This window comes from Arachis ipaensis, chromosome B2 (assembly GCF_059453495.1).
Source record: "Arachis ipaensis isolate K30076 ecotype BB chromosome B2, ASM5945349v1, whole genome shotgun sequence".
In the NCBI taxonomy this organism is placed as follows: domain Eukaryota; kingdom Viridiplantae; phylum Streptophyta; class Magnoliopsida; order Fabales; family Fabaceae; genus Arachis; species Arachis ipaensis.
The window spans coordinates 16,673,196-16,745,284 of record NC_142437.1 but is presented as its reverse complement, the minus strand read 5'-3'; the positions used below and the strand labels follow the sequence as shown (position 1 = coordinate 16,745,284).

Genomic DNA, 72,089 nt, shown 5'->3' with positions numbered 1-72,089 from the left:
ATAAGGGGTTGCGCACTAGAACGGTTAGGATTTGATGTTTTATTAAATGCGTGTATGTTATAATTTATGCCTGCCTGCTGTTGTTTTCTCTGTGAATCTATTTGATGGATGTCTCTGAATTAAGGAGAAGTTCTGCCGAATTATCGTTAAATTGTTCAGAACATGTTTGGTTTGTCAAAAAATAATAATTTTATTTTGCAGAAGAGTCTAATTATAGAGTACACTTTGCCAAATTTTTTTAAAAATTTTAATAATAAATTAATGTTGTTGATTGAATACTAGGGTGTGTATTGCAATATGATTCTAAGTCATTGTCTATGGATGTAAGATAGAGATAACAGTGGACAGGGGGAAGGGATTTTAAAATCTAAATTCTTTGAAGAAGGCTGACGCGTTTGTTGCTCATGTTTTCAGCATGGAACCGTTTAGGTCTGAAGGGATATCTAGGTGTTCGTGTCATATGTGTCGGCTGACTAAGTTGTTAGGACCTTTGGATATAACGCTTCACCTCTACTGTAATGGGTTCAAGTAAGTGTATTAGATGTAGACGGAACACGGAAAAGTAGACGAGTAGGAAATCAACCGGTCTGCCTTGAATTTGAATAAGTCCAATGGTCAATCAACGAGGGTTCGGGTGGTGAGAGAACTAAATATGGAAGAAATGTATTGGGAGGGTAACCAAGAGAGATACAACAAGATGGTGTTTGATGTAATAGGTGTTACAGAGTTGGAAGAGGCTGAACAAGATCTAATCTGGAGGCAAGAGATTTTATCATCTGTTAGAATCTGTCGCGAATTGAAGCCTTTGTTCAACGTGTGCATTCATTTGAAGTTGTCTACATGCGTTAGAATGATGAGTATTAATTCGGAGTCAAATCATACCCAAGAGTCTTTTGATAAGTGGGCCACCCTTTGTAACGAACTAGTACCTGTCAAGACCACTGGCATCCCCCGGAGCCACTACGAAGCAAAGAAATTAGTTTTGAAATTAGGTCTAAATTCAGTAAAAATTGATTGTTATTGAATGGTTGTATGTTGTATTATAAGAGGGATATAGGCCTAACTAAATGTAGATTTTGTGGATCACCGAGGTTTCAAGCCGAGAGAGAACAGATTGGTAAACAGTAGTTAAAGAGAATTCCAATGAAACAGATGCACTACTTGCCCTTAACTCCTAGGCTGAAACGATTGTATACATCGATGAGTTCGGCTCCTCACATGACCTGGCATAGTAACAACAAGAGAGATGGTGGAATCATGACGCACCCGTCAACGGAGAAGCTTGAAAGCATTTTGATCGGGTCCATTCAATTTTGGTAATGCGTACTCTTGTTGGCCTGTAGTGGTGACACCTTATAACTTGAGTCCAGAAATGTGCATAAAAGACCCATACATATTCCTAACTTGCATCATACCCGGTCCTAGCAATTCAAAGGCAAAAATAGATATCTTTTTGCAGCCCTTGGGGGATGAATTAACGGAGTTGTAGATCCATGGTGTAGAAACATATGATATCTCGACGAATACAAACGTTCAACTGCATGCTGTGTTGGTATGGATCATTAATGACTTTTCTGCATATGGGATGTTATCAGGTTAGTCTGCTCAGGGCAGAATGGCATGTCCCATTTGTATGGAGGATATAAAGACATTTTGGTTAACGAATGGCGGTAAGAATTCATGGTTTGATTGTCATCGAACATTCCTCGACATGGATCATTCTTTTTGGCACAACAAGAACTCTTTCAAAAAGAATAAAACTGAACAAGAAGAGGCACCCATGAGGTTGGGCAGTAGGCAAGTTTGGTATCCTGTCAGTAGAATCCTAAGGATCGTCGATAACGGGGCAGGTTTGAGACCTCCAGGATATGGAAGGGAGCATAGTTGGACTAAACAGAGTATCTTTTGAGAGTTGCCTTATTGGAAAGACAACTTAATTCGACATTGTCTTGATGTGATGCACATTAAAAAATGTGTTTGATAATATCATGCACATAGTAATGGACAATGAGCAAATAAAGGATATCGATAAGGCTATGTTAGACTTGGTGGACATTTGTAGGCGGCCATATATGAACTTAAAGAAACTTGAGAACGGGCGGTGGGCTAAACCAAAGGTGGTGTTCGCTCTAACGAAGGACAGTGGATTAGAGGATTGAGGTTTCCTGATGGTTACGTCTCTAACTTGAGTAGGTGTGTAAACGTCTCACAGGGTAGACTTGCTGGGTTGAAGAATTATGATTGTCATATCTTCATGGAGTCTTTGCTTCCTATTGCATTCAAAGAATTTCCAATCAACATCTAGAAACTCCTCAAAGAAATAAGTAAGTTCTTTAGGGAGTTATGTACTATGAAACTTCGCATTAATGATCCCATAGTCATGGACAAGAATATTTCTATCATACTTTATAAGTTAGAGAGGATATTCCCTCCATCTTTTTTTGACATTATGGAATACTTAGCAATCCACCTAGCATACGAAACAATACTATGTGGGTCGGTCCAATTTAAGTGGATGTACCCATTAGAGAGGGTGATTGGTTCATTCAAGAGCATCATGAAGAATAAAGCTCAGATTGAAGGTAGCATCTGCGAAGCATTCCTAGCTAAAAAATATCCGCATTTTATTTATTCTATTTTCAGTCTCATGTTGAGTCACGTAGAATAAGGGTTGGAAGGAATGATGAGAGGGGGGAATCCTCATCAAGTAGAACAACATATCCAATCTTTTCTCTGGAAGAAGCTGCAATGGATGCAGGTAGCGGCTACTGGTTAGAGTAGAAGGAAATCAATGTCCATATGCTTAACTGTGACCAGATTTCATCCTACCTCATGTGAGTTTTTTAAGTCTTCGTAAATATTGCAATCAGTAAGATACTAACTTCTTAATCTAATCAAAATTTCTTCATCCTATTCTATCATATAGGTTATTACAAGAGACAAATCCTGATACCTCATTGAACAATTTTTCACATTGATTCAGAGAATACGTCAGTGTGCATCTAACTGACACAATAGATTGACAACTAGTTGTATTTAGTTGGGGCCCAATGAATAAGAGAACAAGCTACCCGATATACAATGTTAATGGATATCGGTTCCATTCTTTACAGTGGTCGATTGGAAATAAAACAGATAACACCGGAGTTTGGGTTCGTGGGGATTCAAGCGATCGTCATTCTGATTGGTTTGGTGTGTTGCGTAACATAATTCAATTAAAGTATTTCTGTCGCACTACATACAAAGTGTGCGTGTTTAAATATGAATGGTATGATTCAAGTTCGTGACAAGGAACACGAAAGCACAAGGACTACGATATCACTGAAGTTAATGTAACTAGAAAATATAGGCACTATGATCCTTTTATTCTACCTCAAAATGCACAACAGATATACTATTTGCCTTATCCGGGTTCATGCAAGTCTAGTTGGGTTGTTGTGGTAAAGACTAAGCTAAGAGGCCACATCCAGTCTGATAGGACAGAGGGTCATGAACCTTACTAGATTAATGACCTAACTCCTTCGAAAATGGTGGTTGATACCAGTAATCTGATCACCTTTAGGTTAGCTGTTATAGATGATGACATCATTGACGACCTTGGAATAGATGACGACGCACTACTAACAGAAGACAATGATCTTCAAGAAGAAGACGGGGTCGATAATGACGAAGAAGAGGGAGACGAGTTCGATGATTAGGAAACTACCTCGGAAGAGGAGGATGGTGAACCAGAGGAAGAAGATGATGAATCTGAATAGGGTTGATGTAAATATAGTTCTATCTTACGTATTTCTTTACCAAACTTTGAGAAGAATGTAATATAATTAGCATTGTTTCAGATATTTCGATTACCATCATTCAGTATTTTTAATTTGTATATATAATACTTCACATCAGGTTTAAAAGCATTGTTTCAATTATTGCTTATCGAGGTACACTATAGATGGACAGAAAAAATTATTAAAAAAATATTTATTATCAGAATTACCGTTAGAGTATACCGACGGTAACAGTCCAGCTAATTTTCCAAAAAAAAATTAGAACAGATATTTCCGTCGGCTTTACTATCAGATTAATCCTCCAATAAGGTGGTACGAAGTTGTATGCTTTGGCGCCAATATTACCGTCAAAAATTTTTCGACGGTAAGTTGCAACAGATTTTGTTTTCTTGATATCTATATTCCGCTACTAAATCTGATACAAATTACTGTCGGACGCATAAATCAGATGGTAATTTGTTACAACAAAGTTTTTTCCATCGGATAAATTCTAACGTAAAATCCGACGGTAAACAGTGTACTATCATATTTTATTCATTTTTTTCGATAGTACTCAACATTTTTCTTATAGTTTAAACTACAAAGGCAAAAATAATGGTAAAATTTACTCATATTAAATAATTATATAAACAAAAAAACAAATATTATAGTCACAATTGTCGTCACTCAATAAAGATAAAACAAGACACACAGAGAATTCTAATTCTCTCACTTTGCATAGCTATGACTAAAGAGAGAATTCTATGTCTTTAATATCCCGCTCCTAATCATCTTATAGTATACTAATCTTTTCAGCTCAATCAAGTAGTGTATTCTTTCGCATCGAGTCGTTCTTGAAGATGGTACAGGGAGAGGGGTGAGAAACAAAAGTTTCTCAATAGTTTATCTATATGGTGTCATTGTATTTATTTCCAACCACTCCGAGTTTTAAAATAAAAACAATGTTGATGCAATGTTCAATTATTATTTTTAGAAGTCTTTGTTAGTCCGAGTGGTTTGACTTTTAGATACTTTTCATTTCCTTATGTTATGATACATGTGACTCATAACTGAATTCCTATAACATTAAAACACACAGAATGCAAACACATGAATCTTGACTTGATTTCTCTTGACATTCTCCTAACTTCTTTTTACGTTAAAAGAAAATGATCCTTTATTGATATAAACTCTTATGCGATGCATGAAATTGACCTTGACTTCTCTTAAGCATTCTTTTAACATTACTTTGATTTTGGAGGGTATTGAGCTCAAACTGTGTATAAAATTGATGGGAGTTCCCTTCCTTTACTGAAGATTCTTATCCCAAAAATTTGTTGATCACCTTCTCTTACCGAAGGATCACTTCGATTATCTTGTTTTTAGGGTCTCCTTCCCTCACCGAAGGATCATTTTCTCGGTTTTTTTAATGCACATAAGATGGTTATTATAATGCTTAATGTGTATACAATAAAAAGACATTATATTATGACATGCAATGCTAGGATCTATATTCAAAAACATTTAAGATACGACACATAAAAAAGTACTATAAGACCCTACCTCTAGTGAAATTTATAGAAATATTATATATATTCCAATGTAAATAAGCACGATTCGTTAATGAAGAAAGACTTGTTCTATGACTAGACTTTTGTGTGTGTTTTGATGTAGGTAAGAATCTTTGGTTAATGGATAGATTTCATTCTTCTAAGTACATGCATGAGATTAAGATTTGGAATGATTCTTTTTTTTTTTTTGTGACTAAAAATAACACAAAGAAAAAGGACCTAAGAGAAAGAATAGGATTCCTCTCTAATAATAATGTCTAAACTATTAGGGGGCAGCAACCACTCCAGGTACACCTGCTTGTTAAAAGCAGCAGTTTTATCCATTAAATCAGCCGCTCTGTTTGTTGTGTGCTGAATGAGTACTACCGTAATTGTCCAATTACGCTGGAGCTTTGATAAACCCCAATTTTGTGGTTTATCTTGTGCTTATTTTGGGGGATTTTATTACTTTTTCCCACATTTATTCAATGAAATAGCATGGTTTTGTAATTCTCCCTTAAATTGTGCTTAAGTGTAAAAATATGTTTTTTAGGCCCTTAAACTGGTGATTTTAATTCACTTTAATTCCATTCGATGCCTTGATGTGTTTGTTGGGTGATTTCGGGTTCATAAGGCAAGTATTGGATAAAAGAAATGAAGAGAAAAGCATGCAAAGTGGAGAATTCATGAAGAAATGAGCTTTTGGAGAATTGAGGGCCACGTGCACTCGTCATGCACGTGTACGTGTGCATTGAAGATTTACATGCCACGCGCACGCGTCACCCACGCGTACGCATGATTAGAGGTTTTGGCCAGCGACGCGCACGCGTCACCCACGCGTATGCGTGACGTCGGCACATGACCCGCTTAAAGTGAAATCGCTGGGGGCGATTTCTGGGCTGCACAGGCCCAAATCCAACTCGTTTCTAAAGGTATTTCATGCATAATTCAAGCTGGAGCAAAGGGGGAGCACTTATTTAGTCATGATGAGCCTTTAGTTAGTATTCTAGAGAGAGAAGCTCCCTCTTCTCTCTAGAATTAGGTTAGGATTAGGTTAATTTCTCTTGGGTCTAGATTTGATTACTTGATTTCATCTTGTTTCTATTACAATTTCTTGTTTCTACATCTTGATTCTCTTAGTTTGTAGTGTTAATTTTCCCTTTTATACTCTCTTTTATGATTGATGAACCATTGTTGGATCTTGATTTCTTCTAATGCAATTTTATGTTTCCATGTCTTCTTTTATGTTTATCTTCATTGCTATTGTTAATCTCTTACTCATGATGGTTATGGATCTTGTTAATTCTTGCATTTTGTGATGTTTACTTTTATTGCACACTAGGTGTTTGATAGAATGTTTTCTCTAGTTTTTGAGTAGTTCTCTTTACTCTTGGCCTAGGCTAAGGGAATTGAGTGACCTTGAGTCACTGGGTCTCATTGAATTGGTGATTTGAGAACCCTTAGTGGTCAATTTAATAACCATTGACTCTAGCCTACTACTAAGTCAATTAGTAGCTAGGTTAAGACTTATGGATTGATGTTGATCAAGTCATTTGACGTACTTCAAGTCTAGGAGTAGATATTACGTACTTAAGGCTTTTGTAAGTAGACTACTTAATGAGCTTGGTTCCTCACAATTGTCAATATATGGTTTGTTGACAAGGATGGTGATCTCAATTACCCATGTCTTAGCCAAGAGTTCTTTACCTTGCCTTTATTAATTCTTGATTTACTCTTCTTGTCATTTAAATTCTTGCCCATTTAATTTCTTCCCCATTTTATAAACCAAACCCCTTGTTCCTTCATAGCCAATAATCATTCACTTCATTGCAATTCCTTGTGAGACGACCCAGAGTCTAAATACTTTGGTTAATTTTCATTGGGATTTGTACTTGTGACAACTCAAATTTTTTATGTGAGAATTGTTTGTTGGTTTGGAGCTATGCTTACAACGAAGTTCTTATTTCTATAAGAGAAATTCTATACCATCAACTAAAATCCTCATCATCAAAATGGCACCGTTGTCGGGGAATTGCAATGGTGCTATGTTATTGGCTATTGTATATATTGTGAATAGCTTGATTTTTGGTTTGTTTGTTGGTTTTTGCTAGTTGTAGGATTTTGCTCTCTTTGTCCTTATTAATTTTTTGTTTTTATTTTCTCTTGTCACCATGAATTCTCATCACTTTGGCTTTGAGTGTGGTTCAAACTATGTTGTAGGAGATAAAAATTACAATGAAAACATGCATCAAGGATTTAGAGATCAAAGGTGGGAGGAGCCCCAAGCTTATAGACAACCCTCTTGGCAACAACCTCCTTCCGGATCAAGTTTGACAAAAGTGCTTGGAGATATGACTACTCTCCTCACGGAGATGCACAAGGACCAAATGGCATTTTATTCCATCCAAGCCATTCAAGCGCCACCCCAACATGACTACTCTCTGAATTCTTATGGGTATAATCCAAATCCTAATGCATACCAATCTAATGTGTGTGATGACCCTTATTGTGATTGTCAACCACAACCACCACATACATATGACCCCTTCCCTTAACATAGCCTTCAACAACCATACTCACAAGACTCATACAACCATTCACCTCCATATAATCATAACCCATATCCACCATACCAACCATATGAACCATATCTAGAGCCACCATTCCAACACCAATACTCCCATGAATCACAATTTTCTCATACACCACCTCAAGACTTTCATCAATATAAACCACCTTCTAACTATAGTACCTTTCCCTCAAACAATGATGAACCTTCTCTTTCATCACCACCCCCCAATGAAGCCCTCATGCTAGAACTAAGAGATCTTGAATCTCATATCCTAAGGCAACAAGAGGGGATGAAAAAGGAGTTTAAAGAGCTAGAAGTCAAGATGGCTATCATGGTAGAAGCCATTAGCAACATATACTCATCCTGCCTAAGCTTAAGCGAACAAGGCAATCCCATTGTTGAATGTGGAGAAGCAACCAAAGAGTTTAGTGAGGGAGTAAATTTGGAGCTCCAAGGGGAAGAAGAGGAGTTAAAACAAGAAATGCAACAAGAGGAAAAGGTAGAGATCATTGAACAAGAGGAAGTAGTGGTTGGGTATTTAGGATATGTTGAGTACATAAAGGAATCTCAAGTGGAGGAACCTTCTCCCATGAAGTGCAAAATTGGTGTTGAGGAGGAGAGTACACAACCTCTAAAGCCTATTGTGAGTGAAGAATTGGAAGAAGTGTTCCAAGCAACAAGCCCTCCTATCTATGATGATTCTGCACCAACATATGATCCTTTTGAACTTGATGAGTCCTTCCCCACTATGCTTGGAATCGATGATGAGGTAGACTTTACTAAAACTCCTATCTATGACTTGAGTGATGGGGAAGAGCTTGAAGACATTGGTGGAGAAGAGCTTGAACTTGAGGAAGCTTGGCAAGAGGCAAAGCTTGAAGAACCTTGCCAAGTGGTGGACACCTCTAGAAGAGGATGGATGGGAGTGGAGCGTACTTTGTCAAGACCGTTGGAAACTCCTCCACCTAGGTTGTCATCTAATCCTTCATTTGAGTGGGTAAAACTTCTAACTCTTAGCTTTCTCATCCCACTTGAATTTGGTTTGCTTGAAACGGATGGCCAACTTAGGACGCTTTGCAGAATTAAGCGTAAGAGAAGGATGTTTAGTGGTTTGCGTTGTAAGTCTAGGCTCATTATGGTTGGAAGCTCAAAATTGAGGAGCATGGATTGGTGTAGTGTTCAAGTAGATGGGTCTAGGAGGGTAGTTTGGTGCCTTCATGAGAATTCGACTTTTCTACCACCCGGAGGGAATTACCATGATCAATTTGAAGACGGGTGTGAAAACAAAGTATGGGATCCCGGATTACAAGGTGTGGATCAACTTTGGGAGCCTATGGTTTATGAAGGACTCCATCAAAGCTTGGAGTTATTAACTTTGAATGATGAAGCACAATGGATTCAAGCACAAGCCACCTTGATGAAGAGCTCCCTATAGGTCCAACTTAAGGACAATAAACAAAAGTGCTAGGTGAGAGACACCCCACCATGGTAAAATCTTTCCCTTTTTCTCTTTTGTAAATATTGGTAAATTAGTTTAATTTCATGCTTTGTTTAGTTTGCTAAGTTTATTTGGGAGTCTAGTAGGTTAAATAAGGTTTTTATAGTGTTTTGGTAGCTGTTTGGAGGTTTGGAATGCTTGGTTTGGTGCAAAAACATGAAAAATTTTGAAAAATAGAGCATCAAACCATGCGCACGCGTGCATCACGCGTACGCGTGACACAAGCATTTTCAACCATCCACGCGGACGCGTCACCCACGCGTATGCGTGGATGCAAAAATTTTAACTCCAAGTCATTTTCCCGAGAGTTGCGCCTGCACTGTGCGCGTTTTGTGCCTTTCGCGCAAGCTACTCATGCGTACGCGCACGTCACGCGTACGCGTCGCTCTCGAAATAACCCATCGACGTGCACGCATGAAGCACGCGTACGCGTCGCTTCCATTTCACCATTCCCACGCGTACGCGTCATGCACGCGTACGCATGGACGCCCCTTACTTCACTACACTTTTTTCTTCTCTTCTTTCCATTTCTTCCCTTCTTCTCTCCTCTTCTCTTCTCCTACCCCTCATCCAACACTACCAAACCCTATTTATAACCATTCCTTTTAATTAGTTAGTTGTTTAGTTAGTTTACTCTCTGTTTAATTTTTGTTTTTCATTATAAGTGTTGGATTGTTAATTTTGCTTACTATCTCTTGCTGTTGATCATTGATAAGATGTTAGTTTAACATCATTGTTGTTAATATTCTTTGTTAGATTCTTTATTGGGGTTACAAATTGTCACTTAGGTTGAGTTTTTAATGCTTAACATTTGTGAATACCAAGTACATATTACATTGCCTTCGAGCTTCTAAATCTTTTGAATTGCATGTTTTGGCCACCATGTATTCATCATCCATTGTTAGGCAATTGTACATTATCAATGCAATTTTTTTAGGATGCATGCTCTGATTGAGCATCACCTATTTCATGCGTTGAGATTTTGAAATTGTGAAATTGGATCAAAAGCTTACCAAGTGATATATTTTTGAGCTTTCTAAGCTTTGTGGACCATGCTTGCTATGTGATTGATTTTCACTTCTATATTCTTTTTTCTTAAGTTCCATAGCATCCATGTGCTCCACCTCTATGTCACTTAGGTATTGCAAATAAACTTCAATATGTGTCATTGTTTGATGTGTAAGTTTCACATTCCATCTTGTTCATTAAAGTTGCCTTGCGCATCAATCAATGTCCATCCATTACCCAATTCACAATTACTTGATTTCGCTTGAATGCTTTTATGCTTCTTCACATGTTTGGTTGCCTTAACCTATAAGTTCTCTTCAAAGTATTTCAAGCACACTAGAATGAGTGAAGTGCATACTTTCTTTGTGTAATTGTGACATATCTCTCTATGATAGTGTGTGCGTTCTAAAGGGCACCTAGTTTAGAATTCACACACCTATTTTTTTCACTAATGTCACACCAATTCACTCACTCCATTCTAGTGATTCACCTCATTCCAACAATGCACACTTCCTTGCTTTTATATTTTCTCATTTTACGGTGTTATTTCCTATTTTTCATGACTAATGCACCATAAGCAAAAAGATGAAAGCGGAAGGAAGAACACGCAACACCGGTTGACCTACCAGCTGAAGGTAGTAACCCGGAGAGTCGCCGTACCCCCTTGCTCATCTTCAGATACACCAAGGACGGTGCAAACTTTAAGTGTGGGGAGGTCGTCCGACCAATCGGCATTTTTGGGTGACAATTTCTAATCCCAACACTTTTGCATTTCATTCTTAGGTCCTTTAGGATTTTAGTGGCATTCTCTTGTTTTGCATATATATATATATATATATATATATATATATATATATATATATAAGCTTAGTCAAAATAATGAAATTTTTCAAGAAATTTATCTATAGGGCACCCCAATTGATTGAAAAAAAAATTTTTTTTTTAGAACTTGCTTGAATTACATATATTGTGGAACATGATTTTTGAGATAAGAACACAAGCATGTGAGAATTGAGCCTAATTGTGTGGTTACATCATACAACCACTTATTTTCATTCTTGTGTGCACTATTCTCTTTCTATGATTGTAATCTTTGATTTGTTTGATTCTTTATGTCCATTATTTTGTGTATACATACACTTATATGATTGAGGCCATTGTTTCAAATAGCTCACTTACCCAAATAGCCTTACCTTTTATCTTCCATTGTTAACCAACTTTGAGTCGATGCTAAACCCATTTGTTCTCAATTTTAGCACATTACAAGCCCTAAGTGAAAAATAATAAGCGTCCCTTGTTTGGATCTTTGATTAGTTTAGACTAGTGGGAGTGTTTATCATTTGATTTTGGAGAAGTTGGGAACATTGGGTAGAGATAAAAGTGTATTTTGTGGTTTTGTTAAAAATCATGGGAATGGGTACATATTCATGTATCAATTATGTTTATACCATATGCATTGATGCTTTTGTGTATATTTTAGTTTAAAAAAAATTGAGAAAAACAAAAAAGAAAAAAAAAAAAATATATATATATATATATATATATATATATATATATATATATATATAATAGAAAAAAAGAAAAGTAATAAAAAGGGGACAAAATTTCCCAAAGTAAAGTTCAATAAAAATCAATGCATATATGTGGTGATCAAGGAGAGAATGCATGAGTGTGTGAAAAGTGAAGAATGGGTAGTTAGGTTAGCTTTGAAATTGTATAGGTTGTTATATAGGTTGGGTGAGAAGTTTATGTTAATCAAAGATTCAAATCTCAAGCTCACTTGACCATATGCATCCTTACCTTGACCCTAGCCCCATTACAACCTATGGGAAGTCCTCATGATATTTGTATGCATGCATGAAATAATTGTTGATTGTTAGATGAAAAACAAATCTTGGAAAGCATGATTAGGGGAGAATTGAGTGAATCAACCCCATACACTTGAGTGACTAGAGCGGATACACATCCGGTGAGGGTTCGATCGTTCAATTACATGCTTCCACCTATAATCATCTTTTCTTGCAAGTTTGTAAAATCTTTTCAATAATTCAATTCAATTGTGGATTTGCTTTGATTGCTAGTGATTTAGACTGTGTACTTGTATATGCTTTCTTGGGAATTGATTTATTTTGACCAAGTATTTGCGCATTCGATTAGATAGATTGCATATAGGTAATTGCATTTAGGTAGTTTACATTGAATAAATGTTGATACCCTTTGTTTCTTTCTTGAGTTTAGCATGAGGACATGCTTGGTTTAAGTGTGGGGAGGTTTGATAAACCGCAATTTTGTGGTTTATCTTATGGTTATTTTGGGGGATTTTATCATCTTTTCCCATATTTATTCATTGAAATAGCATGGTTTGTAATTCTCCCTTAAATTGTGCTTAAGTGTAAAAACATACTTTTTAGGCCCTTAAACTGGTGATTTTAATTCACTTTAATTCCATTCGATGCCTTGATGTGTTTGTTGGGTGATTTCGGGTTCATAAGGCAAGTATTGGATGGAAGAAATGAAGAAAAAAGCATGCAAAGTGGAGAATTCATGAAGAAATGAGCTTTTGGAGAATTGAGGGCCACGCGCACGCGTCACCCACGCGTACGCGTGATTAGAGGTTTTGGCCAGCGACGCACACGCGTCACCCACGCGTATGCGTGATGCTCGGCACGTGACCCACTTAAAGTGAAATCGCTGGGGGCGATTTCTGAGCTGCCCATGCCCAAATCCAACTCATTTCTGAGGGTATTTCATGCAGAATTCAAGCTTGAGTAAAGGGGGAGCACTTAGTTAGTCATTATGAGCCTTTAGTTAGTATTCTAGAGAGAGAAGCTCCCTCTTCTCTCTAGAATTAGGTTAGGATTAGGTTAATTTCTCTTGGGTCTAGATTTGATTACTTGATTTCATCTTGTTTCCATTACAATTTCTTGTTTCTACATCTTGATTCTCTTAGTTTGTAGTGTTAATTTTCCCTTTTATGCTCTCTTTTATGATTGATGAACCATTGTTGGATCTTGATTTCTTCTAATGCAATTTTATGTTTTCATGTCTTCTTTTATGTTTATCTTTATTGCTATTGTTAATCTCTTGCTCATGATGGTTATGGATCTTGTTAATTCTTGTATTTTATGATGTTTACTTTTATTGTACACTAGGTGTTTAATAGAATGTTTCCTCTAGTTTTTGAGTAGTTCTCTTTACTCTTGGCATAGGTTAAGGAAATTGAGTGACCTTGAGTCATTGGGTCTCATTGAATTGGTGATTTGAGAACCTTTAGTGGTCAATTTGATAACCATTGACTCTAGCCTACTACTAAGTCAATTAGTAGCTAGGTTAGGACTTATGGATTGATGTTGATCAAGCTATTTGATGTACTTCAAGTCTAGGAGTAGATATTACGTACTTAAGGCTTTTGTAAGTAGACTTAATGAGCTTGGTTCCTCACAATTGTCAATATATGGTTTGTTGACAAGGATGGTGATCTCAATTACCCATGTCTTAGCCAAGAGTTCTTTACCTTGCCTCTATTAATTCTTGATTTACTCTTCTTGTCATTTAAATTCTTGCCCATTCAATTTCTTGCCCATTTTATAAACCAAACCCCTTGTTCCTTCATAGCCAATAATCATTCACTTCATTGCAATTCCTTGTGAGATGACCCAGAGTCTAAATACTTCGGTTAATTTTTATTGGGGTTTGTACTTGTGACAACTCAAATTTTTTATATGAGAATTATTTGTTGGTTTGGAGCTATGCTTACAACGAAGTTCTTATTTCTATAAGAGAAATTCTATACCATCAACTAAAATCCTCATCATCAAGCATCTCTTTGATTTTGTCATGCAAATCAAAGTCAGTCCTAATCATCCTGGTTGTGTCTCGCGAAACAAGAAGAAACGCATCAAGATTATCAGTTTCACATATGACCTCTTTGCACTCGCAATCCCAAGCCATAACAAGCCCTCTCCAAATAGCATGAAGCTCATAGTAGAGAACACTAGAAAGAGGTATACTAGCAAAATAAATTTTTATCCAAATTCCTATGATGTTTCTAATAATACACCCAAAACCAGCTAATTGCTCATTTTCAAAAATGCTTGCATCGCAGTTTACTTTACAGATATTCATCGGAGGTGGTTCCCAGTTATATTGCAAAGAGAAAGGAGTAATATGTTTTTTCGTGGTAATAACATTGGAGAAATCTCGAGCAGCATGTTTAGCCAAGTGAACAATTTTCTCTCTACTCCATAGATCATCTTGATGGAAGATGTTATTGTTCCTATCCCTCCAAATCCACCAAAAGGCTGCTACAAAGAGGAACTCATTTTTGTTGAGGTTAGAACGAATCCAAGATATAAAACAAAACCAGAATCCACAGCGGTCATTCCCAAGTTTAAGCAAATCCAAATCTGACGAGCTTTTTGGCAAGTCCTAAAGCAATGATTAATATTCTCTAGAGCAAGATAACATCTCTGACAAAAATCAGAAGTAGCAAGACCTTTTTGAAACCGGTAGCTAGCTGTGGGAACTCCGTTGTTGAGGCAAAGGCAGAGCAGACACTTTATCTTCTCCACTATTCTCAACCGCCAAAGCCAAAGCCAATTTTCATTATCATTCCAGCCAAATTTCTTCTTCAATAGCCACTTATACCCGCTTTTAGTCGAGTAGGTAAGAGTAGTTGTTTGGAGTGATTATGATTTTGTTTGAAACTGATAGATCATAGACTATTAATAAAAATAATAGGAAAAACAAATAAATGATAAATTATGATGACTAAAACATCTTACTCGATTAACTCAATATAAATATTGAGGTTGCGGAAGATATGAAATCTTTAATCTGAATCATTACTTTGCAAGCCCTATAAGATTTTCTACATTCGAATTTTGGAAATAGTCATTATATATAAATTTATAAAGAATTGAGTCAATTTTAAAAAGAACTATGAACGAAGTCAATCGAATAACTGTAGCTTGAGACATTCACAAAATATGATTGGTACGTCAGACTGGTTGGTTACAGTGCGATTTTCTACTATAAACTTGTAATAGATTTATCTACCTAATTGAATTTGAATTTATTTTTGAACTAAACTCAAAGAATAAAGCTAGTTTTTTTTTTATCTTTTCATGTAGCCAAAGATAATTCAAATTCAATAAGTATGGAATTAATTAGTTATGACTATATTTTGAAAGGTTATTTATTGTCTATTAGGATTTTACTAAAACTAGTGTTTTTATATTTTTTCAAATTTTAAATTAGATATGTTAATTTTTCAAGTGCATTATCTACTAATATTTATTATAAAATTTAAATTTAAATTATTATAAAATTAATTAATTAATTATTCAATAATAAACATAATTAAAAAAATTGACATGTTACAGGTGGCTTTTAACAAATTTGTATTAATATTTGGTGCAAAAGTAGTAGTATTAATATTTGGTGCAATTTTCGAAATCAAATTGTAGTTTTCTAAGAAATTATTTAAGTACTTATGAAAAAGTTAAAAAAATGACTTCTCTCATAATAAAAAGTTGGTAAATGCTACTCTAACCTCTCTAAAATAACATATAAGTTATCATCTTTGATGTGTTATATTTTAATGGGTGTTTATTTATTTTAAATTTTTAGTAGAATTTGTTGGATGACTAATTTATCTAATAAAATAAAAAATAAGAAATTGATTTCGGGTCATTAAAATTTGTTGGAAATTCAACAAAATATTTAAAAAATAATGTTATATATTACTCTTTTATTTTTCACACAAAATCTCTTATTTCTAACAAAAAATTAAATAAAAATTCAGACCTTCATAAAAAATAATTGCAAACTAGCTACATTAATTTTTAAAAAACAAGATATAAAGTGTTTCAATCTTTTTCATTTTTTTCATATAATTTGAAATCAAATTGTATAGAATAAATTTCCAAATTTAAAGATCTATTTGACATGTTTTCAAATTGAAAATTTTTATGGTAACACTAATTTGTATTTTTATTTTTAATTTGTGACATCAATATTTTAGTTTAGAATTTAGATAATATTAGAAAATTTTTAAATTAATATTTTAATAAATATAACAAATGTATTAAAATAAATATCGAATTAGAATGTGACACATCAGAAAAAGTAATTTACATGTTACTTTAAAGAGGGTAGGATAGCATTCACCTAAAAAGTTTTTATCACATTTCTTTTAAAATAAGTACTTTTAGAGCTAAAAAATCAAATATAAAATAATTTATTTATAAGCTATTTTTAATATAAGTATTTATTATTTAAGCTATTTTTTTTTAAAAAAAATAATTAAGTTGTTTATCCAAACTAGACAGTATTATAAGTAGATTTATATTCTCAAAATGTTAAATGCTTTACATAATTTAATATTTTATTTTACTTTCTAATGTAAAATTTTTATTTCAAACTTTGTTTTATGAATTCTCTTAGAACACTAATTGGCAAAAAATTTACTAATTTAGAGATTAGAGAACTACTATAGGCACTCAAATAGTGCATATTCCTTGCAAATATCAATTCCCTAATATATAGTTTGGTTGCTTCTCAACTTTATTATAAAAAACCACAAACCTAAAAAGAATAATATTATTAGGACCGTTTATTTGTCCAACTCCACCCCCCTTCCTCTCTATAATTAAAACATCTAAAGAAAAGGTTATCCACAATATTTTAATTTATTTATTGGGGCGTTATAATTAGCTAGGGTTCAGTGTGGGGCCTCATTATACATTTTGGTGAGGCCTACATGTTGGTACCTATACCGGACAAAAGAAAGTGATTGAATTGAAAAGGTATATGAATATGAGTGTATACAACACATTTATTTATAAAAACAAAATACACACGGTATTGCTAGACAAAGGGTGACATTTCAAGGCTTAAAAAATAATAAAAAAAAAATCTAATTGTACATACAAATTAAATGGGTAACAAAACATATTATTCTGAATTTGCTTCTTATGTTATGTATGTTATATCTTATATGTTACTAAACTAGTGTCACTATCTTTTGTTCCATTCATTTTTGGAATCTGCTATTCTCTTTATGTCTTTTTTTTTGGGTTGCTTTTAGCTTAGATTACCTGTACTTACAGGACAATTATTATGCTCATAACAAGTATCCACCTTCAAATGTTGAAAGTTTGTCTATTTGATTATAATAATATATTGTATGATTAATTCATTGTATAATCAATCTTATTATTGTTAATAGCAACCATAATGAGTGTTAGTTCAAACATACACACCAATCCCCACTACTTTGTCAGACAGCCCCTTGAAGAGGCAGATTGTCCCCATGCATGTTTTTTAAATATATATTTTGTTAAAATCAAAGTATTAAAATATAAGTTTTATTTTGTTTTTTTTTAATTAATAATTAAATAATTTTTATTTGACACCTTAAAAATACAACTAGCTATAAAAAAAATAATATATAAAATCATCCATCATATACTTCTAATTAACAATTTAAATATTTGGAAAAAGAAGTTCATGACAAAAAATCATTACAATTATTTTTTACTTTATTAATCATGACTACAATTATTTTCATTGTGATATATTGATATGGTACTATTTAAAGTCATCCTAATAATGATAATATATTACACTATTTGAGAGGATAACTATGATTTATATTGAGCTCAAATGATGGCATGCTTATGAAGTTAGTAGCCCTAATATTTTACTAATATCAATAGCATTACAAGCACCATTGTAATTTGAGCCATTTAATTTAGATTAAATTTGCTAGGCGTTATAGTCTTTGTTCTCGGTTCCCAATGGTTAACGATCCAATGTGCTATATTATTAGTAATTAAAATGAAAATTTTATTACCCTAACAAGAAAAGTTCAAGCATAATAAACCCTTGTCTCCCATGCATGTCATGAAAATTTACCAAGAACTATTGTTATTTTGGTTTTTAATACTATACGCTATATGGGAATAATAATATATATAGGCTTGGGGGGCTTTGAACTGGATGTCATTTAAACTTAATTTGTTGTTTTATCTTTAGTTATTTAGGGCCTAGCCAAGACTAAGAGTATGCCTATATATACATGCACTCATGCTCATAAAATAAATTAAATGATTAATTAAGAACATAATAAATTATTATTTTATATGATAAACTTTAAAATAATTACATGTGCATATATTATATGAATATATATAGTGGATAAAGTAATAATATTATACAAATTTTAACTCTTTATTTGTTTCATACCTTCAGGCTATATGCAAGTCAAATCCTAACTATATACATATATTATGAAATGTGGGATGGAAATAAAAAAAAAAGATAAATTTAATTTTAATGCACTCATAATATAAATTAAAATATTTTATATATATTTATGCAATTAAAAATAAAAATAATTTTTTTATTAATATAAAATTATATGATTAAATATAAATTATTTTATACTAACAGTGCAAAAAAATGCGATACATACATTTAATAGTTTGTTTTTCTTATGGTAGAGATATATATAATTACTCTAGCTAGCTCCCAAAAAGTTTCAATAAAAGTTACATTAAGACTGTAACAACTAGTAAAACAATTATTGCCCCAAGTTCTATATTCTCACAATAAGTATCCATCCATATAAGTAGTTCAAATAAATGCACTTGTGACTATAACATTAAGAAGGTACTCATACTATATATTATTTTTATAATGACTTAGGGAATGAAAAAAAAAAAAAAAAAGAAAGAAAAAAGAGAAACGACAAGAGCAGATAGATCCAATCATCAAACAAAATGGGTTTGGTTAATGCTAGCTCATTTGTCGTATAAGCATGTTGAATGGAATCTCTAATTTTCTTTCTAATTATAAACTTTTATTTTGCCACACAAATTAAAATTCATAACGGAGTGATGATGGTTTTTTCTTATTTATATATTAAGGGAAATAAGAAAAATAATGTACAACTGTAGGCCAATAAGGGAACCTAATGAAATTAATTATTCCTTATAATAATGAATCCCTTCCTCTTCCTAAATTGTATATAAAGATGGTGAGAAATGATTAAGATTTGCACAAAGCTTAAGAGTTATAGCTATAACCAACCAAAAAACAATCTTCATCATCATCACAAAAATAGAAAAAATTTAAACCCCAAAATCAAGTTTTTTTTTTTTTTTTTAAAAAGGTGAATTAAGATGACAGGTTCTGGTTCTCCTTGTGGTGCTTGCAAGTTCTTGAGGAGAAAATGTGTGAGAGGTTGTGTTTTTGCACCTTACTTCTGCCATGAACAAGGTGCTACCCATTTTGCAGCCATTCACAAAGTGTTTGGTGCAAGCAATGTCTCAAAGCTCCTTGCCCATCTTCCGGTCGGCGACCGCTGCGAAGCGGCCGTCACGATTTCGTATGAAGCTCAGGCAAGGCTTCAAGATCCTATCTATGGCTGTGTCTCCCATATCTTTGCCCTTCAGCAACAGGTTTCTTTTCATTTCATCTTTTCTCTTACCTTCTCTTTCAACTTGACTGAATTTAATTACCTGTTAGGATATATTCAATTTCTTGAAAAATAAAATTAGCATAAATTTTTTTTATGGGTACTAAATATTTTAGTCTCTGATTAATCTCTTCTTGATATCTTTTATCCATTTGAAAAGAGTTAAAAAATTTAGAATTTGGTTGGAGAAATTATATCAAGAAGAGATTAATTAGGCCTGAATATATATATATATGAATGATATTTTGATCTTGTAACTAAATATGTGCTTAGTTTATAATTGAAAACCCTAGCATAGTTTAATAAACTATGAAAGGAAATGAAAAATTTAATTTCTACTTGAATAAGAGAAACAAGAAACACCTTTGAAATACTAAAAGTAGAGGTTTTTTTTTTTTTTTTAAGTTAAAGTAGTGTGGCAAATTGTGGTTTCTGTAACCTAATTTCAAATATTCATAATAATCAACTGAATCAAGTATTATTTGACCATGTTTAATTTCTCTTATTATATATGCATGAGGCTAAAAATTAATAAGTGCAAGTTTAATTTTTGGTGTTTGAATATAAATTTATAGGTGGTGAATTTACAAGCACAGCTAGCATATCTTAAGGAACAAGCAGCACAACAAAGTTGTGTGAATGGTGGAAACCCTAATCATGAGAGATACTTTGATAAACCTAATATTGCTGATAACAACAACAATAATTTCATTACTCCTCAAGATCTTCAAAGTTGGTTGTTCAATATGGAAAATTCTTCATCTTCAAACTTGGGTGGCCTTGAATCTCTTCATCCAAATTTGTGCAACAACAATGATTCTTCTTATTATGGTAGTGATGGAAACAACAACAATAACAACAACAATGTTAATAATTCCATGATGATGATGATGGATCTAAAGCCAATTAATAATGATGGGAGTTACTATGAAAATTCAAACTCATTCTCTAGCTTTGAAGAGAGTTCTTCAAACTCCATGTCTTATGACATGGAAACAAATGGTGGGACAAAATGGTCTTTTCATGAAGTTGATGATCTTCATTCAGTGGCCTTTGGTTACAGAAGATAAATGAATATATTGGTGAAGATCTTCAAGACTTTATCATCATATCAATTTTGATGAATATTGCTTATTATTATTTTGAAGCATGCACTACTACTCTGTTGCCATAAATAATCTAGGAACTAATTAAGGTTAGAAATGTTGATATTTATTTGAAAAAAAAAAGGAAAAATTATTGAAATATATATATATGGAGCAACACCCTTGGTAGTGTTTCTGCTTTAATTAAGTGTAGTCCTTGGTTAATTAAGTTGTAGAATGATAGTGTAATTCTGATCATCATGATGATGATATACATAACTAGAAACTCTGGTTCTTAGTTATTGTATTAGATTTTAATTTGAATTGGTTTGTTTTATGGACCTTTAGCAGGTAACAATATTAATTATATAGATCCTAATTTGACCTAATATTAATGGACTCCCTAGTTATATATACTCTATTAATTACTAATGATATATTTTTAGCTTCCTTTCTAGAGAAAACAGGTTTGTGTGGAGGAATATTACTTGATGGGAATCCCAAAGCTAACTGAATTTTGAAAGAAAAAAAAATACCATATTACTACTTATAGATATATGAAATTACTACTTATGAAATTGTATAGTACTATCTAGGTTGATCAATGATAAAACATTATGCTTCTTTTTTTTTTTTTCTTTTTTTTTTTTTCATTCAGCCACTTCAATTAATTTGGTTCCAATTTATGATATATCCATGAGTACTAATTGAAATGATCAAGTTTTAAAATATTGAGCACTCTACATAAGAAAAACAAAAAACTTATGATGTGTAATTACTTGATTATGTGATAAGAGAACACCAAGAAATATTAGTGAGTAGCTATTTTCTAACTATTGATGTCATTTTTAATACATACATTAGATAGCAAAGTTATTGTGTTTTTAAATGCATTGTAAAAACTAAAGCTACTAGAATTTGAAGCTAATCAACTTTCTATAATCCCTTTAATATTTTAAGTATACATAAATGGTATATAAGTGAGATTGTTCTATATGGTGAGTTCCGGTACAAGAAGGCATAGATTTAATGTTAATTCAAAGCTATAATATTCGTTTTTCATTTGTATGGTTTATTGGGATTTTGCTTATCATTTTATTTGAAGAATTTAATAAATTGCTATAACTAAATTTTATTTTTCAAATAAAAAATTTATTTTAGGATTCTCAATTAATTAGTCCTATAACCCTAGAAAATTGTTTTAATTGAATCCTGTCTCATCTTAATAGAAATTAAAGAACAGAAAAGTAAAAATCACAGTTGAAAAGTATATATCTGAAATTTATTTTTATAGTACATTATTAAGTACACTGCAATATATATATATATATATGATTTATCACACAGTTATTTATATCTCATTATATTTGTTGTAAGTTTTGATAATGAAAAAAAAATAATTTGAGAATTATTATTACTACATATAGACTACTTAGTTGAAAAAAAAAAGTTATATATAACCTAGCGAACTAGTGGCATGTGTGGTCCAATAGAATGTTGTCCATGACCAAATCAAAAAGGTTTCATATAGAATGTTCCAGTAATATTATTTTTATTAGTCTAGCTACCATGCAATTCCATAATTCATTAGCATCCTTTTTATTTTAGGTAGTCATATATACTATATAGTAGTGGACTATACTAGCTAGTGCATATTGATAGGAATAGAAAAATGTTAAATTTGTATATATATATATCATCATGACTACACTTTATACATTATTATTTCTCACCATAATTATCAAATATATTGGGATTCCTCTTCTTTATTTTTGGTTTGTTTCAGCTTCTTGTCCTTAACATATGGTGGTCCTTGCTGTCTCATTTAGTTTGTTGTTTTATTATAATTGAAAAGTTGTTCTCTTCATCATCCCACTTCTTTTACTTGTTTTTGCATTGAATTGCCAAATAAAAGGGTTTTAGGGTTTGAGAAATAATAATATACATCTCCTTATTTTAGAAAAATTGGGTTCAAAATTTAATATAGAGTGAAAATTACACTTGATGGTTCTATTTCATGTTTCTTTAATTTAGGATTTTAGGTGTGATTAGAATGTAATATTTTTTATTTTTTATGCTATTTCTTAATTCGACAGATTAATAACTAATGTATGGGAGATTCATTTAAAGATTTATAGCTAACCAATTGATTGTTATATACATAAAATGAGATTCAAATTTTTCGATACTTGTTTAAGTAGATGAGTATACTAATCACTCGACCAACAACTCAGAACGTAATATTATATGCTTTTTTGACGTTTCTATAAACTATTTACTTCATTTCTAACCTTTGTATCTATTCCATCATTAATATGAATTATATTATATATACCAACTTAAATATTATTGATGGAAAGGAGACAATCTTTTATAAGGAGAATATAGAAGGAAAAAGTTACATGGATGACTTCATCATATGCTTTAATTTTTAATTTTTATCTAGTACCCATATATATATAATTCTAAGCAACCATTTTCCAGATCTATTACTTAAAGATACCATAATAGCTTTTATACATACATGCTTAGAATTTGTCAATTTAAACAACATTTTAAAGCTATTTTTCCTTAGAAAGATTTTAGACCTATTAAATTAAACAAACTCCATTGAATGTCTTGAATAATAAGCTAGAAATCATTAGGAGGTGGTTAGTTATTAGTTAAATAATTAGCATCTTATTATATGTGAATCCCTGACATATAGAAGTGCTCTTTTAATTTCCAAGTGCAGAGATAGATTAGACTTAATTAATTATTCTTATTTAGGCATAGCTGAAGATATTCTGAACACTAATTGCATGCTGTCACTGACAATTCTGATTGCAAATATGGTGATATATGCTTAACTACTTGGTGTCATAGCTTAGGAAAATCTGCAATTTGGTTTATTCTATGTTTCCATAATATGCTATCTTTTAATTAATTGTGTTTCAGGTGGATGTCACATGTGCTGTTTCTTTAAATTAAATTCCCCCATTTTTATATGATTTTTGTTGTCTTCAGATATGCATGTTCAGTCACTCTTATTTGCTTCCCTCTCTTTAAGGGGGAAAAATTAATTGTAAGTGCTCTAGGGGTTAAAAAAAAAAAAATTAGTATTTAATGCTAGATCAATTAAATAGTTATATACATTATCGAAAAATTTAGTTAATATATACCTTGTCAAAAATATTATAAAATATAAATTTTGTGATTTTAAATAGGTACTATTATATTATACAATAATTAGTTTTAATAAATAGGTACTATTATATTATACAATAATGAGTTTTGCTAATAAATATTCTAAAAATGCTGGTTAAGGTTATTTATAATAGAAAGTTTTATAAGGTTTTTTATTTTTATTTCTTCAAAAAATGTATCACAAAAGCATTAAAAACTTCAATTTTTTTTATACAAAAAAGAAACTTTACATTGAACATCTTAACAAATGTCCAAAGAATAGTTGTTAGCGCAACTTATAATTAAGCAGTTTAGAACTCTTTCGGTGGAATTCCATTTCAATGAATATGATTATGATTTATGAATGTGTGTTTTGTGTAAAAATTCAAATTCTCACTTGAAGACCACATACTCCAATAACAATATAAAATACTTATGTTCTATGTATTACTAATACAACTTTTTATTTATTACAATGAAATTTATTTGTTGCAAGGGACTAACATAAAATACTTGTGTTCCTTAAAGAATTTGGTGTTTAATTATTTCTTCTATGACACAGTAATCCATTAATATACGTGGTTTATATTTTACAAGATATTATGGGAAGCGCTCTCTCTTTTTTTCATGAAATGTCTTTAAGCTATGGAAACTATAAATTTATAGGCCTAGGTGAATACCTCAAGTGCATAATAATAATAGTAATAATATCTAATTGGTATGAGTATATAAAAGAGTAAAATATACTTTCGTTCTTCGTTTGTGACTTTTTCAAAAATTTCTATATTTAATTTTATTTAATTTTATCTCTATATTTTTAATTTGTGTTAAAATTACCCCTAAGTATTAACTCCATTAAAAATATTAGAGACAATTGAAAACGTCCAAGGTTAACTTTAACAAAAATTAAAAACATTGAGGACAAAATTTATTGAAAAATTGTGAGTGATGCATGCATCAAAAACTGAGAAGGCTTACAAGGAATAAAACTTCCTTTCTTTAGACTCATCAGTTTATCACATGAATCCTCAAAAGACTTCAGAACTTATAACAAAAATTAGAACAGATTTTGCTAATTGAACTAAAGAACTCAACTTTATCCACATTCAGTGTTAAAAAACAACAGAAAAAAATTTGCATGAAATTTGCATGATTCACTGGTCAAATTGTTAGAGCTACATTTAATAAAATGAACATATGAAAACACAATGTATAGACAATTAGACATACATCATGACAGAACAACATAGTTCAACAGGTAGCCGAGCTTTCCAGTTTGCGGATGGTCCATGTTCGATTCCGGTTCACGGGTATTGGTCCAAGCCAACCGGTCCAGTCCGATTTTCATAACTATGGTCTAAATCAGAGGAAACAGAAAAATCTTCACAAAGTGGATATGCACATTATTCATTGGGATCAAATCCAGTATCAAAAATCAAAATCTATATACCAACCAATGCTAAAAAAACATTATATTACAAGTGGCAACATTAGTGACACTAATAGAACCAGTGGTAGCCTCATCTCAAATTAACATAGAATTAAAACTACCTCCAGTTCATGATAGATGTCGCTCTGAAAAACGTTTGTACATTAATGGAGTAATTTATCTGAATACAAAATTTTCGAAGTGATATTTTGAACTCGAGGAGGTGATATCTAAGAAAAAGAAGAACAAATGATGCTACAAAAGAAACCATTCTTCGGCCAGATTTTGAATCAAATACTTGAATGAAGGTACAGGAAGAACCAAGAAAAGATTGAAGGACAGCACAAGCCTTCAATTTGCATTCTCGGTTCGCCCCATTAAAAGAGTAAAGGTGAGCATAACAAATGCAAAAAACAACAGAAAAATTCATGAAACATGCCTAAAACATGACAAAATAGTTTTTTATATCGTTACAACTCATGCAATCTCAGCATTATATTGAGAAGCAACAGGGGTAATCAACTTGATCTTCAATTCAAGCTCCCCAGACTCAAGTCCAGCCCGTAATTCACCTTCAAAAGATCATTCTTGATCTTCCTATCCATGAAAGCAGCCCAGTTATAGGAGTTGAAAGCTTAATAGATATTAAGTGTTTCTCTATTCAAGCTTCTAACAGAATATAAAAAGGAAATATCTAAAGGTTGGACATGTTAAATGCCAAGAAAAGAATTTTGTTTCTCAGGGTTCAAAGTAATCATGAATATCATAATACATAAATATGAAAACATTTAGAAATCGGATAAATACCAGGAAAAACTGACCTCATTCAGGTAACCCAAAGGTTTCTAGCTGAAATTCAGCTCTTCATTCCAAAGAGTGTTCGAGCAGTTATTAATGACCCCGGTTTTTGCTGTTTGATACAGTTTAACAAATCATTGCCAGATTAAACATACGACACAGAGCTAATATAAAAAGATAGAACACTAAAGAGAAAGTAAATCCTTATTACCTGATTCCCCAGCTTGACCACAAAAAAAAAAAAAAAAATCATTGCTCATGAACTCCCAGATCACTAATTTTTTTCCTTGAACAACTATGACCTTCAATAGCCTCAAGCCCTCAACTGTTTGTGAGCTCCAAAAAACACGTTAAATTTAACGCAGTACAAGGGCACATAAAATTGGTAATATTCACTTATTCGGTAACTCTCAAACAACAGAAACTTAATATTGAAATAGTTTACTACTATAAATTGTTTTATGGGAAACTACTGCGGATATAGAAAACAACAGATGAATATATAAGTACAGAAATTACCAGTGTAATTCCAGATAATTCGATTGGAATGCTCTAGCGATAAACTGAGCCTTGTAGGAACTGAAGATGTAAGGTGCATCAATGATTGATCATGTCAATTAATATGTACAACCATCTATTCCCAGCACAGATGAGAGCATCAACATCCATTCTTGCAAAGCATTTGGTGCATCCTTCTTAACCATTACTTCTAGCCTTCCAATATCTTGCTTTGAAACTCCATAATTCAGCAAACATTGTCCAAGAGCGCTGAATGTAAAATCATCTGGTTGAATTCCGGATTTTGCCATTTCCTTGAAAGTCTTGGTAGCTTCCTGTGGCCTCCTAGCAAGAGAATACAAGCCAATTATGTTATTATAACTTAATAAATCAGTGAGGAGTCCTAGGTTTCTCATTTGTTTCGCAATCTGAATGGCTTCGTCCAATCTCCCAATTTTCTTATACATGCATAACATCATTGCATATGAGAACTCATTTGCAACACCTTTCTGCTTTAAGCTCTCAAATATCTCAATCGCTTGTTCAACCATTAGTCGTTCAGTATAAAGATCAAGCATACAATTAGAGGAAAATATAGAAGGACCCTGCTCTGATGACTGAAGCAACTTGTATGTTTCTTGTGCTTCTTTCAAGTACCCTACTTTGGTATACAACTTCATCAAAGAGTTGTCTATAGTTGGATTTCTTGGAAAACCTGCCCGTTGCATTTCATCAAGAAAACTAACAGCTTCTTTAACACTTCCAGCATCAGCAAAAGCATTGATTAACACCCCATAGATAATTACATCAGGCTGGACATTATATCCAATCATCTCCTTGTATAATCCTTTTGCCTGTTCCAATTGGCCTAACTTTCCAAAGCTTGTTATCACCGCGGCATATGGAATGCAATCAGTCACTAGTCCTGCCTCTTGCATTCTTTTCAAATAAGCTTTTGCAATGTGTGGCCTGTCAGCAGTGGCCAAGATATGTATGAGAGAACTGTAGCTACACTTGTCTGCAACAAAACCATATGTTTCCATACTGTCAAACAACTGACATGCTTTATCATAGCATTTTCCAACCCCATAAGCTTTAATCATCACATTAAACACAAGGACGCCAAGCTTCTTCCTTTCTTTGCAACAGTTAAAGACTCTCTCTGCTTCTAAAGTATACCCTTGCTGGCCATATGCATCAATAATGGCGGAATAACAGTCTGACGTAATACTCCCAGCTAGATGAAACCTCCTAAACCACAACCATGATTTCTTAAGCATACACAACTCTACATACATCCTAGTCACAGCAGATTGGGCAAATTCATCAATCTCAAGACCCTTCTCATCCATCTCCTGCATGTGCTCTTCGGCTTCATGGACCATTTTCCTTGTGGAGTATGCATGCAAGAGGGTACGATAACTAACAAGGTCCGGTTCAAGACAGGTCTCTTTCATCATTGCAAAATACCTCACTGCCAAATTGATATTATTATGCTTAATATAAACAGAAATAAGTATGTTATATGTCCTTGCATCAGGTAGGCACCGAAGCTCCACCATCCTCTGCAACAGCAAACTAACTTTCTCAAGGCATCCATGATTTCCATATAAATGAATCATTGTATTAAGTGTCACTGTGGTCAGAGATACACCTTGTTTGATCATCTTAGCAAAGATTTCAAACGCTGCCCAAAGTTGGCCAGCTTTACCATACATGTCAATCAAAGTATTATATGTCCTTGAGCTTAAACAAACATTGGTATATAACACATTGTGACCTACTTTTGAAGTATTATTACTCCTCCTTAGTCTCAGAGGTTCACCTGTTGAGTACCATTTACTAAAAAAATCGTGAGCTTTCTGGTACTCTCCATTCCTCTTGTGCAACTGAACAACAATCCCCATTGTGATCTCATCAGGTTCCATTCCTTGACTTCGCATCTTCTTAAGCCAAACAAGTGCTTTGTCTTTTCTCTGTCCACCTTTACCATAAACATCAATCAAAGTTCCATATGTGGAATTCACAGGTTCAACCCCTCTTGCATTCATCTCATCCCACAAACTCTCCACAAGGCACCACTTTTGCGCCTCGCCTAGGACCCTGAAGATAATGTTATAATGAATCACATTCAACTCATAACAACCCTTTTTCTCAAGCCACTCAAAAATCTGAAGAGCCCTCTCCCAAGAAACCTGTTCCTTCAAAATAATACTAATTTCCTTGCAGGTCAAGGCCTCTTGCCATGGCATGAGAGCCTCATCCAAGTCCTGAACAGTACTCAGAGCCTGAAGAATAGAAGGAATGCGTCCACCATAACATACCCATTTCGTCAAACACCTGATGTGCACGTTGTTATGCTGCAAAACAACAGACCTATTAACCCTTTTCTTTAGAATCCCCAAATCCTGTTCCAAATTCAGGCTCTTTGGTGGAGTGTGTTGGTGTTCTATGACATGTTTTGTGGAATTGGGGCTATGGAGAATGCGGACAAAGTTGTTGTTTTCAGGCAGAATTGAGGTGGAAGTTGACGTTGAAGTTGGGGCAAGTGCATTTACATCGTTCAAACACAAAGGGTGAAACTTCAAAAGCATTTCCCAAGAACAAAACTATTGAGAATTGTGAAACAAACCTGCAACGAATAATCCTAAATCCTTAAATAAAGCCCCATTGAAAGTATCACAAACTTTGGCCATCAGATTTTGCAAATATATCTACAATTCAAGGTAAATCAAGTATCATAATAGAGTACCATCAGATTTTGCAAAATATCTACAAATGCAAAGACATTTTAGAAGCAACACATTCAGTAGAAGGCACCTTATGTTATTACAGGTTTACCAACTCGGGCTTAAAACTATGGTCATCAAGTAACAAAACATAAAGTATAGCATCCACAAGAAAGTTCTCATAACCAAGAATAATTCAACTCCCAAAGAGATGCCCCCATGATAGCATATTGAAAGGCTAGAGTTTATAACCACCCATGTTCTACCCAAAAAGCCAATGACTTGAGAGCAACACCCAAAAACAGAGATATTTGCCATGAAGATAGGAAGATAAGTAGTCCTCATTCAAACGCAAAAATATTATACATTATGGAGGCTCATGGCGTGAGCCGAAAATCCGCCATAGTTACTCCACCCATAGTTGTAAGAACCGAACCGGTAATCAAACCGGTCAGATTACTGGTTCACTGGTTTATTGGTTCAACCGATAAATCACTGGTTGAACTGGTAAAACCGGTTTCACGTAACTAAAAAATATAATAGCAAAGGTATAAAACAACAGTTATTACAAAATACAAATTCACATCAATTGTTCAATGTTGGGAGCATAACCTATTTCCAACAGTTCAATTCAAAGGGTTCCTGTTAGGCAAGACAAGAGCGACCATATATGCATTCACTAAAATCTGTTTTGGACATAAAACCAGTTTTGCCGACATGTTTTCAAGCCTAAATCTGTCAAATGATTTAAATTATGAACAAGATTGGTACCTAACTAAGACAAACAACCATGAGAAATTGATGAATGGATAACAAGCACTTAACTCACAAGTAAAATGGTTGCATTCAACTTGAAAACAACCATTTAATTCAACACGCATTTAAAAGCAACACCATAGTAGTTCAACAGCAAATAATTCGACAAAAAGACTCAGAGTCACTACACTAAACAGATGCACAATGGCATAATAGTTGAACAGCAAATAACTCCGACAAAAATTGCTAGAAAATCCAGCAATCCTTCTTCTAAAGCAAACAGGCATAATGGCATAATAAAAAATCCAGCAATCCAGCAATCCGAGAGAGGAGGCAGTGGACGGAGAGGACGCGCCGACGGAGCAAGGAGCCGTGGAGGATGGTGTATTGGCTGAAGACATTCTAAAACAATATAGAATAGCAATGGTATAAAACAGCAGGTATTACAAAAACAATGTTACATAATCCATATTTCCATATTTCCATATTTTCATATCCAGCAATATAAATTCACAGCAATGTTACATCAATAAAAATAAACATAACCACTACAAATCTGAAAAAAAAAATCTAACAATCTGCCATCAACTAGTTCAACAATATAACAAGTTATAACTCAACAATATATACATAATCAACAATCTGCCATTAACCTATCAGTTATTCACTCCCTTAATCAAATTAAAATCCAACTAAATAACTAAAAAAAACAGAGAACAGATTTCATAGTTTGGAGATCAACCTGGATGAGGCAGGTTCTAGCGACGGAGAGGCAGCAACGCAGCAGCGACGGAGAAGCAGCACCGCAGCAGCGACGGAGAGGCAGCACCGCAGCAGTGACGCAGGAGACGCGACGACGACAACGAGAGACGCGGAGCCACGAACTCGACGTACTCGGACACACTGTGAAGCCAGCGAGACGAAGCAGAGGAAGAGAGTCTTCGAGACTGAGAGAGACTGCGAGGAAGAGTGTTGGTGTGACGAGGGGAGGAAGAAGACGACAGGCTGACGGTGAGGTGAGGTGAGGTGATCAACTATGTATGGTGTGATGAGCAGATGAGGAACACTTGAAGGACGGCTGTTTTGGCTTTTGGGGATTTAGGGTTAGGGGGAAGGGGGCAAGGGGGTATTCGAGAGAGTAAGAGACATTAGTTTTGAAAACGACAAAAAATAAAAAAAAAGGTTTTCCAAACCGGCCGTTTACACAAAAATCGCCGGTTCTTCGGTTTTTATCAAAATCGGACGGTTCAAACCGATTTTATCCGGTTCTATTCCTTATCCGGTCAGAATGACTAACCGGACCGGCTAGGTGACCCGTTCACTGGTTTTTCGGTCGAACTGGCCAGTTCGGTCCGGTTCTTACAACTATGCCCGATTGCCTAAAAAATACATGTATGTGCACAAAAAAAAAAAGAAGAAAAATTGCATATGTAATAAATTATAAGTATAGAGTCTAATCCAAGGTTTTGAAAACCAAACCAGTCATCAAACCGCTCTAGCTACTTGTTCACTGGTTTACTAGTTCAACCGGTTCAACTGTGATTCAACCGAAATAACCGTTCTATAATAAAATAATAAATAAAACATAATCATAGTCTAATATAAATATTAAAATGTTATCCAAATTAAAAATACTACGTCAACGAAAATGCTATAACCTCATCCAAGTATAAACCCAAAAGTCAAATAACAAAAGAAATATCCAATGCCAATATTAAAGTTTGTTACCAATTATCAAAATCCACAAAAAATCTATTCTTCTTAATTTAAAACAAGAAAGTAGAAAAAATTATGCTTCAAGTTTTGTGAATGGCTTTAATTCAATAGGCAAGGGACAACGGTGAAACAATAGAAGATAATCATGATACTAGCCTATGGTTAAATACTTATTGGATATGAATCAAGAATTCATTCCTGAACATTAATGTAGTGCAGACCAGCAATCAGAATAAAAAATATGAAGCCTGAATAACCTTGAGAGAGCTCTGTTAAATTATAGAACCACAAAGCACCACCCTGCACAATATATGACAAGCTTAAATCATTTAATAACAGAGTGACTCTGTGTCTATGGTGCATGTATCCTCCGAACCCAAATATAAGATGCATTTTGTCTTCGGTGTAAATTTTTAATTTTTAAACTATAAACCCATAACTCAAATTACATCATTATATTTTGCTGTTATCAGTCAAATCTCTCTCATCATGTTAGATATATTTTCATGATATTATTCAGTCATTCATGGAACTAGAACCATTGGAAGATTAATTTTGCAGGATATGAAGTTTACATATAAATTAGAACTAAATAGCAAACGCACAAAAATTAACAAGCTTTGCATTTAACAAATTCAAAATTAGCGAATGCACACAAAATCAGCAGTCAGCAGCATAACTAAATTACTAATTAGCAAGCTTCCCATTTAATAAATTCAAGTCTCCCATCTAACAAATTGGCAAATTCAAGTCCCATCATAAATTCATAACCAAGCAATTAGTCAATTACATTACATACATAGCATCATAAGAGACCAGAGCTCACAAACACACACAAAATTAACTAATTATTTTTATCTAAATCATTCTAAACACATTAAAAAATAAATTAACCAAATCCCATTTTTTTATAAACAACAGATTAAAAAAAAAAGAAAGCAAGAAAAATTGGGACTAACCTTCGGTGGTCTTCGAACGAACAGTGTATGAAGGAGAAGGAGCAAGAATGTGACGTGCAGAAGCTGGCGGCAGTCTTATGTTTACAATGCGGAGAACAAGCAGAATATGAGGGAAAGGGATTTTGGAGCAGAGGAGGGTGGAGCGCAGCGGAATGGAGCAGAGGACGGTGGAGCGCAGCGAAATGGAGCAGAGGAGGGGTGGAGCGCGGTGGAACAGCGGCGGCGCGACGGAGGAACCACGCGAGACGAGTTGTAGTGGGGACGTCGGCTTCGAGCAGATGCAACTGCGGCAGTGATGAGGCGGTGGCTGGACGGAGCAGATGAGAGGATTTTGCTTTGCTGAGGGAGGACACCTCGAGAAGGAGGAGACGCTGACTGCTGAGCTTAGGGGAAAAATTAGGGCTACGTTTTGTTCTTTTATTTTATTTTATTTTTTATTTTATGAATAAAAGGGCGTCGTTTTCGGCTCTCAATCGAAATGGATCGGATTTCGGTTCGGATGGACTAATCAATTCAATGGTCCAATAGTGGTTTTTGATGTTTTGACTTTTAAATTTCTACTTGAATAAAATTATAATATTTTTGTTAATATAGTATTTTTAATTTAAATATATTTTAATATTTATGTTAAATTATAGGAAAGTTTTCAAATGATCCAGACTATTTTTTTAGAACTCTGATGATCCATGTACGGTTAGGTTACAGGTGTTATTTTTGTCGTGTAGCATGTTGTGAAATATCCTGAATGTCCATGCAATAAAGTGAAAATTGACCATAAGGGCAGTGATCCATGATTAGCTTAAAGCATAAATGAAGCCAAGTTGCAGCTCAGTCAGCTGGATGAAGACTTGTATCCATTGGGCCAGTAAGAACAAAATTTACTGAATTTGGACTTGTATTAAGTTTCGGAAGGATTTTTTTATTATGGGCCTTTTTGTTACGGTTAGCATTGTTGGAATAATGATGGTGTTAGTGATGCAGTTAGGGAAAGAAACTGAAGCTCGTTATAAAAATGGTCCATGGAGGGAGGTTAGTGGAAGGAAAAGAGTTGTTCGTAAAAAATTGAAAACACAAGCGTTTTGTAAACCCCTGGTGCCCTAACGTGACAGGGAGCATCCACCCGTCCAGGCTTGGATGCTGTCATCAACTGTCATCGTGGTTGTTCTCGGTGTGTGTTTTTCGTGTTAAAATGTTTCCTTCAAGATCTGTCACCTCTATAACGATGGTGGCCGGGATCGCAGTCAACAGGCATCGTATCAGAGAGTTTGTTCATCGCTGTAGCAGGAACGCACCTTTTGCCACCGAAGCTCGTCAGTGACGTTAATAACGCGTGAAGGTCGTCGCAGTCTGTCGCTGGTGGTCGTTGAGGTCTCATTGCTTCAAGCGTCAGTTCAGGTAGTCATCTACCTTTGCCGTGTGTAGGTCACTAGTCAGGTGAGCTTCATTCGGCCAAGTTTCTTTTTTTTTTTTTCTTTGCTGCATGTTGATGTTATTTTTGAAAATTTAATTTATTGTTGAAATAATGATTTCTCGTAGTAGAATTCGATAATACTGTTGTGGTTGAAAATTATGATAATTTAATGTTGTTGTTGAAAATTATAATGATTTGTCATTGTCGGTTTGACTTCAATTTGTAGCTAAACATATGACTGAGGAAATGCTTTGTTGTTGGAAAAACCTCACTGCATTGCGTTTGTTGCTTAATGTGATCACTAAATGCTGAGATTGTTGCTGTAAATAATCAATTAGCCAAATCCTTGAATGCTGTAAATGCTTTGTTTGTTATTTCATTAGAATTTAGTAAAGCTCGGAATTTCTCATATGATGGCATTGACTTGTGTTTTGAGATAATCCTGTAAATCTGATTTAGGCATTTTCACCTAAGTAAAATAACCCCATTCTAAGTTTGCCGATTCCCCTAAAGTCATTTTCGAAACCTGAATACCTTTGTTCTAGAAATATATAAATCGTCCCAGGGTCTTGTGGTTTATGTAATATGTTAACCACTGCACTGTAGGACGATTTGTGAATGAATGGCCTTTGAACAGTAACACGTAAATCGTTTGACGGTGGCCAACTTGAGTTGTTTGTTAATGAATCGTTCCAGGGTAGTTTGTTTTACGGTATGTCAAGACTAAACCACAACCGCCTGGCACAATTTACTTTTATCCCCTATCCCTCCACAGGGTCACGATTTATGCTCAATTTGGCACACCCCATCGGTATCCAGCCACCATTTACTCTCAAGTTAATAAAGCTTAAGACCCATAACGATTGATCAAGAATACGAGTCTATAAATACAGGAGAATGGTGTAGGAGTACGTTGATTTTTCAATTTAAAAGGACTGATTTTAAACCGTTAATTTCGTTGAAACTGAACAAACAAAAATAATCATATGAATACAATAATATGGCTACGTTTATTGTTATCAAAATTAATTCAAAATTTAATTTTTATTATATGTATTTAAATTTTAACTTAAAAAATAAAAATATATCTTTCTATAATTTGAATTATTAATTTCATTAGGAAGAACAAATTAAATGAAAAAAAAGTACTAAATTTTAATACATAAATTTAAATTATTTTTTTAAACAATTCAAAGGATATAACTGAAAGAACTGAAGATTGATGGTTTAGAAGTTATAACGAATACTCGTTGTAAGTATAGTTACTAAACCAAGCAATCAACCTTTCTTACAAACGTTTTGGTTGTCACAAGTAACAAACCCCTTAAAAATTGTTAACCGAGTATTCAAACCTCGGGTCGTCTTCTCAAGGAACTGCAATGGAGTATGTTCTTATTATTGGCTATAAAGGTTGTAATCGGGGTTTAGAAGGTGAGAAGCTAGTGATTTAAATGACAAGTAAGTAAATGGCAATTAAAATAAATAAAACTGCAAAGCAAACTTTTGGCAAGGTAAGAGAAATTGGAAGTCCAACTTAATTATCTCTCTCAACAATAATGAAAGTTGAATCTAAATTCCACTTAGTTAACCTTTACTAAAGCAAAGGAAAGTCAAGGGACTAATTAGTTTGACCTTCGAATCCTATTTAATTCCTAAGAAAAAGTTGGGATTATTGAAGTTCAGTTTAATTAGCAAGATGGCGATTATCAGTTATGTTGAGTTTGATAATGTTGAGTTACTGATTTCTTAACCAAGACCAAAAGGGGAAAAAGTAAAATTGTTGGAATAAAAATGTCCTTAGATGGAAAGCAATGGTAACACAAATTAAAGAGAAAGCAATCAATAACTGAAATACCTCAAATAATCATTAATTCAAATCATAACATGGAAAGGGTTCATAAGCCAAATTGGCAACCTTTATAGATACGAATAAAAGCATTAAAGTAAAAGTAGCATAGAAACATAAATTAAAGTAAATACTAAACCTGGATCGAGAGTTACTTTTAAAAACTAAGAGAAGTCCTAAATCCTAATCCTAAGAGAGAGAGGAGAGAACCTCTCTCAAACTAAATCTAAATCATGGAAAGTGAAAATTGGCGAGCTCTCCCTTGAATGGATGCATTCCTATACTTTATAGCCTCTAATCTGTGTGTTCTGTACTTGGATCTGGGCCAAAAGGGCTTCAGAAATCGCTGGAGGCGTATTCTGTGAATTCTGGTACGTGGCCTCTGTCACGCGTCCGCGTGGGTCACGCGGTCGCGTCATTCGGAGCATTTCCTTGCCACGCGGTCGCGTCAGTCACGCGTCCGCGTTATATACATTCTACTTAAGGCGCGCGGTCGCGTCAATCATGCGGCCGCGTCGCTGCTTCTTTGCTTCTGGCACGCGATCGCATCGTCCATGCGATCGCGTGGGTGCCAGTTTCTTCAAAACTCCGTTTCGCACTTTCCTTCCATTCTTGTACGTTTTCTTTTTCATCCTTTAAATCATTCTGCCTTAGGAAATCTTAAACTACTCAACACACTAATCACGGCATCGAATGGAAATAAAGGTAATTAAAATAATTAATTTTAAAGCTTAGGAAACATGTTTTTCACATACATCACATAATAAGGAAGGGAAAGTAAAACCATGCAATTAATATGAATAAATGGGGGAAGGATTGAATAAATCACTCAAACTAAGCACAAAATAACTCATGAAATATGGGTTTATCAACCTCCCCACACTTAAATAATAGCATGTCCTCATGCTAAATCCAAGGTAAAGAATAAGGAGGTTAAAGTGGTGGAATGTTATGCAGTGCAACCTATTCTAAATGCATCTACCTAAATGAGTCATGCAATTCTAATTTATCCACTCATATATAAAGCTTACATATAGTTAATTTAATTCACATTCTCAAGGAGTCATATGCATATATATATATATATATATATATAGCCAACCCTTAAATAATAAAGCACTTCTGCAAAATGATATGGGAAAGAAAAATATTGTACAAACTTGCAAAACAATTTGTAATTTAAGCACAGATATATGTTGATGAGCTATTGAACCCTCACTGGATTTTGTGTTTACCCTCTAGTCACTCAGTGTTTATTGGGTTTATTCACTCTACTTTTCTTTTTATTCTTACTTTCTATAACTTTGTTCTTCATCTAACCAATCAACAATTATAGAGTACAGTCATACCAAAAATCATGAGGTCTTTACTTAAGGTTGTAATGGGGCTAAGGTAAAGGTAAGGATATATGTATAAGGCTAAGTGAGCTAATAAGTGAATCCTTAATTAGACTAAGATCTCACCTAACATATATATTTAGTAAAACAAAACTTCTTTACCTATTTTTCCATATTTTTCCACTTGTTGTTACATGCTCATGCTTCAATTTTTATTTTTATCCCATGTGCATTGCCTTTATTTTGCATTGGGGAATTTTGTATCCCTTTTATTAATTGTTGAAAAATAACTTTTTTTTTAATGCACATGGTGACTTAACTTTGATTTCTCATGAGCATGCTTCCCAAAGTTTCTGAGTCATTTCAACTTTGTCTACCTTTTGTTTCTATCATCCATGTTCCTAATAGGTTTCCCACATTTTAATCTATTCATAATTTTCTATCTTAAGCTAACCAAGGATTCAACTTGGGATTTTTTTTTTCTGCTTAAGGCTAGTAGTGTGGCTAAATAGAATAAAAGGAATTTTAAAGGCTCAAGGGGGCTAACAAGGGTGATGTGAAAGGTAGGTTATTTTGGAGTAAGTGAGCTAAAATCAAATTATGGCCTCAATCATTCTTTTGGTATGTATCTATATTCTATATTCTATAATTGGACATATAGATTAAAGCAAAGTAAAGGACATCAGAATAAAAAGAAGCGAAACACACAGGAATGAAATTATGGTTTGAATGTAACCATACAATTAAGCTCAAGACTCACAGGCTGTGTGTTCTCTAACTCAAGCATCATATATCATTCATATATGTTATGCATGTTTAGTTAAAAATTCCCATTATTCTCATAAAAAAAATTATTTAGGGTAGCCTTTGAAGTTTTAATGTTCCTCCTTGATGAAATGTTGTCAACTTAACTATATGATGTAATGCTATATATACAAGGTTTATGGATTTAAATCTGTTATGTTCAATTTCCTAGCTTACTACCTTTTTATATTTTTCAATTTAAACTATGCTATCTTATGCTAAAAAGGGTAAACTATACTAATTAATCCACTAATAAGTCAGAATTGCAAACTAAACTAAATAGCTAAAATATAAACTAAAAATGCAAAATGCGGAAATAGAGTAAAAATACATAAAAGTAGCAATGTATAAGTACTCAGAAAATAACAGTAAAAAGAAAAATACAGAAAAATATCCAAAATAAAAGAAAAAAGAGATGTAGTGGTTCACCAAGATAAAAGCCAGAGATGGCGACCTCCCCACACTTAAAATGAAGCATCGTCCCTGATGCTCAGTCAAGCCGGGTGTGAAGGGTGTCATCACTGGTAGGGATGGTAGCTGGAGGCTCTGTGGTGGTGGTGGGCTGAGGATTTGGCTGCTGTAGAGGAGGGGCTAACTGGATCGGGATCTCTGGATCTGCAGCCTCAATCTGATGTGGGACCTCCTGATGTGGGGCAGCCTGCTCTGTGCCTACCTGCTGATGGGTCTCTGCCTGGGAATGAGTCTCCTCCTCGTGCTCATTCTCCTCCTCCTCTGATGGCTCTGATGGTGTGTCGGGCTCGGAGGGGATGTCACCACCCTGTCGGATCATCAGCTTTAGATGCGAATAGCGTCGCTGGCTGCGACGCTCCAATCTCTCATACCGGCGCCGGTTATGGCGCTCCATCTGATCAAGCTGTCGGAATAGGCGGTGCACGGGGCGGTATACGGGCTCAGAGGCAGGTGGAGGTGCAGTGGTGGCAGCGGGGGCAGCAGGGGCAGCTGTGGATGAAGAGGGTCCTGCAGACGGTGGGGCTGTCTCATCAGTAGCAGTGAAGGGTGGTGGTCTGTAGCCCAAAGCTAGGAAGTTCCTGCTGTGAGGAATGATCTTCCTGCAGTCCGCCGCTGGTGGTCTCTCGTCGGCATCCTCCCATGGCACGTCAGCTCGACGGCCTAGCTGTGTAACCAGATAAGGAAAAAGGAGGGTGCCTCGGACGTGGACCCTGGCCATATAATGCCGGATAAAGCGTGGTAGATAAAGGTCCTTACCCTCCATCACACACCATAGGAGGGTGATCATAGCAGCTGGGATCTCCGTCTCATAAGTACTCAGCATCACATAGTTGCTCAAGATCTGGTGCCATAACCGAGCCTCATCATTTAAGTACGCCCTCTTGATCCCTCTAGGCATGGTGGTGTCCTGACCCATCTCCCAAGGAACAGTCGGGTCGAGAGCTATCCGTGCCTTCACAGCATCCCAATCAAACCGCATCAGGCTCATGTCCTCCTCAGCCTTTTGATAACCATCGGGCTGATCGGACTTGGCTGGGAGCCGGAGAATGTCCTCTATGGCCTCCTCTGTGACCAGAATCTGCTTTCCTCTCAGGTTCACTGCATCTAGGGTAGTGATGTAGTAATTGCAGTAGAATTCCCTGACCCAAGATGCATTGACCTCTGTCAGTGCTCTCTCCAGAAAGAACCAGCCCCTTTGCTTGATTTGCTCAGTGGTGTACTACTGAAGTGCTTCTGGAATCTTCAGAGTTCTCTCCAGGTATAGGTTCCTAGAGTTTGCAAATGCCGGATACTTCAGCTCACAGTATCGGTTTGCAAATTTTATTGAATCATGTGTAGGGAGCAGCTGGTCAGCTTTTTCCTGCTGTGTAAAGTTCTTCTCCCGCCATGAGGAATCATGCATTAGGTCAATAATGGACTGGGAGGAATCTCCTCTTTTGCGCTTGCCAGTAGCCTTGCCTTTGCCTTTCCTCTGTGAGGCAGACATCCTGAAAGATGGAAAACCAGGATATATAAAAATAGGAAAGCAAGTAGGCATATAGTCAAAGAAAACACAAAGTGGCAAGGGAGAATTAGAATGAGGTAACTGAGTTAAGTAAATGTGCATTAAGGATTGTATAGTAGTTTAAACGTTGGAAAGGAAGAATTTACAATCTAAAATGTATCAGAATTCAAGTTAAATAGACAAATTGTCATTATGCCATGGTTAGAAAGTTAAAGGAAAGTGAAAAATCAGAAAGGAGATTTTAGAAGGTTAGTATGATTAGAATTTGAAAAAAAATAAGTTAGTAAATGAAAATTAGAGAGTCAGTAAAATGTGGGTTAAAGTCAGTGGCATAAAGAAAATATTTCACGTAACAAGGATTCACAGGTATGAATAGAAGTAACTCATAATCGAACAAGGAAAACAGGGTGGTGCTGATTCAAATAGATATAAAGAAAGCAAAAATTGGAATCAGAATATCACAAATGCAGTTTATAAACCAGGAAATCAAAGAGGATAAGAAAGCCTGCCATAGCATTCATGAAATGGTTTGGTTAAAGCAGAGGACAACAGAGTTCAGATTGCCAAACCAAAACATGAATGAGAACAATTTACAAAAAATTTGGGCAGCATTCCGGCTAAAAATGGATTATCCCGGAAAATAAACAACAACAAGGCAGTTCATATGAATTTAAAAACTTGCTGCAGTTACCTATAATTAATATAAACATGAAAATTCAGAGTAACAACCAGCAAATGCAGGAAATCACAGCATATGAACAAGGTCATAATAACAGCAGAATTGCAGATTTGATAAAACAAAAACATGAACAGTGCAAGTAAACAGACCTAAATCCACTAACCACAGCCTAGGCTACCTAACAACCTAAAATCCACTACAACATGCATATCTAACTAGCCTAAACATAAACATAAAACGGAAAAAATAAGAATAATTGTGAACGAATAAAAGGGATTGCGTGTTGCGGAACCTGGAAGGCTGAATAATGAGAGTAGGCAGAAAGGTGGCTGGGTGGTGGTGATGGTAGCGTCCGGTGGTAGGCACGGCGGCTGGCGGTGGTGGGCACGGTGGTGCGGCTGTTCGGCAGGGGGAAGGAGAGAGTGATGGGGGTATGGGAAGGGAGGGGGGAAAGGGTGGTGTTGCTGGTTGAAGGGGGCTGCGGTTGGACGGTGGCGGCAGCGTGTGGTGGCACGGGGGGGGGGGGGGGGGAAACAGTGGCGGAGGAAGATGGAGGAAAAAGAAAGAAGAAGAAAAAAGGGGAAAGGAGGGAGGGGTAGGTGGCGGTGGCGGCTGGGTGGTCGGCGGCTTCCGGGTGGTGGCGCAGAGGTGGCTTGATGGTGGTTGGTGCTTGGAGGAGGAGAGGGGGGGAAGGGTTGGGGGGGCTGCGCGACGGATAGGGTTCGCGTGGCTGGGGGGAGTTATACTTTGAAATCCACGCGGCTGCGTGGGGCACGCGGTCGCGTGGTGGGGGTGAAAACGGAGGTGACGCGATCGCGTGGGTCGCGCGATCGCATGGGAGGGGTAGAAGAGGGGGTGACGCGATCGCGTGGGTCGCGCGATCGCGTCGCTGGAATTTGTGCTAGATGCACGACTCCAACGTCGTTTCAGCGCAACTCTCTGTCTCCTCCTAGGGTGTTGTGCAATCCATGCGATGCGATCGCGTCGCTCACGTGGTCGCGTGGGATTGGTTTTATGCATGTGACGCGATCGCATGGGGCATGCAATCGCGTGGGCTAATTTGTGCAAAACGCACAAGGGCCGCACGATTCCAGCCTAACTTTCTGGACGTTGGATCTTTACGCCTATCTTCAGGGCACGCGGCCGCGTGGGTGACGCGGTTGCGTGGATAGTGTTTTCGCAATATGACGCGATCGCACGGGGAATGCGGTCGCATCGTGCACCCCCTTTTTTTTTATGTATGATAAATGCAGAATGCAATGATTAATATGAGTGCTATGCATGATTCCAGGTTCAATAAAGTAAAATGAAAAGGGAATAAAAATAAAAACAATTAACAAGAAATAAACTGAAAAAGAAGCGACCATACCATGGTGGGTTGTCTCCCACCTAGCACTTTTAGTTAAAGTCATTAAGTTGGACATTGGAGGAGCTTCCTGTTATGGCGGCTTATGTTTAAATTCGTCCAAAAATCTCCACCAGTGCTTGGAATGTCAATAGCCTCCGGGATCCCAAACTAGGCATGTAAAGCTTCTGAACAGCTTCAAACAGATTGTTAGGCTCCCGGGGTGACAAATGTCAGAATAAACTCCAGGATCTCAAGCCTTGCTTTTAAATCCGCCTCCGTCTTGATCTACATGTCTCCATCCAGGCGGTTTAAAGAGTAGAATCTCACCATGGTGACCAAACGTTCTCTGTGATCCATGCAGTTGAGCATGATACCAATCCGTGTACTTCGAGGTGAAGCGTGGAACCTTATTGAACCTTGTGCACCAACTCTGAGTACGAGCCATTTCCCTCTTACTCTTAAAGCCGCAAAGAGCTCTAAGCTAGCCATCTGTTTCAAGCAAACCATATTCAAGTGAATAAGTAAAGTTATAGGTTAAGGATTGTACCCACTTGAAGCTTGTATTAGGTGGTAATGGCCTTGGGGTAGGTGTTTCCGGTGGTTCTGTAAGTTCTACTCCCTTGTGCTCTTCTGTGAATCCCTCCACTTCCTTGCAAGGTTCTACAATTATATCTGTGTCCTGGTCAAAGTCTTCTATGTCTTCCTCATCACTTGAGTCATAGATTGGAGGTTGAGAAAAATCTACCTCCACATCGTCTTCGTATTCACTTGGGAGAGATTCTTCGATCTCAGAAAATTCACTTGCGGATGCAAGTTCATTACTAAGAAAGCCAGACTTGTGACTATCATCATCAAGGGAATTTGTTTCCTGGGTTACTCCGTCTGATTCTTCATAAACGACTTGCCTTGGGGATTGTGCACTATCCTCCTTAGCATCAACTATAACGTCCTTGACGGAGTTCTCCTCAGTTCTGGATTCCCATGGAGGTTCAGCATCTCCTAGATCTTCAACCAACTCTTCTTCTTGTACAATGACAGCTTCTTCTACTTGTTCTAGTACGAATTCATTCTCTGTCTTGTCCACTGGAGTTTTTGGTATCTCCTTTATGCTCCGCTCTTCATTAGACTGTCCACATGGGGCTGTGGCTGATCCTTGTATATTTGAGCGCCTAGAAACCCATTGAATTACTGCTTGCTCCAGTTGTCGAATGGTTGTTTGAAGTTTATTTACTGTTTCCTTTAGGCGGACCTCTGCTTCTCGGGGTGCCGGATTTAGACATGATACATAGGAAAGTGGTGGTGGTTGGGAGTGATTGGATTGGAATCGGGGTAAGGAAGGATCATATGGTGGCGAATGGTGAAGAGAAGCTTGTGAGTGTAGTGGTTCGAGGTTATGTTGAAAGGATGGTCTATAGGCATGGGGTGGGGCTTGTTGGTAGTTACAAGGTTGTCCACCATATCTTTCAGCTGGGTATGCATTGTAGAATGGTCCTTGTCCATGATATCTCGGAGGGTGTTGTTGCCTAAAGGGTTGATTAGATCCTCTTGGCTCCATCCATCCTTGATTGGTCTGACCTTGATGCACATTCCTGCTGTAACTTCTATTTCCTTCAATAAAATTAGAACCAAACTCAAAGCGAGAGGGGTGAGAGTTCATGGTAACTAATGCAAATAAAAATAAAAATAAGCAAATAAACAAGTAAAAGAAAAATATTTACAATAACCAATAATAAGGCACACGTTAGCAGTTCCCTGGCAACGGCGCCATTTTGAAAGAACTGAAGATTGATGGTTTAGAAGTTATAACGAATACTCGTTGTAAGTATAGTTACTAAACCAAGCAATCAACCTTTCTTACAAACGTTTTGGTTGTCACAAGTAACAAACCCCTTAAAAATTGTTAACCGAGTATTCAAACCTCGGGTCGTCTTCTCAAGGAACTGCAAGGGAGTATGTTCTTATTATTGGCTATAAAGGTTGTAATCGGGGTTTAGAAGGTGAGAAGCTAGTGATTTAAATGACAAGTAAGTAAATGGCAATTAAAATAAATAAAACTGCAAAGCAAACTTTTGGCAAGGTAAGAGAAATTGGAAGTCCAACTTAATTATCTCTCTCAACAATAATGAAAGTTGAATCTAAATTCCACTTAGTTAACCTTTACTAAAGCAAAGGAAAGTCAAGGGACTAATTAGTTTGACCTTCGAATCCTATTTAATTCCTAAGAAAAAGTTGGGATTATTGAAGTTCAGTTCAATTAGCAAGATGGCGATTATCAGTTATGTTGAGTTTGATAATGTTGAGTTACTGATTTCTTAACCAAGACCAAAAGGGGAAAAAGTAAAATTGCTGGAATAAAAATGTCCTTAGATGGAAAGCAATGGTAACACAAATTAAAGAGAAAGCAATCAATAACTGAAATACCTCAAATAATCATTAATTCAAATCATAACATGGAAAGGGTTCATAAGCCAAATTGGCAACATTTATAGATACGAATAAAAGCATTAAAGTAAAAGTAGCATAGAAACATAAATTAAAGTAAATACTAAACCTGGATCGAGAGTTACTCTTAAAAACTAAGAGAAGTCCTAAATCCTAGTCCTAAGAGAGAGAGGAGAGAACCTCTCTCAAACTAAATCTAAATCATGGAAAGTGAAAATTGGCGAGCTCTCCCTTGAATGGATGCATTCCTACACTTTATAGCCTCTAATTTGTGTGTTTTTTACTTGGATCTGGGCCAAAAGGGCTTCAGAAATCGCTGGAGGCGTATTCTGTGAATTCTGGTATGTGGCCTCTGTCACGCGTCCGCGTGGGTCACGTGGTCGCGTTATTCGGAGCATTTTCTTGCCACGCGGTCGCGTCAGTCACGCGTCTGCGTCATATACGTTCTGCTTAAGGCACGCGGTCGCGTCAGTCATGCGGCCGCGTCGCTGCTTCTTTGCTTCTGGCATGCGATCGCGTCGTCCATGCGATCGCGTGGGTGCCAGTTTCTTCAAAACTCCGTTTCGCACTTTCCTTCCATTCTTGTACGTTCCCTTTTTCATCCTTTAAATCATTCTGCCTTAGAAAATCTGAAACTACTCAACACACTAATCACGGCATCGAATGGAAATAAAGGTAATTAAAATAATTAATTTTAAAGCTTAGGAAACATGTTTTTCACATACATCACATAATAAGGAAGGGAAAGTAAAACCATGCAATTAATATGAATAAATGGGTGAAGGATTGAATAAATCACTCAAACTAAGCACAAAATAACTCATGAAATATGGATTTATCAATAACTTATGAGTACTGTTTTTTTATTTAATTTAGTATTCCTAATGAAATCCAGAAATTGAAATAAAAAGATGTATTTTTAATTTTTAAGTTAAAATTTAAATAGTAATAATTTAAATTAAAATTGATATCAGTAAACGTAGTCATGTTATTGTATTCATATGATTGATTTTGATGACAAGGAGTTATAGTTCAACTGGCATAGTTTCTCAATAGTCGCTTAAGAGGTTGGGAGTTCAGTAATTATTACTTGAAAAATGAACCTACCCGCATTAACTGCTAAAAAAATTATGAATAATGGTGCTCTTATAATTTTAAGCTTTATAAATTTAAATATGGCATGTGTCAACAAAAGATATACATGTATATAATGCTTCAGGGGATAAGGTTTTGAGACGGTGAATGTGAGTGTTGTGACTGTGTACGTCAAATTTGTTATGTCCGTAATTCATGGTTCTGTGTAATTACTTTTGCGTCTCGCAATGAATAATGGCAGCAACTAGCAAGTTTGGTGAGGAGCCGTGTATGTAGAATGAGCTTCTTGAGGATGACTGGATGGATGGCAATGTTTGTGTTCCGAATCAACAAGTATGATGCGTATACCTTGCGATTCTTATGTATAGGGTGCGAGTTGATTTAAAGTAGAGGGGTATGTGCTTTTACATTTGTTGTTGTAGTTATTAGAGATTGTTAAGCATGTCGTGTTTGCAATTTGTTAAATGAGTTTGGGTGGACTGATAATGGAGTTGGTAGTAGGTATTAGGATTCCGTTGTTATTACTTTTATTTGTTGTGCTGAGGATAATGGCCCGGATTTGATATGTAAAAGAAAAGAACTATTGGTGTTTTTATGTTAAGTAGGGCGGGATGAAATTTTAACAAGCTGGAAAATTTTAACAAAATTGAAGATAGTATATTTTTAAAAACATTTGCAATTCCGTTGAGTATTTATGTTTTTCCCGACATTACGAGATATATATTCATTTTTGTATGAGAATATTTAGTTTATCTATTTTTTAAGTTTTTGAATCACAGAAATATATTTTACTTGCATTTATTAAAACGAGCATCCAAAAGAATAGACGTTATTAGAGAATTGGAGAAAATATTTTTCATTGGCCATACATTAAAGTTAAAGTGTAACGTGTATGATAAGTTGTAACATAAAAATGTAAACTTAATCAAATTAATAATGAACATAAACGTAGTCAGTGGAAGTATATAGTTGAAGTTGATATCGTTGAATTAATCACCATATTATTAACACTATTAATACATGAAATTCGATTATATAATTTAAAAAATAATTTAACCTTCAAGATTTTCATGTTATTTACTTTTAATATGCCCTGATATGTTATTTATTTTGGTTGTTTTAATTAGGGTAAATGTTGGGAAATGAATGAGCTACAATTGCAGGATAAGAATGTATTCTAGATCAGGCCAGCTGATAATGAAAGTTTTTTGTTTTATTCGTTCAGGAGACAATGTTTGATACCGTAGTCGAGGCAGATGCCGACTTATCTGATTGGGAAGGTAGGGGGCTTCTTTGTTGCCCAATTTTTTGGGTTTGGATGGGTTGCAAGCCGAATATGTCCTTGAAATGGAGTTTTCTACACCTGAAGAGGCAAGCGATTTCTATAACAACTACAGCCGACTAAAGGGCTTTGCATCACGACGAGGTAAGACGATTAGAAACACTGCCGGTGAAATTGTGAGGTACACATTTGTTTGATACCGGCAAGAATTTTGAGAGAAAAAAATGGTTGGAAAAGGTTGATCGCATAAGAGAACATAAGGTAGTTACTCGATGCGGATGTCTTGCCGAGATGAGGATTAAGAGGAAAGACGGTAGCGGGAAGTGGTATATGTCGCGTTTTGTTGAAGAGCATAATCGCGAACTGGCGTTTGGGAAGCTTGTGGATTATCTACGGTCACACAAGAAGATATCTGAGGTAGAAGTTGCTCAGCTAACAAGCATGAAGGAGATTGGGATTATCATTCCGAAGATTTATAAGTCATTTGCAGCACAACTAGGGGGTTTTAACCTGGTTACATTTACGAAGCAAGATATGTATAACGAGGTGCGAAAGCAGAGAAGGCTCCAAGGTGGAGACGTAAATGCAGCTATAAGGTACCTGGAAGGTTTGGCACGTATGGATGGGAAACTGTTTTGGAGGTACAAGGTTGGGGCAGGGCAACACCTATGCAACTTGTTTTAGAGCGACAGTTGTTTTCAGGAAGATTATTTGTTGTTCGGCAACGTCCTAGCATTCGATGCAACGTACGGCCGTAACAAGCATAACCTACCTGTTGTTGTCTTCTCTGGAGTAAACCACCACAACTAGACATACGTTTTTGGTACAACGATGGTTTTCTGCGAGTCACATGAGTCTTACATTTGGGTTCTTGAGCAGTTTTTGGAATGCATGCAAGGAAAGGCACTACAGTTTGTTATCACCGATGGGGACCCAGCCATGCAGATAGCGATTCAGTTCGTTTTTCCTGATGCGCATCATAGGTTATGCGCTTGGCATCTTCTGAGAAACGCAACGTCTAACATATGCGACCCAAGTTTCACACAACTCTTTAAACACTGCATGTTGGTTGATATGGAAACCGATGAGTTTGAAGCGCATTGGGAGAACATGATCAACGAGTGTGATGTTAGCAACGTTGACTGGGTGAAGGACTTGTACAGTAAAAAGTACGCATGGGTAACAGCTTACATCCAAGGTAGATTTTTTGCCGGGGTGCGGACTACTTCCAGGTGCGGTCACTACACACCAAACTCGGTCGGTTTGTTGAGAGCCGGTATGGTGTATTGGAATTTGTTACAAATTTTCAGAGGTGTGTCGATTTTCTTCGCGACAATGAGGACGAGCTTGAATTTTGCTCTTGGTATGGTACATCTGTATTACAGACCGAGTTTGTTAAGTTGGAAAAGTCGGCGTGGACAAAGTTCACTCGCGAAATGTTTGCTAGATTTAGGGAAAGCTTGAAACGGTGCGTATGTGTTAGAATATGCGAAATCAATGACACAGTGCACCCGCATGTGTATACTATCCAAAAGTATCGGAGGCCTGAGATGACTTGGCAGGTTTATAGGGAGCCTACTTCTAACATATTTAGTTACACGTGCATGTGAATGGAGTCGTTCGGTATTCCATGTGTGCACATCGTGGCCGTGTGTGTCAGGCTAGACTTAGGAGAAATTCCTGAAAGCCTAGTTCTGTGCAGGTGGTCAAAGACAGCTAAAATGGAGATCGAAAATGAAAACATTAACCACCACACTACTGACCAAAACGTGACCTATAGAACAAGGTTGGGTGCGTTTTCGCAGCTATGCAAGCAGTTAGGCAAGGTGGCTTGCATGAGTGATGAGGACTTCAAGCTTTACTCAAAGAAGGTTTTATCCGATGCTGTTTTCCTTGAAATCAAGTATGGCCTTCGACCAGCAAACAATATTTTCACACCGACAATAGATAATAGAGTCAAAGACCCAATTCATGTTAAAACAAAAGGCACAGGCCGGTGCAGTCAAGCTGGGCGTTCTGCTGCGAAGACCAAAAGAAAGTGCAGTACATGTGGGAAGCTCGGGCATCGGAGGACTCGCTGTCCTAACGGAGATACACCACTTGCAAAAACAAATGAGAAAGCCCCTATATGGGGGCATAAACGCAAGCGATCAAAAGGTTATTTTCTAAGTTAAACCTTCAATCATTACATATTACGCAACTTAGTACACTTAAACTGAAGCTTTGGTGTTAAATATACTTCGCCAATTAAGTCTATGATATCAAGTTTCATGAAATACATCACTTATTATTTCAAATTGTTTGTTTTGACCCTGTATTCTCGTGTTCAGAGTAGAAATCTCTATTTTTTTAAATGTACTTCGCAATGCATGTTATTGGTAGTCAAACACCTAAAAATTGAGACTCGACTTGTACTAGTGGGAAGAACTGAAGTTCAAGTACTGAACTTAAATTTTTTGGGCCATGATAGTTTCTATGCTTCATTTTTACTTTCGATATGTTGGTTAGTACTGAACCTGAGTTATTGTGTGTGATAACATCATGTTACATGTTGCAGATGCCGTATTTCTATCGTTTTCCAAATGATGGAAAATAGATAGTGACATCAGAACTCATAGGTGAGGGATGTTTCAGTTTGACATGGGAATCTGTGTGATACTTTCACAACAAAATCTACAATCTATTATTGCATTATTTGCGTTGGTTCTTTCATTCATTTAGGGGTTTGGCATTTTCACTTTATATTGCATCTTTTGTACCTATCACTGAATCACTAATTTTCTCAAGGTTACGTTTAGGGCTATGTGTGTTTAATTTTTTGGTTCGATAATGTGTTTATGGTCTATTGAATTTTCCTTTGTTACTGTACCTGAAATTAAAAGATATAGTATTTGTTTTTCTACATATGTCATTTCTTTTACTCTATTGAAGAACCCATGCTTTTTTCACTTTCAAATCAAATTTCAAGGTAGACTTCATCTTTGCCTAATGCAGACAGGAGAGTAATGGTTTATTGAATGATGTAAAATTGTACTGGACGTAGTGGTTAGTTAATTTTTCAAGTTGTTATGTTTTCTTCCATTCGATTCCATTCCATGCATCCTCTGCGGTTTTGCTAATTGTATGCTGTTGTCGATACAGGGACAAAAAGGTGGCCAGGTGTTACTCAATGGTCAAAATTCGTCTCAGCCAACTACCCAATTTCCTAAACAATTTTCTCTTGTAGACCCGTGATAGTCATCTTGCTGTGTGCGGTGCCTTGGTTCCATCCAAATTCGGGCCATTTATGCTGCTAAGATTATATGCTTCTGTAAACTGTTATCATGTATTGAACAACTTGTAATTCAGTAGTAATGTATCCCGTACAAGGATTTTGTTGTTAATGACATGTGAAATGAAATTTCTGTTGGTTTCCTGTAGCCAACCATGTTCAGAATGTGCATCCCTTCCGTTGTTTGTTAAAGCCTTCACACAACATTGTGGATGAAAATTTTCGTTGCAGATAAGAGGCATCACATGCATCGTTGCATGTTTCTCCGTGAATTCTGAGGGTAAATTCTGAGGGTGGGGGAAGGTTTTTCTTGATTCAATGTTTGTGCCACCTACTAGACAGGGTCTTATGTATTGGAATTTGGCAATAGCACTCTATGAAATTGCATTTTCTTTATAATTGGCGACATTAGACAGTTCTATTTTCTTTTTCAATTGATGAGTGTGCCTTAAAAATTTGGTATCGTAAAGAGTGATTGTCATTTTCTTGGCCGCAAAGGTAAGAATTATTTTGGAGGATACGGTTCCCTTTAGAGGCTTCAGGTTATTAGTTAATGATGTCGTCGACTTCAAATCTTATCCACCATTTCGCATAATGTGCTACGCCGTCAACTTAGCATGATTCATTCTCTCCGCTGTATAAGAATATCTTTTTTCATATGCTTTTTTATTAGTTCATTATTAACTCTGAGATGACAACGGATCCAAAAGCATTAAAACCACTGAGTAATTAACAAGCTAAATTCAAAAATAAAATATCGATATCCATTCACTAATTAACTTGAAAGGGTACACCAACTTTTGCAAGCAACATACAGCGACTTCTACTAAGTACCAATTCCATGATTGGATAAATAATTAAATACTACTAAGAACCAATTCCATGATTGGATAAAGACATGTCATCCAGTACACACAAAATGCCACAACGTCCTAACCTATTTACTATTGGCCATATCCCCATTTAATTTAAAGTAGTGGTAAGTGGGGAGTGTGGAAGTTGTGCTCTAGGCTGTCGACAGGACTACTAGTTTCCACACACAAAAGTATCCATCCTACTGAAATGAAGTTAATCGTACCCTATATCGACTACAAAAAATAAACCATGATACTACTAAAGGATTTCAACGACATCAAGGGGTGTTGGCATGATAATCAAATATAGCCTATATCAGTATGCTCTACACTTGTGTCGCTGGCCTACTTGTTTATGGAGAATCACTCCTTAGTGCGAACAAGCTTCTTCCAAGCAGCCTCTGCCTTGGAATCCACTGTAGCCCTCACCTCGTTGCATTCTAAAAGAACAATTTTCGTTGCCGTCTTCATCTTCAACTTCAATCGGTCCATCTTGCAGTCATCAAAGAACAATCATGAGAAGACGATGCTTGCATTTATGAGACAAAAATAAATTATTTTGCATGACAAACCTGCCACGGAAGATTAGCTAGTGTGAATTTGCCCTCCATTTGGAGCCAGTTCAACATCCATAGATATGAATCATTACTGTGTAACAACAATAGAATGAAGAATTCTTGAAGGAGGAAACAGCCCAATAACTAATCCATTCTTTAAGTGAACTACATTACTCAATGTGAATCCTAAATTTACCACTCCGGGTGGCAGGGGACTCCTTCAGGGTACTGAATCGGTCCCCATGTCGTTAGATCAGTAGAAACATGTGTAAAATTCTTCAGGTTCGTATCCAGCTTGAAAATATGGGTTAGCATCAGGAGCTGCACGTGGTCATGAATACAGTCACCACAGTGTCAAGAGAAGTCTTTCATGTAATCAAAATCCTAAATCAATTTTCCGACTACTCACAATAGTTTGCATGTTGCGTTCCCTCCGCTCCTTATGCTCAGGTGCTCTTGTTACATCTAAGCAGTACACGGCGGCATGCTTGACGTCCACAACCATTAGGTACCATGTGTATGTTGGTTCGCATACTAGCACAAAAACCTGTAACGACAACCAGGTCATTGTACTTTTAAAATGGGTTGTCAACATAACACAGAAGGAGAGTTCAGTTCCTAACATGTTCAAGCCTCCTTGTTGCCGGCATCCATCTGTTCAGGTATCTTTTCATTATAACTTCAAATGGCCTAAGAGCAAGAACGTCATCGGTAAACAAGGAAGATGTGTACCACACACGAGGAGGCACAATGCAACAGGCTCTCATGGAAGCATTCATGAACATGATGTTCATGATCTATTGATGTAATAAAAAAATCGTCAGGAGTTTGTCGCAGTAAATTATTGGGTTACTAAGGGATTCGAGTTAACTGACATCGACATTCAGCATGTAAACCGGTGACATAGAGTGGAATCCTGCTCTGGGGACTTCCAATGTCGAGAATTTGAACAACACTTCCCTGGTTGTTAACAAAAACAATAACATGTGTTATCGAAGTTTCCATGGAGAAACAAATCGAGTAGGCTTAAAATAACAACAAGGAGATAAGTGTGCTTACAAATATTGATCATTCTTTCCGTAAATATAAGTAGCCATTTTGCATTCATCATATGTCAGGTCCATGTGCACCGTTGGCCTAAAAACCATTTGGAACCCCTAATGAAGGAAAAAAAATTATGCTTGCACATTAGTCAATATATAGTTATAACAAATTTGCGTTATCATGATGACTACGTTAAGCACACAGTGTTTAAATGACTTGCCAGTGGAATTAACAAAACGGGAGAATTCATTATGTTCAACATCCCATACGATTTGAATCCAGTCCCACCATGCATAGAAGGAGTACGCATGCTGGCTTGGGTTGTGTTTACAGCGGTTGTGGGCTGGCTACTGAAGTGCTTTTATGCTGTGTGCGTAGGCTTCGACTCAATCGGTTCCAACTTCGGGATCTTCAGTGGACTGTTGCACTTCTCGGGTAAGGAGAATAACTCACACACTTTAGTTGTGCACTCAAACTGAGACAGGTTGGGAAGATCCATGAAAACCTGCACAAATTAGCATTGTGAGTTACTCATTTATTTCAATGCCAAAGCTAACCATTGAATAAATTCCAGGTGGAAAGGGTAAACATTTTCACAAGCTACGGCAGCAGATTCATGTGTAATGGCACTAGATATGCAGTTCCTTTTTGGCACTCCGAAGCACGAATAATGTGAAAGAGACCCCTTTTGGAATCTTGACCGGGCCTTGCCTTGTGTTGGACGAGGAGTTGACAGTGCCTCGTCTATGATGACGTCATCGTCATAACCAGGAGAATTCGCCACAATGATATCTAGCGATGAATTTATATTCGTCAAGCGACTCGCTTCCCTTTGTCTACCGACTTCTGGACTTCGGTATGTGACCCAAATGCATTGTTTACTGCAGTTCTTGTTTTATTGTGTGCTGATAATTCCGTCTCCGCGATGGTGGCACCTTGCACAGCCACCATCCCTACTGCCGTGCATGATATAGTGGCCAACGCAGTCGGACTCCCTCTCTGGTTAGTTAGCAAGGATTGGATCTCTGTTATTGACTTTTTCGTCTGGAACATTGGCTGCTCCAGTGCTGAAATGCGTTCTCCCAAAGCTACTGTCCTAGCATTGATCTTCTGTGGAGTTGGTGAAAACAGAAATTGACCATAAGTAATGAACCCGAGTCCAGCATGTGGGTCACACACGAAAGTTCACCGTATCCGGTACAAAAGATACTGCCTTTGTTCTAAGCCGAGGCACATGTCATGTGTGTGTTGTATGAAAAATAATTAACATGCCATGTTTAACGCATTTCTAATTGGATAACCAGAAACGGAATTAAAACGAACCTCAAGCAGCTTAACTGTGAGCACTAGTAAGTCGTCCTATGGGACCTTCGAATCATCCATGACGTTCTCACCCAGCCTGGCTGGAGCGCTCTGTTGTATGACCAACATTTCGAAACATAGTGTATACCGTCAAAGAAAAAAAATGCATACTAGGGAAATAAACAGGGAAAAAGTTTGCAACAAAGACCATAAACCAGTTTCCGAAAAGGATAGGCATACCACATTCATTGTTAACTCCAAATTAAGATCGGTTGTTCCGTCATCAACTGCGACGCTTTTACCAGAACCCAATTCCAGGGATGGTACGACACTAGAACAAAACAAAGTTGCTTAGTCCGTGATAGGAGTCGCGTTAACGAAGACAACAGGAGTATTGTCACAATGAATTGGGGGAACGACGATAAAAAAAGTTCAGCAACAAAATAATGCCATCTAAATAAGACAAACAGAGAGATACGTACACATCGTTTGAATCAGGATCCTGCGAGTCGTTCATATCACGCCGAAGGTCATCCATTCCCGCCATTGTGTTTTTCGCGAAGATCTACCATTTCCAACTGAAAATAGTAGAATGGTAAGCTTGCTTTCAGACTGGGTGTATTCCACTACTTCACCTACGAATTGCTTTTATAGAAATCCATTCACTCATATGTGAGTGAATCTGACCATTGATTTGACCAGTTTGGGTTGGCCCACATGCTTCTCGGTAAAAATACGAACCTTCATATAAGTAATAATAGAACATGGTTGCCATGTCACTGAAGAATACATGTCCACTTTAGTGTAACTAAATGGCTTCGTTAACTAAGTAAGATCAGGCCAAATGAAATCTATTCACCCCTAGCCTAACGATTGTCCGTGAGAATTATAAATACGATAATCTTCAACATAATCGTTGCCGCTATACCTCAAGCAATCGTTGTTTCCCATCTTGATTGGGTTTGCTCAGTTGTCACAAACCCCTTCTGAGATAGTTACGTGTGGCTGTCTTCTCCTACTATATAATCGTAGACCCTAGTGCTGAGCAACCCACTCCCTATACCCTATTTGGAAAACACACCTAATTTCTACTAAAGGACTCCTTATATTCCTTGATTTTGAAAATTCAAGTAACACCTACACTAAAAACTAGTGGGCCCATTTTTTTTATGTAACTGTTCGGGAAGCCTTGTTAGATACACGTGGCTTAAGGACACTACTAGACCTTTAGTAAATTACTACAATTTACCAATTGCATGCCAAATTAATTAACCAAAACAAAATAAACTAGGTAAGATCGGTGGACCAACAATTGCATGCTACACTGTGAATGTTCTTTTCCTGTTGTAACCAAACAAAAATGATATTAACATTAGTACATTAGAGATGGATGCAGTACATATTGCATGGAGAATTATAAGTGAATTATCTATTAAGAAGTATGTTCAATATTTTTAAGCTATATTATGTATTAGATTTTCATGAAAATTATATTTGGTTCCACCTTTAATATATTATGAATAACTATATCAACAAAAGCAAAGAAACAAGAAATTTAAAAATAATGAGAAAAAATTAATGCAAAACACATTCATTCAAGATTTTACACATATGTTTCACATTTATCAGTAATTTTTTTTCATTTATTTGTCTTTGTTTTAAGTATTTAAAATAATTCATTGAAAATCGTAATAATGTGTTATAAAAATATTTATAAACCAATACGTCCATGCTATTTCTGAAAATACTATTATATAAGAAGGAACTATAGTATCCATTATAACTTATAAGAGAGGCAAATACGATTGTCTTTTTCGTTCATGTATATTTATTAAAGAGAAATAATATTAACATTAAATAGACTTAATAATCGATAGGAACAAAAATAAGTTAGTGCTATATAGCTATGTCTTTTTGTTCACCAAATTAGTTTAGAATAACAAAAACAAGATATACTTAGTATTATTAATTACTCGTTTTGTTTAATTTATTTGGAGTTAGTATAATAAAAAAATTGGATGTGTAGCATTTGTAACAGAATTATTTATTTCGATTAGAATGTTTATGTGAGAAAACAATTTCCAAATTAAAAAAGGACGTTCATTAAGTTTTAAACTTCATATAACCTTACTAAAATTTAAGAATAATAAGATTTTATTCCTTTAATAATGGTTGCATTAATTTGTATCAAAATATGATCAGTAAGTTTTCTTTTAAAAATATACAATTAAACCCTTCTTTTTGTTCGTAATTTTATTGTTATTTTTCAGCAGCATATTTGTCGTTCGAGGGGGACTACAATTTTCGTATGCCGAACTACTAAGGTCAAGTGGGGAAGTTACTTTGCATAATGCAATACAAAATAGTGATCTTTTTATCAAACCATAGAAAATATGGAGCCAATGAGGTAATAGTTTGCACGGGTATTTTTTTCATTACAAAATAAGCGCACATAACAATTGCACGCTAATTTAATTGACCAAAACAAAATAAAATACGTAATACCTAGACGCTAAGAATTGCATACGGAGGTAGGAAACTTTTATTTTCAAAAAAATCAATCGTTTTAATTCATGAATACCATTAACGTTTAGTGAATAAGTGCAAATAATTTATAAATGTGGCGTGACCAGTTTTGTTGTTGTGACTGGTTAATTGATGAAACTGAATTGCGATTGCTTGAATTGAGGCTTCGACTGATATTGGTTTTCTGGTTTTCATGGATTTTTTAAAAATGCTGATTTACGTGATTATGCTGAATTGGTGGATTGGGGCTGAAATTTCTTATTAGTGAGTTCAAAAGTCGGTTTGATTGAGTACTATGCAAAAATTATTTTCTTATCTTGGTTTGGGGTTAAATTGATATTGAAAATAATTCCGCAATTGAAACGATTTCATTTACTGGGCATGACTTTTATTGATTTATCGAAAATGATTTTAAGGATCCATAAAGATTATGACATTCGAATTAGTTAGAGTTATTGGTAATTATTCAAAAGAGGTTGACAATAGTCGGTTGGGACTCGTAAAGGGTGGCAAAGTCGGAGTTCTAGGTGAGATACTCTCGAAGTTTTATTATTAAACTTAGATGATTGTTTAAAAAATTTAGAAAGCTATTAGAATTCAAAATTTGTATTATTTGGCTTTCGATTTAATAAGCAAAAAAATTACGTTTGGATTTGATTTATTAAGAAAGATTTCATGTTTTGACTTTGATTACAAAACTACCTTTTAAGGAATTATGATTCAACGAGTTTATTAAATTTACAGAACGAGTTTGATTTTCGTCCTCCCTAAAGTCTCGAGACCCTGCTGTGAGATTTACTTGATAAATGATTCCTGTAGTATTTTATAAACGTTTAAATTTGAAATGGTTTTGAAGTTGGATTGGAAAGGTTATAAAGAATATATTAACTTAAAGAGCATAAAACAATGATTCAAAGAATATGTTAACTTAAAGAAATTTTTGCCACAGGAGAGCAGAGGGCAAAGACAAAGAAAAAGCTTTAAAGAGATTGTCTGCCACAGGAGAGTACAGAACAAGGATTTAAGTTAATTTATTAAAACCCTACTGAGAATGTGCGGGTTGTTCTCACCCCAAAATCTTCCACGCATTCAGTGACACAGGTTCAAAGACTTAGTTTGAAGCTGCAGGCGATTATTTGACTTATTTATGAGTGGGGTTGCTTTCATAGAAGTCCCTCCCCCTTGTGTATTTACTATTTTATGTTATACATAGGGATAGGAATTGTATTCGAGTTTTATATTGAATTATTTTGTATGGCATTTATTATTAGCAACTACTATGTGACTACTATTACTTGATGATCTTTGATATGTGATTTTAATTGATAAAAACAATTTGCAGGCATTTTCGTAAAAAAATTGAAACGTGACATCAAACTAAAGGTTCAATATTAAATAGTTAACAAGAAAACGACTTAGTAAATGGTCAAACTACCAAATAATACATAAAATAGATACATGATTATTTATTCAAGATAGAATAACATAATATACACACTTATTTGGAATATAAAAAACTTTTATTTTTTTTCATAAGTTCTTTATTTTTATAGCTCCACGTCAAACTACTTAAACTAAAATATTTTTTAATCATCTGGGTACAAAAAAATATATGTTTTTTTAAGGAGACTTCAAAAAGAAATTGACTGTACTAAAAATACAAATAGTGTTTCAGCAACTGCTTGTACTATGCAACAATTCAGGTTATATGAAGCAATGTATGTAACCTGTTCTGTTTTTTACCTCTGATATAAGGTTTACACTCGGTAGGAAAATCCATCTAGTAGGGCCGTCCGGCAAGCATTGGCCATGACGTGGTAGTCGCTTGGTGGTTGCATGGCTGGCGTTGCATCAGATATATAAGGGGTGCATACGGTTGGTGTGAGGAGATTAGCATGACGAACGTGGTTCTTAGCAACGCGAGGATTGACGTTACTCTCGAAATCGTTTATGAAAGCCTACGTGGTGGCATAAACCCTAGACCAGATGTTAGACTTAGTCCGAGTCTCCGGGCCAGCGAATTTTTTAAAAATTTAACATAGATTCTTTGCCATTTCCATAAGAACAACCCCTCAACACAAGCAAATGAAACATAATTTTAATGCCTTATTGTTAGATTGCTCTTAAATTATTTGAAAATTCAATCTGTCGAGGATATGTTTGATGCAAACTGAAGACTTGTAGGACAAATTTACAACGACGTAAAACTGTGGGATATTTGTGAAAATTTTTTCCAAACGCAGGGACAAAACATATACTTTACTCTGTCAATAAAAGTGCATAACATCTATCAAAATTAATGATTTTTAATATCTAAAATCTAAATAACAACAGTAAAAAACCTTAAAGGTTTCAATTAGCTCAAGAGCGGGGATGGTGAGCGGCAGTGATGGCGATACAATGTTTGTTCTTCTTGTCGGTCGCAATCTCGTGTGAGGGATCGTCTCACTCTCTGCTGTAAGACAATGATGTGACGGCGATGGCAATGGAGGCGGCGGGACCAAACCTTGGCGTGCGGTATGTCTCGTCCCTCCTCTCGTCGTCTCTTCTTCCGTTCTCCCTGTCCCTCTATTTCTTTGTCTGTCTTTTCTTACATGTTTGTTCTTCTTGTCGGTCGCAATCTCGTGTGAGGGATCGTCTCACTCTCTGCTGTAAGACAATGATGTGACGGCGATGGCAATGGAGGCGGCGGGACCAAACCTTGGCGTGCGGTATGTCTCGTCCCTCCTCTCGTCGTCTCTTCTTCCGTTCTCCCTGTCCCTCTGTTTCTTTGTCTGTCTTTTCTTTCTTTCTTCGTGGTTTCAGAGAGTAAGAATGAGTGAGGAGTGTTACTGTTAGTGTATGTATAAGAGACAGGTGAGAGTGAAAGTGTTTTGAAATTAGAGTTAGGGTTAGGTTTCGAAAAAAGACGAATAAAGGTATTTTACGAAATTTAATAAAAATAGAGAGTAGAATAGTAAATAAAAATTGTTGTCTTTCAATAAAACTATTTTGAAAACATTAATCATTTATCAACTTGTTAATTACTTTTTAATAAGTATTTATATTTTAAATTAGATATAATTCAATTAAATTTCTTTTACTTCATAAAGTTATTCTAAAAATTTCAATTATTCAAATTAAATTTTCAAATCTTCATTGTATCTTAATTGCTCAAACTTTAAGTTTAAAAAAAAAATCCAATAATTACGAAAATTATATATATGACTCCAAACAATTTTATTTTTTTTAAACTCAAACTATGATAAAATCTGTTTTAGTTAGTATTAAAAAATTTTCTAAAAATAAATTCGTAAACAAAGATAGTAAACCATAAATAACTCATTTAGTTTGCAAAAGTTTGGGCGTTACAACTCGCATTGTACCTGTTAACTCTAATATGAAATCGGTTGAGAGGATCGTGGTATGAGTTTCAGTTATACCATAAATTAATTTTCATGATTGTAATGCCCTACAAAAGGAAATTTCTTAATGCACCACACGAACGATCTCAATTGCATGAATACAATGTTGAAGCGCAAACGAATTGTATAAATAAATAATCATGTATACCCGTATAACTAAGCAATACAAGATTTATACACGTATTTGTTTAAATTCGGTACGGACCAATTTTATGATCTCATGTCGCATCATTCGACTTCCAATGCTCCAGTTGCTCCAGACATCCCTTTACCAGATATGCTGCCAAATCACTCTACCAAACCTGATTCCTTGAGACATCATTAACCAGGGCCTTGCAAAACACACTCCTCATGTCCTGAGTGTATCCCACGCTTGCTCCTAGGCCAATTCCCAGAAATGTACTCAATTCGCATTCGGAAATTGGGTGGGCCAAGTTAGAAAGACTACCTATATCATACGTGGTCCGAGGACCAACACATCACCTGACTCCTTATGCAATTCCTTTCCACATTTCATTTGAACAATCTTACACCCCCTGTGTATTGTAGGGGACATAATTAATGGTGACATTTTGTTAAGGTATTGAAATGTTTTGGGCCATTTGTTATTCTCGTGAATGCTTACGGACTCCCTTCATTTTGCTTCAATGGATTAAGTTATGGAACGGAAGATTGAGAAGGCTTCATTAACTGCAAAAGAGGCCACGACAAAAGTGCCACCAATTGTCACAACGAAACTCACAAATTGGAATACACCTCCACTGCTAGATTTTTCCAAGTTACCTATTCTAAGAATTTTCAGGAAGGTGACGAGCGTTGACTCGATTGTCAAGTACAGCCCATGTCAAGTCTGATGTGACATAGATGAATAGACTATACCAACTCCTTGAATTTGTGTGCACATTTCTCAAAAACTGCAGTGCCAAATCTTCCCCAACAAGTCTCTGTCAACCTCCAAAGACAGTATTTGCAATGACAATCTAAGAAGGACAGCCTTTTCAAAACTCAACTATAAAACCCTTGCACCCCCAAACCAGAGAAATACTACCTCCACCACAGTTGTCCACAGCACAATGGAGCGCAACATGCATCATTTCACATTTTTCATTGTAACAAAGGGAAATAACACCAGAGTATATGTTTCATTCGATGAAGCCAATAGGCAGATCCTCAACCATATGGAACCAAAATACCAGGGGTTCAATAGTTATCTTCTCGCACTCCATGCCTATGAAGCTAGGATGGCAATGCTACGGGCGGACAGAGAGGCAATTGCAGATCTCATGGCTGAGACAGGCACACTGGATTCTCCTCGGCGTCCACCCCGAACGCTCCCAACCGCTGACAGACGCATCGCTCCCGTTGTTGGTGGTAATAGTCTCCTTCTCTCATTTACGAATACCACTATAAGAATGTTTCAGTTGCCGTTAATAATTTGTACTTATTGATTTTTGAAAAACCATAACCAATCCCGTTCACAGTCTACCCTATCAATGAATAGGAGCCCTGATACTACCTGCAGATGAGAGTGCATCTCATCACTTCGCCCTTAACAACAGCATGGAACTCTGGCTGACGATGTATTGCTACGACACTGTGATTCCCGCCCCATGTTTCTTCCGTGAGGAGAAATTTCACTGTGAAAACGGACCATTGTATGCCTTCAGTGTTATTATTCCAGGAAACCCATACGGGATAGACGTCAGTGCCAAGGGTAGGTACTCCTTCATTGAGGACGATGCCAGGGAAGACGCTGCTTTCAGGATGCTGTCAGTTCTCCTAGAAAAAATGGGTAAGGAAGTGAGGGAATTCAACTACCTTCGTGTGAGGGCGTTGCAGCGGGAAATAGCAGATCTTCAACAAGAGATAAGGAATCTGGAGGATAACATGCGGAGGCTTGATTCGGAATACGGCAGCAGCATGTACTGTGTCACCCCGTAGATGCGACTATAAAGGAAATTCACCTAAGGCATTGCAACTGTAACTTGTTTTAAATTTCTGTGTTTGTCTGATTTAGTTGATTTATCCCTTGTATTGGCAGGCGTTTAACAATGGCAGACTGCTCTTTGAATGAAACCAATTTGCTAAAAAATATGATGCTCACTTCTATACTTAGAGATAGTAACTGGGCATCAGAATAATGTTGCTTTGTTTGGAGACTATGATTTTTCAAAATCATATCCCACATTTTAGATAGTTTGGAACAACAACCTTTTAAAACCGAGGTCCGTTACCAATTTTTCATACTGTAGTGGCCGTTCCATTTCGCTAGTGCATTCACATGAAACTAAAATGAAAATTTAAATCTATAGAATTTCAAACCTCCTTCCACCCAGGCAAAACCAACAAATAGTTGTTTCTTGGCCCTAGTGCTAGCGGGTGTTATAGTCGACAATAATCACGGTGGATTAAAGACGAATTTTATTTTGTACAATCTCTTTACCAAATAACCGCACATATACAACCGTAGTTAATGCTATAGCCTGCTTGTATTAAATATTTTTGACATTCAAATGAATTTTGTTTCGACAATTCTACTTAACATGGCATGTTCTGAATAATTACTTACGTATAAAAGGATTTGACAAGAACGACGTATTCAACACCTTACAATATACATTAGGGTTAACCTACATCCCTAAGTAGAAAAACAGAAACCTAGTACATATTTCATCTTCGCTGTAATAGTTGCATGCGTCTAAAAAGAAATTGTCGTCAAACTCGGTTAATGAGAAGTACATAGTTGGAGTGCGAAGTCTGTCTCCGTGGATATGAAGACTCTATTAAGAAGAAATGTAATCTTTAAGCTCCACCCAATGTTCTTAACTTGATAGATGGAGATAAACACGCAGGTTATTCATGAGTGGTTCTTCTTTCGAAGTTAGGGGTCCCCGTGCAGGTAACGCCACTGTTATGGTCAGCAAAGCTTGTGGTTCCGACGCCTGTGTCGTTGTGATGAAAGATCTATGTTCCGAACAAAGGGATCCCAATGCATGTGAGGGCTCTATTGTCCAGCGATACGCATGCAATTCTAACGTATGGTATTGTTGCTGCCAATTGTTCCTGTGTAGGGCATGATATTTTTCTGATTCTTACTCAGTCTGGCAAACCGATTCAACATCAATAAATGGAGTATCGAAGTCTTGAAAATGGGCCTGCAGGTACATGATACTACAATTAATGAGAACTGCTGCAATTGATTCTACAACTACCAATGGAGCATGTATTGATTTCGGCATAATTTGAGAAACGGCGTTCTTGAAATGAACAGCGGAAAGTTCAAGTTCGTTTCGTCCAATCAATGTGCGTATCATGCATGAAAATTTCCTACTTTACAAAGGAATGCAAACATTCGGCAGTTGGTGCACGAAATTGTGATCATCAACAATGGCGCCAAAGGACTTGGAGCTCTTAAACATGAATCACACTTTGTCACAATTCCGCACAACTAACCAGCAAGTGCACTGGGTTGTCCAAGTAATAAACCTTACGTGAGTAAGGGTCGATCCCACGGAGACTGTCGGCTTGAAGCAAGCTATGGTCACCTTGTAAATCTCAGTCAGGCAAATTCAGATGGTGATGGAGAATTGATAATTAAAAGATAAATAAAACATAAAATAAAGATAGAGATACTTATGTAATTCTTTGGTTGGAATTTCAGATAAGCGTATGAAGATGCTTTGTTCCTCCTGAACCTCTGCTTTCCTATTGCCTTCTTCCAATCATTCATACTCCTTTCTATGGCAAGCTTTATGTTGGGCATCACCGTTGTCAATGGCTACTTCTCGTCCTCTCAGTGAAAATGTTCTACGCACGCTGTCACCGCACGGCTAATCATCTGTCAGTTCTCGATCATGTTGGAATAGGATCCATTGATCCTTTTGCGTCTGTCACACGCCCAACAATCGCGAGTTTGAAGCTCATCACAGTCATCCCTTCCCAGATCCTACTCAGAATACCACAGACAAGGTTTAAACGTTCCAGATCTCAGGAATGGCCGCCAATAATTCTAGCCTTTACCACGAAGGTTCTAATCTTATATTAGAAACCCAAGATATATACATTCAAACTTGTTTGCATGTAGAATGAAAGTGGTTGTCAGTCACGCGTTCATAGGTGAGAATGGTGATGAGTGTCACATAATCATCACATTCATCATGTTCTTGGGTGCGAATGAATATCTTGGAGAAGAAATAGACTTGAGTTGAATAGAAAAATAATAGTACTTTGTATTAATTCATGAAGAACAGCAGAGCTCCACACCTTAATCTATGGTGTGTAAAAACTCCACCGTTGAAAATACAAAAGTGATAATGGTATAAGCATGGCTGAATGGCCAGCCTTCAAGGTCTAGGGACTAAACATCCAAAGATTTTAAAATACAATAGCAAAAGGTCCTATTTATAGAGAACTAGTAGCCTAGGGTTTACAGAAATAAGTAATTAATGCAGAAATCTTCTTTTGGGCCCACTTGGTATGTGCTTGGGCTGAGCGTTGAAGCTTCCATGTGTAGAGAATTTTCTTGGAGTTAAACGCCAGCTTTTGTGCCAGTTTAGGCGTTTAACTCCAGCTTTTATGCCAGTTCCGGCGTTAAACGCCAGAATTTTTAAGCTGACTTGGAACGCCTGTTTGGGCCATCAAATATCGAGCAAAGTATAGACTATTATATATTTCTGGAAAGCCCAAGATGTCTACTTTCTAACGCAATTGAGAGCGTGCCAATTGGGCTTCTGTAGCTCCATAAAATCCACTTCGAATGCAGGGAGGTCAGAATCCAACAGCATCTGTAGTCCTTTTTCAGCCTCTGAATCAGATTTTTGCTCAGGTCCCTCAATTTCAGCCAGAAAATACCTGAAATCACAGAAAAACACACAAACTTATAGTAAAGTCCAAAAGAGTGATTTTTATTTAAAAACTAATAAAAATATAATAAAAACTAATTAAAATATATTAAAAACATACTAAAAACAATGCCAAAAAGCGTATAAATTATCCGCTCATCAGCAGTCATCAAATATCTACAAAAGCTTAATATCATTTACCTTTTTTCGCAGGTGTACACGGGTTTCTCCCCCTTGCTCGTTCACATCCGTGTCCATTCTCAAATAATCAAAACATGGGGGGAAGGCACATAGTGTGTTTCAACGTATGGGTGGCTCCTTCCCTTCTCTTTCTTGAATGAAATAAGACGGGAGTCAGTAAAGCCGATACCATATTGACAGAGCGATAATCATTTGAGCCCGATAGTTTATATTTGTATTTGTCTACCGAGTTTGTTTACAAGCAAATTAAACTTTATTCGAGTCACTTTGTTATCGCGATTGGCTTTCTTCCCGCTGGGAAAACACTGAAAAGAAGGGAGAAGGTTAGATAATGATTCAACCATCATTAAAGAATGGAAAGTTAAGAAAGAATGTTAGAAACTTAAAGTCACGACAGATTCCTAACACGAAAAGAAAACACAAGAACTTACAATACTACACACCTGCGAAACAACAACCTACCCAATCTATTAACAAAATAAACAGTAACATTAAATTGGATGAGTTTCTTTCCAACAAAAAGAATATGCTGAATAAATGCAACTTGATGTGGCCAGCAAAGTCAAAAACCAAAATCATGTGTACAGCATCTGATGCTTGGAAATTGATAAGGTAGGACAACTGAAAGAAGATATCATGAAGATGTATGTACCTTTCCAACGAAAATTCGCTTCTCATCTTGCGCAGAATGTCTCCCCCGTATGTGAAATTTGGTCACTTGAAATTGCGTAACGGATCCACCTTAGTGATGGCGGATTGTTCTTCCTCTTGAAGATCTTATGGAGTGCTTGAGCTCCTCAATGTCTCTTCCTTACCTTTGTTGCTCCTCTCTCATGGTTCTTTGGTCTTCTCTAATTTCATGGAGGAGGATGGAATGCTCTTGGTGCTTCACCCTTAGTTATCCCATGTTGGAACTTAATTCTCCTAGGGAGGTGTTGATTTGCTCCCAATAGTTTTGTGGAGGAAAATGCATCCCTTGAGGCATCTCAGGGATTTCATGATGAGGAGTTTCCTCATGCTCTTGTCCATGAGTGGGATCTCTTGTTTGCTCCATCCTTTTCTTAGTGATGGGCTTGTCCTCATCAATGAGGATGTCTTCCTCTATGTCAATTCCAGCTAAATTGCAGAGGTGACAAATGAGATGAGGGAAGGCTAACCTTGCCACAGTAGAGGACTTGTTCGCCACCTTGTAGAGTTCTTGGGATATAACCTCATGAACTTCTACTTCCTCTCTAATCATGATGCTATGAATCATGATAGCCCGGTCCATAGTAACTTCAGATCGGTTGCTAGTAGGAATGATTGAGCGTTGGATGAACTCTAACCATCCCCTAGCCACGGACTTGAGGTCATGCCTTCTTAGTTGAATCGGCTTCCCTCTTGAATCTCTCTTCCATTGAGCGCCCTCTTCACAGATGTCCATGACGACTTGGTCCAACCTTTGATCAAAGTTGACCCTTCTAGTGTATGGGTGTGCATCTCTTTGCATCATAGGCAAATTGAATGCCAACCTTACATTTTCCGGACTAAAGTCTAAGTATTTCCCTCGGACCATTGTAAGCCAATTCTTAGGGTCCGGGTTCACACTTTGATCATGGTTCTTGGTGATCCATGCATTGGCATAGAACTCTTGAACCATTAAGATTCCGACTTGTTGAATGGGGTTGGTGAGAACTTCCCAACCTCTCCTTCGGATCTCATGTCGGATCTCTGGATACTTATTCTTTTTGAGCTTAAAAGGGACCTCGGGGATCACTTTCTTCTTGGCCACAACTTCATAGAAGTGGTCTTGATGTACCCTTGAGAGGAATCTCTCCATCTCCCATGACTCGGAGGTGGAAGCTTTTGCCTTTCCTTTCCTCTTTCTAGAGGTTTCTCCGGCCTTTGGTGCCATTAATAGTTATGGAAAAACAAAAAGCAACACTTTTACCACACCAAACTTAGAAGGTTTACTCGTCCTCGAGTAAAAGAAGAAAGAAGAGAGTAGAAAAAGAAGAAATAGAGGAGATAGAGGGGGCTTAGTGTTTCGGCTAAGGGGGAGAAGTAGTGTGTATGTTGTGTGAAAATGAAGGAGTGAAGATGGGTTTATATAGGAGTGGAGAGGGGGAATGGTTCGGCCATTATGGGTGGGTTTAGGTGGGAAAGTGGTTTGAATTTGAATGGTGAAGGTGGAGTTTTATGAAGGATGGATGTGAGTGGTGAAGAGAATAGTGGGATTTGATAGGTGAGGGGTTTTTGGGGAAGAGGCATTGAGGTGATTGGTGAATGGGTGAATAAGAGAGAGAGGTGGGGTAGGTGGGGATCCCGTGGGGTCCACAGATCCTGAGGTGTCAAGAATATCTCATCCCTGCACCAAGTGGCGTGCAAAAATGCCCCTTTCTGCCAATCCTGGCGTTAAACGCCAGGTTGCTGCCCATTTCTGGCGTTTAAGGCCAGCTTCTTGCCCATTCCTGGCATTAAACGCCAGTCTGGTGCCCATTTCTGGCGTTAAATGCCCAGTCTGGCACCACGCCCAGAATGGTGCCAGACTGGGCGTTTAACGCCCATTCTGCTACCCTTACTGGCGTTTAAACGCCAGTAAGTTTCTCCTCCAGGGTGTTCTATTTTTAATACTATTTTTTCTTCTATTTTTTCTTTTTCAATAGTTTTTGTGACTTCACATGATCATCAACCTACAGAAAATATAAAATAACAAAAGAAAATAGAAATTTAACATAGATAATTAAAATTGGGTTGCCTCCCAACAAGCGCTTCTTTAATGTCAATAGCTTGACAGTGGCTCTCATGGAGCCTCACAGATGTTCAGAGCAATGTTGGAACCTCCCAACACCAAACTTAGAGTTTGATTGTGGGGGATCCGTTTGACTCTGTATTGAGAGAAGCTCTTCATGCTTTTTCTCCATGATTACAGAGGGATATCCTTGAGTTTTAAACACAAGGGAGTCTTTATTCACTTGAATGATCAATTCTCCTCTATCAACATCAATCACAGCTTTTGCTGTGGCTAGGAAGGGTCTACCAAGGATGATGGATTCATCCATACACTTCCCATTCTCTAGGATCATGAAATCAGCAGGGATGTAATGGTCTTCAACCTTTACCAACACATCTTCTACAAGTCCATAAGCCTGTTTCTTTGAATTGTCTACCATCTCTAGTGAGATTCTAGCAGCTTGTACCTCAATGATCCCTAACTTCTCCATTACAGAGAGAGGCATAAGGTTTATACTTGACCCCAGGTCATACAGAGCCTTCTCAAAGGTCATGGTGCCTATGGTACAAGGGATTGAGAACTTTCCAGGATCTTGTCTCTTCAGAGGTAATTTCTACCTTATCAAGTCATCCAGTTCTTTAGTGAGCAATGGAGGTTCATTCTCCCAAGTCTCATTACCAAATAACTTGGCGTTTAGCTTCATGATTGCTCCAAGGTACTTAGCAACTTGCTCTTCAGTAACATCTTCATCCTCTTCAGAGGAAGAATACTCATCAGAGCTCATGAATGGCAAAAGTAAATTCAATGGAATCTTTATGGTCTCTGTGTGAGCCTCAGATTCCCATGGTTCCTCATTAGGGAACTCCTTGGAGGTCAGTGGACGTCCATTGAGGTCTTCCTCAGTGGAAATCACTGCCTCTTCCTCCTCTCCAGGTTCGGCCATGTGAGAAGTGTTTATGGCCTTGCACTCTCTCTTTGGATTCTCTTCTGTATTGCTTGGGAGAGTACTAGGAGGGAGTTCAGTAACTTTCTTACTCAGCTGACCCACCTGTGCCTCCAGATTTCTAATGGAGGACCTTGTTTCAGTCATGAAACTTTGAGTGGTTTTAATTAGATCAGAGACTATAGTTGCTAAGTCAGAGTGGCTCTGCTTAGAATCCTCTGTCTGTTGCTGAGAAGATGATGGAAAAGGCTTGCTATTGCTAAACCTGCTTCTTCCACCATTACTGTTGTTGAAACCTTGTTGAGGTCTCTGTTGATTCTTCCATGAGAGATTTAGATGATTTCTCCATGAAGGATTATAGGTGTTTCCATAGGGTTCTCCCATGTAATTCACCTCTTCCATTGCTGGGTTCTCAGGATCATAAGCTTCTTTTTCAAATGAAACTTCTTTGGTACTGCCGGTTGCTGCTTGCATTCCAGACAGACTCTTGAAAAATCATATTGACTTGTTGAGTCAATATTTTGTTCTGAGCCAGTATGGCATTCAGAGTATCAATCTCAAGAACTCCTTTCTTCTGACTTGTCCCATTATTCACAGGGTTCCTTTCAGAAGTGTACATGAATTGGTTATTTGCAACCATTTCAATGAGTTCCTGAGCTTCTGCAGGCGTCTTCTTCAGATGAAGAGATCCTCCAGCAGAGATATCCAATGACATATTGGATAGTTCAAACAGACCATCATAGAATATACCTATGATGCTCCATTCTGAAAGCATGTCAGAAGGGCACCTTCTGATCAATTGCTTGTATCTTTCCCAAGCTTCATAGAGGGATTCTCCTTCCTTCTGTCTGAAGGTTTGGACTTCCACTCTAAGCTTGCTCAATTTTTGAGGTGGAAAGAACTTTGCCAAGAAGGCATTGACTAGCTTTTCCCAAGAGTTCAGGCTTTCTTTAGGTTGTGAGTCCAACCATGTCCTAGCTCTGTCTCTTACAGCAAAAGGGAAGAGCATAAGTCTGTAGACTTCAGGGTCAACCCCATTGGTCTTAACAGTGTCACAGATTTGCAAGAATTCAGCTAAGAACTGATGAGGATCTTCCAATGGAAGTCCATGAAACTTGCAATTCTGTTGCATTAGAGAAACTAATTGAGGCTTAAGCTCAAAGTTGTTTGCTCCAATGGCAGGGATTGAGATGCTTCTCCCATAGAAGTCGGGAGTAGGTGCAGTAAAGTCACCCAGCACCTTCCTTGCATTGTTGTTTTTGGCTGCCATTGCTTCTTCTTTGAAAAGCTCTGTTAGGCCCTCTAGAGAGAATTGTGCTTTAGCTTCTCTTAGTTTTCTCTTCAAGGTCCTTTCAGGTTTAGGATCAGCTTGAAAAAGAATGCCTTTGTCTTTGCTCCTGCTCATATGAAAGAGAAGAGAACAAGAAAGTATGGAATCCTCTATGTCACAGTATAGAGATTCCTTGAGGTGTCAGAGGAAAAGAAGAATAGAAGGAGAAGGTAGATAGAAGAGAATTCGAACTTATCAAGAAGGATAGAGTTCGAATTGCACCTTGAGGAGGAGTGTTAGTCCCTTAAATAGAAGGATGTGAGAAGAGGGGAAGAATTTTCCAAATTAATAGTAAAAGATTTTGAAATAATTAAAAGAAATTTTGAAAATTTGGTAAAGGTTTTTCGAAAATTAAGATTGGGAAAGAAATTAAGTGATTTTTGAAAAAGATTTTGAAATTAGAAATAAAAAAGATATGATTGAAACTTAATTTTGAAAAAGATGTGATTAAAAAGATATGATTGAGAAGATATGATTGAAAATCAAATTAAAAAGAGAAAGTTTTAAAATTAAAATTGATTACTTGACTAACAAGAAATTAGAAGATATGATTCTAGAATTAAAACTTTTGATCCTTTCTTAATAGGCAAGTAACAACTAGAAAATTTTGAATTAAATTATTAATTGTAGTAAGGATTTTCAAAAATAGTAATAAATAAAAAATTGAAAAGAAATTGATTTTGAAAAGATATGATTGAAAAGATATGATTTGAAAAAAAATTTGACTTTGAAAAATTATGAAAATTTGAAAAAGATTTGAATTAAAAACAAAATCTTCCCTCTAGTGCCTTCCTGGCGTTAAACGCCCAGAATGGTATCCATTCTGGCGTTTAACGCTCAAAATCCTACCTTTTTGGGCGTTTAACGCTAGCCAGGTACCCTAGCTGGCGTTTAAACGCTAGTTTTCCTTCTTTACTGGGCGTTTTGAACGCCCAGCTTTTTCTGTGTAATTCCTCTGCTGAATATTCTGAATCTTCAATTCTCTGTGTTATTGACTTGAAAAGACACAATTAAAATATTTTTTTTGAATTTTTAAATGATGAGAAACAATAATAAAAGAATGCAACTAAGATCAAATAAACAATGCATGCAAGACACCAAACTTAGAAGTTTGTATACTACGGACTATAACAATTTGAAAATGCATATAAGAAACAACAAAAGACACAAAATAAGAGAGATTAAAGATCAGAGCACTGAAGTCATCAAGAACAACTTGAAGATCAATGAAGAACATAATGCATATATTCGAAAAATGCAAGAAGAATAAAAACATGCAATTGACACCAAACTTAAAAATTGATACTAGACTCAATCAAGAAACATAAAATATTTTTTATTTTTATGGTTTTATAGAAATTTTTTGTGATTTTTCGAAAATTGAGTGGAGAAGAAAGGGATTCAAAATTTTTAATAAGAGTTCCAGGAATCATTGCAATGCTAGTCTAAGACTCCGGTCCATGAATTAGACATGGCTTACTAGCCAGCCAAGCTTTCAATGAAAGCTCCGGTCCAAAACACTAGACATGGCCAATGGCCAGCTAAGCTTTAGCAGATCATTGCTAACAACAGCAAAATTGATAGAAATCAACAAGCTCTTGTGATGATAAGTTGAAACCTCGGTCCAATAAGATTAGACATGGCTTCACAGCCAGTCAGACTTCAACAGATCATCATGAAACTCTAGAATTCATTCTTAAAAATTCTGAAGAACAAAATAATTTTTTTTTTGTATTTCAAAATTTTTTTTTCGAAAATAAAAAGTAAAATTACCTAATCTAAGCAACAAGATGAACCGTCAGTTGTCCAAACTCGAACAATCGCCGGCAATGGCGCCAAAAACTTGGTGCACGAAATTGTGATCATCAACAATGGCGCC

General features: G+C 36.3%; 5 protein-coding genes and 1 non-coding gene across 17 annotated transcripts; 4 read left to right on the top strand and 2 right to left on the bottom strand.

Moving 5' to 3' along the window:
* The first annotated feature begins 19,449 nt into the window (after positions 1-19,449).
* On the top strand, positions 19,450-21,106 carry LOC107628235 (LOB domain-containing protein 17-like). The gene is made up of 2 exons (XM_016331002.3): positions 19,450-19,853; positions 20,446-21,106. Exons 1-2 carry the CDS (start codon positions 19,575-19,577, stop codon positions 20,938-20,940), a joined length of 774 nt encoding a protein of 257 aa, XP_016186488.1. The 5' UTR covers positions 19,450-19,574; the 3' UTR covers positions 20,941-21,106.
* Positions 21,107-25,165: 4,059 nt separating this feature from the next.
* On the bottom strand, positions 25,166-33,420 carry LOC107625070 (pentatricopeptide repeat-containing protein At3g23020). Of its 12 annotated transcripts, XM_088505031.1 has the most exons (6): positions 33,006-33,391; positions 32,304-32,346; positions 26,867-29,477; positions 26,559-26,672; positions 26,371-26,459; positions 25,689-26,146 (listed from the first exon to the last, which is right to left on the bottom strand). In XM_088505031.1, exon 3 carries the CDS (start codon positions 29,437-29,439, stop codon positions 26,965-26,967), a length of 2,475 nt encoding a protein of 824 aa, XP_088361157.1. In that variant the 5' UTR covers positions 29,440-29,477; positions 32,304-32,346; positions 33,006-33,391; the 3' UTR covers positions 25,689-26,146; positions 26,371-26,459; positions 26,559-26,672; positions 26,867-26,964. The 12 variants fall into 12 exon arrangements, with proteins under 12 accessions (XP_088361159.1, XP_088361160.1, XP_020971243.2 ...); XM_088505033.1 differs by lacking the exons at positions 25,689-26,146; positions 32,304-32,346 and adding an exon at positions 25,166-25,477 and having other exon boundaries at positions 33,006-33,420; XM_088505034.1 differs by lacking the exons at positions 25,689-26,146; positions 32,304-32,346 and adding an exon at positions 25,166-25,477 and having other exon boundaries at positions 26,867-29,559; positions 33,006-33,411.
* A 14,095-nt stretch (positions 33,421-47,515) lies between these two features.
* On the top strand, positions 47,516-47,908 carry LOC110269179 (protein FAR1-RELATED SEQUENCE 5-like). Its single transcript, XM_021116860.1, has one exon. It carries the CDS (start codon positions 47,516-47,518, stop codon positions 47,906-47,908), a length of 393 nt encoding a protein of 130 aa, XP_020972519.1.
* Positions 47,909-48,055: 147 nt separating this feature from the next.
* On the top strand, positions 48,056-48,834 carry LOC148573140 (protein FAR1-RELATED SEQUENCE 5-like). The gene is made up of 2 exons (XM_088505686.1): positions 48,056-48,403; positions 48,535-48,834. The coding sequence occupies exons 1-2, from the start codon at positions 48,056-48,058 to the stop codon at positions 48,832-48,834; spliced, it is 648 nt and encodes a 215-aa protein (XP_088361812.1).
* A 2,878-nt stretch (positions 48,835-51,712) lies between these two features.
* On the bottom strand, positions 51,713-53,260 carry LOC148573139 (uncharacterized). Its single transcript, XM_088505685.1, has 8 exons — positions 53,171-53,260; positions 52,966-53,063; positions 52,782-52,866; positions 52,530-52,703; positions 52,316-52,453; positions 52,103-52,227; positions 51,922-51,997; positions 51,713-51,841 (listed from the first exon to the last, which is right to left on the bottom strand). Exons 1-8 carry the CDS (start codon positions 53,258-53,260, stop codon positions 51,713-51,715), a joined length of 915 nt encoding a protein of 304 aa, XP_088361811.1.
* A 16,389-nt stretch (positions 53,261-69,649) lies between these two features.
* On the top strand, positions 69,650-69,757 carry LOC148573138 (small nucleolar RNA R71). The gene has a single exon (XR_015906161.1). It is a non-coding gene; the product is annotated as a small nucleolar RNA R71 (small nucleolar RNA).
* Positions 69,758-72,089: the final 2,332 nt, after the last annotated feature.

Coding starts and splice junctions, on each gene's coding strand:
- LOC107628235 (XM_016331002.3), top strand. CDS start 19,575: ATGACAGGTTCTGGTTCTCCTTGTGGTGCTTGCAAGTTCTTGAGGAGA. Junction 19,854..20,445: donor TCTTTGCCCTTCAGCAACAG/GTTTCTTTTCAT, acceptor ATAAATTTATAG/GTGGTGAATTTACAAGCACA.
- LOC148573139 (XM_088505685.1), bottom strand. CDS start 53,260: ATGCGTACTCCTTCTATGCATGGTGGGACTGGATTCAAATCGTATGGG. Junction 52,867..52,965: donor GGAAAGAATGATCAATATTT/GTAAGCACACTT, acceptor GTTAACAACCAG/GGAAGTGTTGTTCAAATTCT. Junction 51,842..51,921: donor TAGCTAATCTTCCGTGGCAG/GTTTGTCATGCA, acceptor GATGACTGCAAG/ATGGACCGATTGAAGTTGAA.
- LOC107625070 (XM_088505033.1), bottom strand. CDS start 29,439: ATGCTTTTGAAGTTTCACCCTTTGTGTTTGAACGATGTAAATGCACTT.
- LOC110269179 (XM_021116860.1), top strand. CDS start 47,516: ATGAGGATTAAGAGGAAAGACGGTAGCGGGAAGTGGTATATGTCGCGT.
- LOC148573140 (XM_088505686.1), top strand. CDS start 48,056: ATGGTTTTCTGCGAGTCACATGAGTCTTACATTTGGGTTCTTGAGCAG. Junction 48,404..48,534: donor ACAGTAAAAAGTACGCATGG/GTAACAGCTTAC, acceptor ACAAATTTTCAG/AGGTGTGTCGATTTTCTTCG.